Source organism: Nicotiana sylvestris, chromosome 4 (genome assembly GCF_000393655.2).
Source record: "Nicotiana sylvestris chromosome 4, ASM39365v2, whole genome shotgun sequence".
Classification (NCBI taxonomy): domain Eukaryota; kingdom Viridiplantae; phylum Streptophyta; class Magnoliopsida; order Solanales; family Solanaceae; genus Nicotiana; species Nicotiana sylvestris.
In genome coordinates, this window is record NC_091060.1 from 148,948,008 (window position 1) to 149,020,096 (window position 72,089).

Sequence of the window (72,089 nt, forward strand, 5' to 3'; positions counted from 1 at the left end):
GCAATGCTCGAGATGACAGCTTTTTTGCCTATTTATATGGGATGATGAGCCTGCAACTTAGGATTGGGGGATGACCGGCCACTACAGAAGAGAGGGCCATCTTGGAGGAACGTTTCTCGCTTAATGTTGATGCCCAACAGCTGGTTAGGCTTGGTGATGGCTACCGACTCCCGAAGGATGAGAATGCCAACACACCGGAATAGTCCGAGGCCGAGCCAGAGCAGCCAGAGGAAGAGGATAATGATGATGCTGAGGAGGGATTAGAGGATGAGGAGTGGACAGCTGCAGATGGGACCTTCGAAGATGAAGGCGATGACGAGGACTAATTAGGGAGTTTTTCATACCGCCCTACTTGTTTTTTTTGTGAATTTATATATGTACTAAGGAAATTGCATGGATTAAGGCTGGGGTGTGACTTGTAGATATTAGATACACTAATTCCTTTTTGGTTTTAAAAATAAAAAAAGTAAAAAAAATTGGACTTTTTCTGATGATGGATCTCCCAGACAATTTTCTTGAGGGATTTAAGTCTAAAGAAAAAATGACAAAAAGATTTTTCTTTGTAGGCAGTGTAGTATTTCCCCCTTGGTTTTTCTTTGTGTCGCGGTTCTTTTACAAGGATTTTGTTTGAACTGGGTGTAGGTAGCTTTATTTTTCTTTAGTGTAGGAGCCATGGTGAGATGGATTGAATTGAAGCAATATCTCTTGACTTTCTTATGCATTGAGAATAGCGAGTACTTTGGTTGTGACGCTTAGGCTCAGTTTTTTACTCTTGTATGAGTACCTTAAATCGTTTAATCATAAATTTGTTTAACTGCTTTGACTAGAGTGTCTTGATAAATTTAATCCTGAGTGAGTTAATGTGTCATGTGTGTGTGAGGTTTGGGTGTTATTCTGTGCATTGCATTCGATTCCTAGAACTTGCCCCTTGTGTTTGCAAAGCGAAATAGATTTGTTCGTCTTGGAAGTGATATAGACATTTCTTTGCTAAACCAGATATGTATATTTTACCCGCCTAGTTGTTATGTATCATAGTTAACCCCTTTGAGTTTATAAACTTTGTAAAATTAAAGTGTGGGGTGATTGGTTTGGCTTTTGAGTGGAACTAATGAAATAAGGAGAAATGTGCACTGTTTTAAAAAAGCAAGAGCCACGTGAATTGCAAAAGAAAGAAAGAAAAACATATATAGTTATATTGCTGTGAAAAATATTCCTTGATAGTGGTGACTCTTGATGTAATTATGCTTAAAGAAGTATGGAGTTAATATACATTGATGTGAAAGTGAAGCTATGGTTTGACATAAATATGGGGTTTGAATGTTAAAGTATATGTATTAAAATGCTTAGGGAGTTGTAGTCACTCTTATATCCAAATGTATCATATCCGACCCGTAACCTAAATTACAACCAATTAAAGTCCTACTTGATCCTAGACTGAATGAGCTCGATTAGTAGAGTAGTACACTACAGGCAAACCTATGGTGCATTTTTATGGCATATGAATGTGATTTCTGAGAGTGGGTGAATTCTTCCTACTTTGAGTTCCTATGTTCTTAAATTTTATTGTGCATGGAACTAAGCTCTTTTGTTGTGTGAGGGCACTTGATTCATGAAGGAAAGGTAATATCATTGACCTCTATGTTAGAGTAATTGAGTGAGTTGTGAATAATGCAGGGTACTTGTGAGCCAAATTTTGAGGTGAAGATGTTACACTCTTGTCGTTAGTCTATTTTAAAGATTCTTGGTGTGATAAGTTAGGAGAATTGATTAAAAAGGTTGTGTTTATATAATGTGTAGTTTCATTGCTCGAGGACAAGCAACGTTTAAGTGTGAGGTAGTGATGTTTGGCTGTAATTCCATATTTTTAGTGCATTACTTACCTTATATTTTAGTGTTTTAATGCTAAACTATATTATATTTGTGTTTAATTGAATTTATTTTATGTGTAGGTACATTGGAGATGAAATTGTGAGCAAGGCAAATATCTTGGAAGTATATTATATGTATTTAAATGAATGCATGCATTTGTCAGACACATGAAGTAAAGAATGAAGGTTTGGAACTCAAAATCAACGAGCTTCAAGGGAATTAAAGTTGGGCAAAGCAAATCAAAAAGGAGAATTGAAGCAAAAGTTAGGCAACAAAGCAGAAGCAGGCAAGGCGAGGGATTCTTCTCGCCTTAGATCTTGCTACGCCAGTGCTGTAGCGAGGTTCACCGCGCAGTAGAGCTCGCGTCGCGCGGTCTGTGGCGAGATGGAGCGTGTTTCGGGTTTTAAAGCCTATTTTGTTTCCTATTTGGTTTTGGATTTGGTTATTTCGTCTATGTTTTTCCCTACACATATATATAGTCATTAAACATCTTTTTAGAGGAGTTTTTGCGACCGGAGGCAGGAACATCACGTAGAACAATTTTTGGAGGAGAGAATCATCGAGTTCTTCATTCCTTCATCTTTTCTTTGTACTTTGTTTATGCAAAATTATTGATAAAAGGTGCCTATGAATATGAGTAGCTAAACTTCTAATCTAGGGTTTGATGGAACCTATTGGAGGATGATTTTCAACTACATTAAATATAGATTTGCCTTTGCTTTTTCTCTACTTATTCAACTACGTTTTCATTGTGGTTGATTGAAGAGCTCTCAATCGACTGTGCCTATTTAGTGTGTATTGCTTGGAAAAGAGTACATATTTAGGTAGTTATTGAACAACATCGCTCCTAACGTATGTGAGGAATTAATACGGAGGGTTTAAAGGTGGGATTAAGAATAACGAAACCTTGGTGCGATCCTAGTGAATGGTGAATTAGAGCAGCTAACATAGTTCGAAAGAATACGTCTAGTAAATTGTGGTAGTTACTCGGAAGAGAATTACGACACTCAAAGTACTCACGATCGGTAGAGAATACTTAGGCGAATTTATAGGAAATATAGCGGGGATGATTCCGACAATAGAGGAAATCGCAACCCTAGACTTTTCCAAATCTTGTCTATAACCTTTCCTCTGTTAGCTATAAATTACTGCATTTTAATTAATTTTTTCTTAGTTAGTAAACATTCAAATCATTATTTAATATTTCTGAAGGTTGATGACTTGAATTCATGCTAGTCTAATGGTTGTAATTAGTAGGTTAATTTTCTGTGGGATTCGGCTCTGGACTTATAAACCAAATTATATTTGCAACGACCGCTAGACTTTTTAGGAGACATAGTTGGGCGTGATCAGAAAAAAACTAATAACTTTTACACAGAGAAAAAAAAAAAGCCTAGTATTGAGGGGGTTTAACGGTAATTACATATGTTCCTTCGTTAATATCGAACCCCTACACATTCTGACAGTCTTCTTCATTAGCTCTTCCATAAATGAGCCCAGTTCTCAATTCTCTGCCTCTACTGATTTTGCCCGCAATCGCTCAATTCTCATAGGAAGCTGTTGAATCTGAGAGGAGAATTTTTTTTGTTACTTCGCTCAGCTCTCCGGCATTCTTCTTCTTCCTCTTTCTTTTTTCCTTTATTTTTGGTGGATTTCATAGGTGAATTTTTTATTTTCTCTGTTTTATAACCATGTCTATATTTCAGTTTTCAATGTAAAATTTAGGGGTTTTGTGTTCGCTATGTCTTGACGTGAATAGTGAAAGTTAATTTACCGTAGTTGGCACTTGTAAATTTAATCTTGATCTTTTTGCACCTCTGCCTCTCGCTCTCTCACACACTTATATCTGTTACCAATTTTATTTGCAAAAAGTTGATGCGTACTGTTTTCTTGATCACACCTATGTGCGCTCATCTTCAAATGTTCTTTCATTTTTCTTCTGTTTTATTTATTGGTCATAACTTTCTAACTCTAATTTCTCCAAGAACTAATAGTGCAATTCATAATTTGGGGGAATTTAATGATAGATAGGGAAATTACGGATGTCAAATTTTTTCCTATCTCCCCACTTCAAAAAGAGTCATTAGGGTTTGTTTTGCAGTTCTTCTCGGCTTCTCTTGATTAATATATTTCAGCTTTCTCCTCTTTTTGATGTCCAGATTTGTTTCATGAATTCTATCTATTTTTTATTTTACAGTCATGTGTCTTTGGCTCTTCGGTTACAAACTACTCAAATAGAATACAGAAGGACTCTGTAAACAAAAATTATGCGGTCACAAGTGTTTCAATTTTATAGCAGTCAATGGTATTAAGAAGAACTCAATGTGAATAGATGAAGGCTCTGTGAACAAAATTACCAAAGGTCAGAAATAAACTTATGTTCTTCCAATTATTTTGGTTACCTTTTCGCGAAATGACATTGTGGCCACTTAAACTTGCTGTCATATATAAAGGCGATACACAAACTTACACCGTTCCCATTTGAACACTCAAACTCACATATTTGGTAACTAATAAACCTATTTGACTGTTAATCATGCACATGTGGCAGTGACTGAGGTGATGTGGACAAAGAGTGTGCAAGTCACTTAGATTAAATGCGTGAATACAATTATTTTGATTTTAAAAAATCTAAAATATAAAAAAATAATTGCAAATGAAAAAGAAAGAAAATAAGCCCTCACCCCACCTTACCCCCACCCCAAATCAGTAATACCATTATTCCCCTAACCTCTTCCTGTTTCTTTTCCCCTTTCCCATTGTCGTCTGCCCCACACCTTCCCCTTCTTTTCTTTCTCCCCCACTTCAATCTTTCCCCGCCTCTTCCTTTTTTTGTTTCAAACCCAGCGTAGTGAAAAACAAAAAAAAGCAATGAATTTTGTCAAGAAAAATCTGTCAATCCTTTCTCCCATATTAATTCCATCTCTCTTTTTTGTATCCATCTCAGACTAGAAGATAGATAGAGAAAAGAGAAAGACCATTGAAAAATTGTCGAGTTTTAGCTGAAAAATCCCACTTACGGAGTCCGACTGCTTCTCTCTTTTTGATTTCACCATTAATGTCCTCTTTGGACATAGCCTCGCCGGCTGTCTTGATGCCTTGATGGAATTTTAACAGGTTCCCCATCGGCTCTATGAATTGGGGTATGAATTCTATGGATTTTATAAAAAGTGAAAGATGGAATGGATTTTATGGAAGTTCATGGGTGATTGAGGCATGTGGTCAGGTTATGGCTGAGATTTTTTTTCTCGGATTGCAGTGCTAAAAGTTGTAGAAGAAACAGTGAAAGAAGTAAAATAAGAAAGAAATTTTGATAAATTAGTTTAAGGAAAAGGGACCCACAAATGACACATGTAAAATAATAAATGGTCTTAGAATTTGACGTGTTCTTCCTGTCAGGCAATTGAGCTACACGCTCTGACGAAGGGGTTTATTTATACTCAATTGGTTGAGTTGAGGTGCTAAAATGGGAAAATCAAAAGATTATATATTGGCTTTAAAATCTAATACAAGTTTAAGTGGCCACGAAGCCATTTCGCCTTTCATTTATTTATACATTGGAGTTGGCAAAAGACAAGTTACCTTAGATTTTTATCTAAAAACCTACAATAGAGTAGTTTGTTCTAAATTTGAAGATTTAACTAAAAAGAAGAAACAATAGGGTTTTCTGGCAACAAGGCTGATGGAAATCAAGGTGAGTTAGATGAAAAGTAGATCACTGGACGCCATTGGTGAATTCCTTAAATTCTCTGTTTGCTGGGAGCTAGATAGAACATGTAACAAGTTTTAATTTAAAGAAGCAACTTTTTGAGTAATCCGTATATTTATATGACGAGCGTGTAAGCAGATATGTATAGGATTATAGCTGGAAGAATGGCACACAAAAGTATGTCTGAATTGGTTAACAACAGAATTAAGGAAAGACATTAGTATTTGTTTCTTTCTATTGTCCCTCACTTGTGATTTTTGGTAGTGAAACATTACATTTAATAGACTATTCAGACGATTATTGTTTTTTGAATTGGAACTATTCAGACAACTATTTTGTATTTACTCCTTTTAAAAATTAAAATAGGTAAAGAAAATACAGAATAATTTAATGTAATTCTTACCAAATTTAGCCAATTTACTTTCGGGCCTTATAAATAAGATAATTGAAAGAATAAGTTGTTACTTAAAAGCGCAAGAATGACCTCATTGGCAATTGAAGTATTACCGATGAATTGTATGTCACAAGAAAATAATTATCTCCTTTTGCTAGGTAGTGTATTTCGAGTTGGTTCTGAAAACCTTTGCACCAGAAAACGTGAGAGTCTAAATATCATTATGATGCCTTTTATCTTGCATGTTCTTAATTCTTTCCTTTCTGTTGGCTCCATGCAACCAATATATGGCTATGTTAGACACCAAAAGAAATTAAAATTGACAACATAGGTTAGTATAATTAATAATTCTAGAACTTCAAAATTCTCTATACTGTAGGTTAATAAAATTAATTTCTGTATATCCACACGATTCGTCTACTGTACCTTTTAACAATACTGTTCAGTAGACCAAATTCTATTTGCCATAATTTCTGTCATGCCTGTAGTAGTCTCTTGCATATTTGATAGCATCAATTTTCTGTTTACTGACACATTTTGTTTGGAACTGAAACGTTTGAAATATTTGGTGTTTCTAATCCATAGCACGACAGCTTAAATTGTCATACCTGGCTCTTTTCACCAAAACTTACTATGTGAATCTAAGTTTGTTCAGTATGCAGGGATTGAGTCATTGTCCAACAATATAGAGATGTTGCAGCAGCTCCTTGATAGTGTTGACTAATTGGCGATGAATTTCAGAATCCTTCAAGAAACTTCTATGCATAAGTACGTGAATTTCCTCTACTTTGTTCTCAGTATCCCATGAACTGAAGAAACTTGTGAAACAACAACATTAACTTTTCTTTGTATAAAAGAAATTCATATTCTGCTTCGCCATTTATCATTTTTAAATAATTTTGTCTTTAGGAATACTGTTTCTTTTTAACTATTATTTTAGCTTCTCAAAGTAAAAGTTCTTGACAAATGGATCGTTCTGTTTTAAATTATTAGTTACTCGTGAATAAAAGAGTTTCTACGCTACTGTTTGGAAATTTTCTTAACTTAACTATTGATGGAACTAGGAGCATATATGTCGCTTGGTTTTAGCATTAAGATAAGGCCTTCATCTTAAGAGTTGACTTTTGAGCAAACGACCCCAGAATGGAATTTTGATGATTCCAATAGTTTTGTATGGTGATTTTGTAGTTAGGATCATGTTCGGATTTGGATTTGGAAGTTCGTAGGACAATACGGCGCATTTTGGCGAAAGTTGAAAAATAGAAGATTTTTGGAAAGTTTGACCGAGAGTTGACTTTTTGATTTTAGGGTCGGAATCTAATTCTGAAAATTGGAACAACTCCATTATGTCATTTATGACTTGTGCGCAAAATTTGAAGCCATTCCGGATTGATTTGATATGTTTCGGCGCAAAAATATAGAAGTTGGAAGATTTGAAAACTCATAATTCGATTGGATGCGCGATTCATAATTTCGGCGTTGTTTGACGTGGTTTGAAGCCTCAATTAAGTTTGTATTGTATTTTAGAACATGTTGGTATAATTGGTTAAGGTCTCGAGAGTCTCGAATGAATTTCGGAAGGTTAACGGAATGGATTTCGGACAAAAGAAACTACTGCTTTTTCTGCTGCTGTTTTGGACAGCAATGGTGCAATCGAGGAAGCTACTTTGGAAGCTGATATCTCGAATTCTATAAAGAATCTGAAAATTTGAAAAATATGAAAATTGTAGTCCTTTAATTCTAGTTTCTAGAAAGCTAAACCATTCATCATTTGGATATTTGTACATAAAGTTATGATCGATTTAATTAAGGTTGGTAATGCTGTTTTGTAATTTACCTAGAAATTTCTGATGTGAGGAGCCTATTTTGGAAGCTTATATCTCTAAATCCAGAAAGAATCTGAAAATTGACAAAACATAAACGTTGTAGACCTTGTATTCTAGTTTCCATAAAATTAAACCATTCATAATTTGGACATTTGTACAGTGAGTTATGACCGATTGAATAAAGGCTGGTAAAGCTATTTCTGGTGGACTTTAGTGACGACTTTTAGTGACGAAAATAGTTTTTAGTGACGAATGGGCAGAAACATTTAATCACAAAAATCAGCACTTTGCCATTTCGTTTAGGAATTTTTGGAGCTCGATTCTTGGGCGATTTTTGGGCGATTTTCACGTGAAAACATTGGGGTAAGTGTTTCTTATCCTATATTGATTATATTTCATGATTCCGTACTCATTTATATCATGAATTCATGAGCTAGGCGCTCACCTTTTTTTGGCTAAGCCATATCGTATCTTGCTGGTAATGGATTTATTCTTGAATCTTGCTTGGTTTAGGCATTTATGGAAGAAAAAATCAGATTTTTAGCAAATCTTCCAAAAACGAAAATTTAAGATTTGAAAGTCAATCTGATGCCGGGATTTGATAAAATTGGTATGGTTGAACTCGTATCGAAATGGGTGTTCGGATTTCGTAAAAATTATGTCAGGTTCCGAGAGGCGGGTCCCGCGTTGACTTTTGGTTGACTTTTTAAATGTGAAATTTTAAATCGATGTTATATTATTTGGAATTATTTTCGATGAATTTTAATGAAGTTATACAATTAATTTGGATAGATTTGAGCCGTCCGGAGGTTAATTCAAGCAAGAAGACGATTGTGAAATTTCGGCATAACTTCAAAAAGGTAAGTATATGTCACACCTCCTTTTTGCCTACACCCCCGGAAAGGAGTATATAAGGAAGTTTTTTCCAACTTAAAATGACAATCGAAACGGGATTATTTTATTAAAAATTCAGAGTCGCCACTTGGGATAATTTATGGTGTCCCAAGTCACCGATTTTAAATCCCAAATCGAGGAAATTTGACTCTGTTTAACAGTCCGCGATCCAGAAATCCGGGTAAGGAATTCTGTTAACCCGGGAGAAGGTGTTAGGCATTCCCGAGTTCCGTGGTTCTAGCACGGTCACTCAACTGTTATTATTGGCCTAATTATCTGATTTTAAACATTCTTAAACTTATGTGCCATTTTAAATTTTTTAACCGCTTTTATTTATTTTAGGTAGATTGCAACGTCATTTAAAATATGTCTTGAACCACATCACATAAATGCACCCATAGTCCGCAACACATTTTATGTAACATTGTTGAGATTTGGATTTGGGTAACATAAATGCGCACCCGAGTTTAGGAAGATAAATTGTTAAAATAACGCACTTAAAACAACTACGAATTTGTAACTTTGCGAGGGCCATGAAAATTCGCTAAATGGAACGCCTCGATTTCTAAGGATAAACAAAATTAATTAAACGAGGGCCATGCAATTGTCATTTTTGTTCGGCACGGCGCGCCTCGATTTATTAGAAAAAATACAATACTTAATTAAACGGGCCTAAGATGTTTGAGCCTATTCTAGATTAAGACTCAAATTGCTTTTAATGGTCATAAACCCAAGTGAGATCAGCAGGTATTTTAATTACATGAAGAGGTTTGGGCCAGTGCAACTATTAATTAAGAGCTGGTTCGAATAAAAAGAACATAAACCTTAGCATATACAAGGCCCTGGTCGTGAAAGGACCTTAGACTTGGGCCTGGGGAGAGCCCAAGTCTTCTCATGAGTTGACTCGGCATGGAGTCCAGATGGAGCCTCATCAACCAAATTCGAGTAGGGAAATTGGACTCCAAATGACCATTACAGAATCACGAAGAACGAATCTACTGAGTCAACATCGTGAACAAATAAACCATTAACATTCTCGAAATAGCCAAATATATAAAGTTCAGGCCCCTATCAATTGAAGCTGTCAAGCTGTTATTACAATTCCTAAGCAGATTATTCGAATATACACTAACATGATTCCCCAAACTCTAGCACACGTATATTAACATATATTTCACTTTATCTTATTTTCCTTGCCTTAAATCATCATTCCCAAATAACTTCAAACCAGCAGTTGATTTTCAAAATAAAACATTCAACTAATACTCATGTCATATAGCTTAATCTATCAAACAGTAACATGAAATCCTGGACATATCATTAGGCCTCAATATTCATACGAGCTACAAAGGCATAATGGATCTAACACCATACGCTTAGCTAACATTGCTTAATCACAAAATTTAGCTAATGATCAATATTTTTATCAAGTTCCATTTCTCAACAGTCCAAGACCAGCTATAATAGTAAGAATTTCAAAAGCAAGCAACATTTAACTACAAGGGCTCTACTAACTCCAAACAGATGCAAGCTGACTAATAGTTCTCATGTTGAACATACAATGCATCAATTAACTCCAAAAGACTGAAACTGAACTAAAAGATCTAAATATGTAGAAGTCATATTTAGAACTCCAGATTTCATTTCACTTCAATGTCAAGCCTCATGTGAGGTGAATCTAGAAACATGTACCTGGAATATGAAATGAAAGAAAGCAAGGGGAGGTCAGTAGCCAAGCAGCAAAGTAGCAGAACCCAGCAACTAGGAATAACCAATTAAACCAAATTCAAACCCAAGAGTGAGGTGCAGCGGTCCAGAAAACAATTTCAATTGAACAGTGACCTCAACAACCTCAAATCAAACTTCCACAAACCCAAGTTCAATCCATTTTAACCCCAAAATGATTCAGGAATTACTTCAGAGATTAAATTGTAACCAATAAATGCAGAAGAGAATCAATGAAACAGTGATATCTTAGTATTTCCAGTCGTTTTCAATTTTTCTCTGATTTTTTTTCTCTTCAATTTCTGCCTTGAAAGGCAAGAAAACATGCCTTTATAGGCAAGGAAGTAGGGCAGCTTAAAAGGGTTCAATTTTACACTTGAAACCTTTTGGAATTTTCAATTTCGCTCAGATACACAATATTCCCCTAGCTAAATACCCAAAATAACCCTCTGAGCCCTATTAATTACCCTCAGAAAATTCATGGGTCCATTGGACCTAATGACTCAAAACCAGCCTAACTCTTACAGGACCTGGGCTAACTCTCTTCTTTGGGCCCAAGTTTAATTCCGAAATTCAGAAGAAATGAGAAGGCAGAAAAGGCAATTCGGATTTCAAACCCACCATGAACCAAATGTTCTCAATATATCCTAAAATTAAACAACCTAACCTAACAAATTTAAACAAAATGGAAGAAGCTAATAAGTAATATTAAATCTAACTAAAAAGAACCACATGCAGAGATAATCTTGAAAACAGAAGAAAGAGAGGGAAAAACAGAAGAAGCTAGGATAGGAAAAGACCGGGAGAACTGGACTTACCCACTAAGCCAAACGAACCCGAGTTTGAAATAACTTTCCAAAGAATCCCCTACTTTTGGCCGAGATAGACTTCAATCGTGTGTTTTCAACTGAAAACACATGATTGAAGTCCATTTCAACCTCAAAATCTCAAAACCTTGATAATCAACTCTTTTCGGGGTTTTAAGGTTAAGCTTCGATTTGAAATTCGAGGGGCTCCAGGATGATTCGAAAGCAAGTGGTTAGGGATTTGGAATGAGAGGGACTTGGTGGTTATGGGTGTAATTTTGGTGGTGAACGGAGGGGGCGCCGCCGGATTAAGGTGATGGGAATTAGGGGCTGCGGGTTAGGGTTTATGTTTGGGCTCTGAAGAGACGAAGGTGAGAGAGACAAGATGGGGGGAGGGTTCTGAGGGGGGTGGGCTCGTTCGGACATTTATATAGCCTGGGGAGGCTACTTCCCAACCGTTGGATCAATGGAGATTAACGACTGGGATCCGGGGGCAAACAACGTCGTTTGGTTGGGAAATGGGGCTGGACCGGGTTGGGGCGTGGGTTTGGGCTGGGTTAAGCGGGTATTTTGGGGCAAACTCGATTGGGCCTATGGGATTTTCATTAAAACGGCCCAGACCAGCCCTTTCTTTCAATTCTTTTCAAATCCATTTTCCAAAATTCTTTTCTTCTTCTTCTTCTTCTTTTTTTTCAAAATTAAATTAAAATCTAAATCAAATCCTAAAACCTATTTAACCTATCAAAAACACTAATTAAGCCTAAATAATAATTATCATGATTAATTAAACAAGCAAATTTAAAAGAAAACTACTCGAAATTCAAAATTAAAACTAAAAGTGGAAATTAAACTATATATTTTTTTTTTAATTTTTCCATTTTTATAAACGACTAATGTGCTAATTAGTCTTAAAAATGCAAAGTCAAATCCTAAATGCAAATGCAACATATTTTGTATTTTTCATTAATTAAACAAAAATAAAAATGCATAGACCAAATGCAAACAACTATCAGAAAACCCCACAAAATCCACAAAAATTATAAATAATGAAAAGCAGTTATTTTGTTTTTGAATTTATGGGAGTAATTCATATAAGGCAAAAATCACGTGCTCACAGCTGCCCCTCTTTGCTTGGAAACACGAAGAGTTTTCGTGCAAAGATAAAGTGAGCGGATACGAGCTATTTTTGCCCATTTGAATACTCTGTGGGAAGCATTTTTGAAAGATTTGACCGCACCCTGCTTCGAGGTTGCCTACATATCCTTGGCTAAAAAGGAATCAGGTTAGTGTAGTTCAGGAATGTCTGGTAGCTGGGACTACCATGAAGCTGTGATTTCACTGTTGTTGCTGCTGCTACTGCTTACTGAAACCCCTTATTACACCATGATAAAAATAAAAAGGAGCTAGCCTAGACTATGATCTATGCACTATAAAATCCTATCTATATATTCAAACTTGCTCTTGTGGTTCCTGTTGCCTTGTTGACTTGTATTCTCCCGGTGGAATCCCCTTATTGCCGCCTTGCATTATAATCTGAGATGTTTCCCTTTCTCCAGGTGGACAATCGCTGAAACTTGAATGTATTCCATTGTTCTCCAGGCGGGCTCCTGATTGCTGAACTTGAAATGTATTCCCTTGTTCTCCAGGTGGGTGCCTGATTGCCAAACTTTGAAAGATGTATTCCCTTGTTCTCCAGGTGGGCGCCTGATTTCTAATCTTGAAAAATGTATTCCCTTGTTCTCTAGGTGGGCACCTGATTACTGGTCTTGAAAAATGTATTCCCTTGTTCTCCAGGTGGGCGTCAGATTTCCACAAAATAAACAAAACAAAGAAAACGTCTGCCCCGGTTTGGCATGTTACCGAACATCAGTAAGAACTTTGAAAACTGAAACTTGAATTATACTCCCTTGTTCTCCAGGTGGGTGCCTGATTGCTGAACTTGAAAATGTATTCCCTTGTTCTCCAGGTGGGCACCTGATTATTGAACTTGAAAAATGTATTCTCTTATTCTCCAGGTGGGCGCATGATTACTAAACTTAAAAATGTATTCCCTTGTTCTCTGGGTGGGCGCCTGATTGCTAAAACTTGAAATGTATTCCCTTGTTCTTTAGGTGGGCGCCTGATTACTGAACTTGAAAAATGTATTCCCTTGTTTTCCAGGTGGGGCGCCTGATTACTGAACTTGAAAATGTATTCCCTTGTTCTCCAGGTGGGCGCCTGATTTCAACAAAAATGGACAAAAACAAAGAAACTTTTCTGCCCCAGTTTGGAGGCTGGGCATATATGTGATTGTGAACTAAATCATGTTACCAAATATCAGTAAGAACTTGAAAGCTAAAACTCGAATTGTACTCCCTTGTTTTCCAGGTGGGCGCCTGATTGCTGAACTTGAATGTATTCCCTTGTTCTCCAGGTGGGCTCCTGATCACTGAACATGAAATGTATTCCCTTGTTCTCTAGGTGAGCGCCTGATTGCTGAACTTGAAATTCTAAATTCTATTTCCTAAAGGTAAAACTTACGCTAAATTTCATTATCTATGAGGGTCCAAAAAACTTAAAACTAAATCCAATTATCCAGGAGGGTCCTGACAGCTTAAAACTAAATTCCATTATCCAGGAGGGTCCTGATAACAAAAAATTAAATTATATTATCCAGGAGGATCCTGACAACAAAAAATTAAATTCCATTATCCAGGAGGGTCCTGAAAACTTAAAACTAAATCTCATTATCCAGGCGGGTCCTGAACACTTAAAACTAAATCCTATTATCCAGGAGGGACCTGACAACAGAAAATTAAATTCCATTATCCAGGAGGGTCCTGACAACAAAAATTAAATCTCATTATCCAGGAGGGTCCTGAAAACTTAAAACTAAATCCAATTATCCATAAGGGTCCTAACAACTTAAAGCTAAATTCCATTATCCAGGAGGGTCCTGACAACAAAATTTTAAATTCCATTATCCAGGAGGGTCCTGACAAAAAAAAATTAAATCCCATTATCCAGGAGGGTCCTGAACACTTAAAACTAAATTCCATTATCCAGGAGGGTCCTGACAACAAAAAATTAAATTCCATTATCCAGGAGGGTCCTGAAAACAAAAAATTAAATTCCATTATCCAGGAGTGTCCTGAAAACTTAAAACTAAATCTCATTATCCAGGCGGGTCCTGAACACTCAAAACTAAATTCCATTATCCAGGAGGGTCCTGACAACAAAAAATTAAATCCCATTATCCAGGATGGTCCTTAAAACAAAAAATTAAATTCCATTATCCTGGAGGGTCCTGACAACAAAAAATTAAATCCCATTATCCAGGAGGGTCCTGACAACAAAAAATTAAACCCCATTATCCAGGAGGGTCCTGAAAACAAAAAATTAAATTCCATTATCCAGGAGCGTCCTGAAAACTTAAAACTAAATCTCATTATCCAGGCGGGTCCTGAGCACTCAAAACTAAATTCCATTATCCAGGAGGGTCCTGACAACAAAAAATTAAATTCCATTATTCAGGAGGGTCCTGACAACAAAAATTAAATCCCATTATCCAGGAGGGTCCTGAAAACTTAAAACTAAATCCCATTATCCAGGAGAGTCCTGAAAATCAAACGTCAAATCTTATCTTAAGAGTGACAACTTTTACGGTTGAATTATACTACCCTACCGCAAAACTTATGCTAAATGTTGTTATCTAATTGAAATCTTAAAACTAAGTTCCATTATTCATGAGGGTCCTGAAAACTCCTAATTGAGTCCTATCTTGAACCTGCACACTTCTTAGGCAACCTATATTCCTTTGGGATACATTTATGCTAGATTATGCTATGTCTGGATTTTACACTAGGTCCCATTTTTCAGGAGGATCCTGAAGACTTTTTAAATTAAACCCCATTATCCAGGCGGGCCCTGAAAATCAAAAGTTAAACCTGTCTGGTGCTTGGCTTTCCCCTGCGGAGGATTTCTCTGAAACAACCAAAATTTCCTGCCCCTGTTTCAATCAAAGAGAAATCTTGTCAGTTTAAATGTGGTGGTTAGTTGATGGCATTCTTTGCTGAAGGTCTCTCCGCTGCCGTGCTTTGTTTTGATTGGCTCCCTCTGAACTGGCTAAGAACCACTTGACTTCCCGGCTGACTTTCAAACCCCCATGACCTTGGATGACCCGAGTGTTCTATACCCAAACCGTTGTGTTCCATCTCTGACCATCTGTTTGACCCTCTGCATTTCCCACGAAATTACTAAACCGTTTCACCGATGGAACTTCCACTTGACCTTTTATACCCCATTTCACATCATACTACCTCTAGCAATGCCTTGTCTGCCCTGCGCCTTGTGCAACTTTGGAAGTTGGTAGTAAGCTTTGAAATTCCTTCTTATTTGCTTAAACAGAACTAACATTGGTAACATCTTAGAGAAATAAATCCAAAAGAAATGAAATGCAATGACTTTCAGAGTTAAGGATAAGCAAAATCCAAAGCGGGAAGACTTTTTGAAGGGAAAAAAGAAAAGGGACTTATCTGAGTGGAACCGCTGGCACCAATGATCATAACATGCATTTCGGATTAATCGGCCCAATCTGTCCAACCAATCAACTTTCAGTTGCCATACTTGTTGCCCCGGAATTTCCATAACCTGATTTCTTCACCATAACCTTGACCTTGTTCGGTCTGCGGTGCCCTGAAGGGTTTTCACCAACAAGCCTCTCTCATTTGTTTATCTCTCAACTCACTTTCGCCTCAAGGTGCCCGTGAGGTTTTTCACCAATAAGACTCTCTCATTTTTGGTTTCTCTCAGCTTCCGTCGCCTTACGGTGCCCGTGAGGGTTTTCACCAATAAGACTCTCTCATTTTGATTTTCCTGCTTGGGCCAGAGTGTTGCCCTTGATATGAATCGCTTCTACTTGCTCGACTTGGCATCTCTCGAAGACTGATCTGAACGTCTTTCTTTGGACCGTAACGTGGGCTTTTGGATAAGGTTAGAAAGAAATGGTATCAAAGGCTCAAAACAATTCAACTGGGTCCAAAATTACAACTTTTGGAATCAGATTTCCTACAACAACCACAACTTCTGCCCCAATTTCTTGCTTGGGCACTTTTGGATTTTATTTTGATGGGACCGAACCGTGAGGCTGCCTACGTATCCTTAAAAGGAATCAGGTCAAACGTAGTTCATGTCATAGAAATTACTTTGTTGTTGTGATTTTCTATTTTCTCTTTCTTTTCTTTCTCTTTTTTGCTTTCTTTTTCTCTTTTTGTTGCTTTTCTTCTCTCTCTTTTTCTCTTTTCATTCTTTTCTTTCTCTTTTTCTCTTTTCATTCTCTTTTATTTTCTTCTTCCTTTACTTATCTTTTGCACTTGCGTTTCTGAACTTTGCTACTGATTCCAAAAGGGGGTATGAAAGAAATAAATAAGGCTCATGGGGCAACAAAGGATAAAGTATTTAGATAGCAGAACAAAATGCCTTCGTCATTCCAATTTTCAAAACATGCCAAGTACGAACAAATACAATTTAAACAAAGAAATCATACATAATATCTTTTGACCGCATCGTAATTGATGGACATTTCTACACATTTTCCTTCTATATCTATTAAATACAAAGCACCATTGGACAACACTCTCGTTACGACGAACGGCCCCTGCCAGTTCGGGGCGAACTTGCATTTGGCTTACCTAATGAGGAAGAATGCGTTTCAATACTAACTGACCCACTTCAAACTTCCGTGGACGCACCTTCTTATTATATGCTCTTGCCATTCTCTGTTGATACAACTGGACATGACACACTGCAGCTAATCTTTTCTTATCAGTCAAACTCAATTGTTCCAGGCAGGTTTTAACCCCACTCATCATCGTCAATTTTTGCTTCTACAACAATCCGAAGGGATGAAATTTCAATTTCCGTGGGTATCACTGCTTCTGTGCCATATACCAACAAATAAGGAGTTGCCCCTACTGAAGTACGAACAGTAGTGCGATAACCCAACAATGCAAAAGGCAACTTCTCATGCCATTGCCTGGACCCTTCCACTATTTTCCGAAGTATCTTCTTTATGTTCTTTTTGGCTGCCTCGACTGCTCCATTCGCCTTGGGGCAATATGGGGTGGAATTGCGATGCGTAATCTTAAACTATTGACACACCTCTTTCATCAGATGACTATTGAGATTAGCCCCATTGTCTGTAATGACCACCTTTGGTATCCCAAACTGGCAAATGATATTTGAGTGCACAAAATCAACCACTGCCTTCTTGGTTACAGATTTGAATGTTTTAGCCTCTACCCACTTGGTGAAATAGTCTATGGCCACCAGAATGAACCTGTGCCTGTTTGATGTTGATGGCTCAATTGGCCCAATGAAATCCATGCCCCAAGCGACAAAGGGCCATGGTGCGGACATTGTATACAATTCAGATGGCGGAGAATGAATCAAATCTCCGTGTACTTGGAATTGATGACATTTGCGCACAAAACTGATGCAATCTCGCTCCATGGTGAGCCAATAATAACCTGCTCGAAGAATCTTCTTTGCCAGAACATACCCACTCATATGCGGTCCACAGACTCTAGAATGTATTTCGGTCATAATAGTTGTAGCCTGCCTAGCATCTATGCATCTCAGCAGCCCAAGATCTGAAGTCCTTTTGTACAGAACCCCTCCGCTAAAGAAAAAACTGCTTGCCAACCACCTAATTGTTCTCTTTTAATCACCTGTGGCTTGTACTGGATACACCCCCATCCTGATGTATCCCTTGATATCATGAAACCAAGTCTCCCTATCGAGCTCTTCTTCCACCACATTATAATAAGCATGCTGATCGTACATCTGAATATGCAAAGGGTCCATATAAGCCTTATCGAGATGGTGCAACATTAACACCAGAGTAGCCAAAGCATCGACAACCTCGTTGTGAATCCTTGGAATATGCCTGAACTCTATTGATTGGAATCGTTGACAAAGATCCTGTAAGCACTGTCGGTACGGTAGTTGTTTTAAATCTCGTGTTTCCTATTCTCCCTGAATCTGGTGCACCAGGAGGTCCGAGTCACCCAAGACCAAGACTTCCTGGACACCCATATCCACAGCCATCCTCAAACCCAAAATTCATGCCTCGTACTCAGCCATGTTGTTAGTACAATAGAACCGAAACTGAGCCGTAACAGGGTAGTGATGCCTTGTTCCAGAAACAAGTACCGCTCCTATCCCAACGCCTTTCATGTTAGCAGCCCCATCAAAGAAAAGTTTCCATCCTGGCTTTTCAATTTGTTCCAATTCATCAATATGCATGACTTCTTCGTCAGGGAAGTAAGTCTTCAGAGGTTCATATTCTTCATCCACTGGGTTCTCAGCCAAATGATCGGCCAATGCCTAGGCTTTCATTGCAGTCCTAGTCACATAGACGATGTCAAATTCTGTGAGCAAGATTTGCCACTTTGCGAGCCTCCCTATAGGCATAGGTTTCTGAAAGACATACTTTAACGGATCCAAACGAGAGATGAGGTAAGTAGTGTAAGATGACAAATAGTGCTTCAACTTCTGTGCTACCCAAGTTAAGGCGCAACATGTCCTCTCAAGGTGAGTGTACTTAACCTCGTAAGATGTGAACTTCTTGCTGAGATAATAGATGACCTGCTCTTTCCTGTCGGTGACGTCATGCTGTCCCAACACACATCCGAATGAATTGTCCAAGACTGTCAAATACAGAATCAAAGGTGTCCTTGGTTCTGGCGGGACCAATACAAGTGGGTTTGACAAGTACCCCTTTATCTTATCAAATGCTTCCTGACATTCATCTGTCCACTTGACCGCAACATCTTCCTTTAACAGTTTGAAGATAGGCTCACAAGTCGTTGTGAGCTAAGCAATAAACCTGCTGATGTAATTCAATCTCCCCAACAGACTCATCACTTCAGTCTTGTTCTTTGGGGGTGATAATTCCTGGATAGCTTTGATCTTTGACGGGTCTAATTCAATACCTCGGCGGCTGACTACGAATCCCAACAACTTTCCAGACGGAACACCAAACGCGCATTTTGCAGGATTGAGCTTGAGATTGTATTTGCGAAGCCTTTGGAAGAACTTTCTCAGATCTCTGACATGGTCAGACTGCTTTCTAGTATTTACAATCATATTATCCACATAAACCTCGATCTCCCTGTGTATCATGTCGTGGAATATGGTCATCATTGCTCTCATGTAGGTTGCCCCAGCATTTTTCAAACCAAATGGCATGACCCAATAGCAGTACGTTCCCCATGGGGTGATGAATGCCTTCTTTTCTGCATCCTCCTCATCCATTAAGATCTGGTGGTAGCCCGCATAACAATCCACAAAAGAACCAAGCTCATGTTTGCAATAATTATCGATCAATATATGGATGTTCGGCAATGGGAAGATATCCTTGGGACTTGCCTTGTTGAGATCTCCATAATCAGCACATACCCTGGTCTTGCCATCTTTCTTCAGCACAGGCACAACATTGGCTAGCCAGGTGGGATACCAGGTGACCCGAATGACTTTGGCCTCGAACTGTTTGGTGACCTCTTCCTTAATCTTCACACTCATATCAGTTTTAAATTTCCTCAGCTTCTGCTTGATAGGGGGAAATGTCGGGTCGTGGTCAATTTGTGAACCACCAAATCAGTGCTTAAACCTGGCATGTCGTCGTATGACCATGCAAAAACATCTTTATACTCAAACAGTCCTTTAATTATCTCCTCTCTAAGTTGTGGTTCAAGAAGGACACTTATTTTAGTTTCCCGGACATTATCTTGGTCCCCTAAATTGATTGCTTCTGTATCACTCATGTTAGGCTTGGGTTTTTCTTCAAAATGGCTTAATTCTTTACTAATCTCTTCAAAGTCTTCATCCTCGTCATATTCTGATTCACCATCACACTCTATTTCTTGAATTACTATTTCAGAATTAGATTGGCTTTTAAGACTGGGCCGGAGATTCCTCATGCATGTCATGTCATTGAAACCAGCATAGAAAGAACTGTACAAGGAGGAAAAGAAAACAAAAATAAAACTATCAGGAATAAAGAAAAGGGAAATTGCATTTCATTGAACTTAAAGATAATAAGGTTTATACATCCAAACGGACGGAACATAGAATCTGAATTACAACCCTGGAATAATCCAGATAAACTGAAAGAAAATCAAAGCAAACTATCAAAACTCTTTCCTGGTGGGGAGAGGAGTAGCTTCACAATTGTTAATCTTTGCAATGGGCCCAACAAACTGCACATCCACTTTACTCGAACCCTCTCCAGCTTCCAACATGTTCACGTCGGCGAATAACCTCTCGAACTTTTCAATCAAATCTCTATCTACATCAACCACTGAACTGGGAACTGTTGCCACTGGGAGTTTCTTGGTGCCAGGCCTAACAAATGATCTGAAGAGCCGTGGGATGGGCTTTGGGAGGACCCAAGCCCTCTGTTTCAACTTTCTAGCTCTTTTCACGTCCGCAGCTATGGGCTTGAACCTCAAACCAAACGTATCCAAGTTTTTGGGGAGAGACACCGCCTGTATGATACCTTGTAAAGATGCACTCAAACCTTTGCCCGGTACAAAATCATTTTTCAACATTTCGGCAGCTACCATGATTGATGCGGCAGCTACCCTCGGGGTTGGAACGCACTTCCTTTCTGGAATTTTCTCTACCGATACCGTGTCAAAAACCTGATAAACCCATGGCCCCTTGTCGTGCTCGAACTCTATGAACGGAACAATGGCATCGCTGGGAACACACCAATTATCTTCGCCGTGCACAACGATTTCCTGTCTATCCCATTCAAACTTGACTATTTGATGTAGAGTAGACGGGACCGCTTTGGCAGCATGAATCCAGGGTTGACCTAACAGCAGATTGTAAGAAACAGCCACATCGAGCACCTGGAACTCCATGGTAAATTCAACTAGCCCTATTGCAAGCTCAAGCACTATGTCCCCGACTGAATCTTTCCCTCCACCGTCGAATCCCCGAACGTAGATACTATTCTTGTGACTTCTTTCATCATCCACCTTCAACTTGTTCAGAGTGGAGAGAGGGCAAATGTTCGCGCTGGAACCATTGTCAACCAGAACCCGAGTAACCACGGAATCTTCGCATTTCATTGTCAGATAGAGGGATCTATTGTGATCGGTACCCTCTATGGGCAACTCATCATCAGAAAAAGTGACTCTGTTCACCTCAAATATCTTGTTAGCTATATTTTCCAAGTGGTTTACTGATATTTTGTCAGGAACGTGGGCCTCATTCAGAATCTTCATCAAAGCCTGACAGAGCTCGTCTGAATGGATCAATAATGACAATAATGAAATCTAAGCCGATGTCTTCCTCAGCTACTCCACAATGGAATAATCCTGCACTTTCATCTTTCTCAAGAACTCTTTTGCTTCTTCCTCAGTCATAGCTTTCTTTGCCAATACTGGGTTGTCTTTGGAGCTTTTAGCTTATAGCTTTCTTTGCCAATACTGGGTTGTCTTTGGAGCTTTTAGCTTTTCTCAACTCTTCGGGGGTAAAGCATCTCCCCGATCGAGTCAAACCATGGGTCTCACATATTTCTTCTTTAACTTCTTTCCCCTTGTAAGTCACTGTCACTCGTTCATAATTCCATGGGACCGCCCTGCTGTTGACTATTGGTAATTGAGTTACCGGCTTGATAATGACAGGGTCTATACGGGCACCTTCCACAATTACAACAGCTTGTTCGCCACTTCTGGCACAACCACTTTCCCTCTTTCATGTTTCCCTGCAACATCACTTGAGGACCCCTTCTTGACCACCACAGATGGTTCACTATTTGCCCCATTCAACTTGATCGCAGACTTCTTACTTGTTGACTTTTCGAATGGCCTGGCTTCACTGGACCGAATCATCATGACAGTTTGCGAAGGCTTCTTAGGCTCCCCTTCCTTATGCACTATCTCAATCATATTCGTCTCTTGATGAGCTGGCAATGAGTTTTGGTTGATATTAGGTGCCTCCGGAGCTTGGACCTCAATCCGATTAGTATCAATGAGCTCTTGAATAGCTGTTCAATTGCCAGCACTTCTCTGTGTCGTGCCCCGGGTCACTAGAACAATACTTGCAACTCACGGAGTGATCAAGATTCCTCGGGGGAGGATATGGCAATTTTGGTTCAATCGGACTCAGCATACCTAATTGTCTCAACCTACGGAACAAACTGGTATAGGATTCTCCCAATGGAGTGAAAGTTTTCTTCTTCTGCAACCTCTCATTCTTGGTAGCCTGATTGGGCCGGAAACCTGTTCCAGGGAGATTTTGGTAGGCTCTTGGGGGTGGATAGGTATTTTGTGGAGCTGGGTAGATACTTTGTGGAGCTGGCGCACGCCATTGCGCGTGAGCGGGAGGTTGAGTGTATGTCTGTGCATGATGGACAGAGAAATGGGGATTTGGCGGTGCGTAGTAGTGTTATGGTGGTAAGTTTGGTGATAGGGTCGAGGCTGGTTGTAGTAATGTGAAGGGCCCCTGGATCCGACCCCAGCTCCCGACTCAATTGTCGCAACATCCTCTTTCTTCTTCTTCCCAAGTACACCCCCAGTACTATTTTGAATGGCTTGGGTGGTTGTGTTAATTGCTGAGTAGCTCATGATTTTATTAGACTTGAGTCCCTCTTCTACCATGCCTCCCATTTTTACAACCTCATTAAAGGACTTGCCCACTGCTGACACCAAATGACCAAAATAAGTGGGCTCTAAGGCCTGCAAGAAATAATCAACCATCTCGCTTTCTTTCATCGGAGGGTCAACCCTCACTGCTTCCTCCCTCAAACAGAATCCATATTCCCTGAAACTCTCACCAGGCTTTTTCTCAATCTTCGTCAATGATAGACGATCAGGGATAATTTCAAGATTGTACTGAAAATAGCAGGCGAAGGCTTGGGCCAAATCGTCCCATGTGTACCACCTGCTGTGATCTTGTCTGGTATACCATTCCAATGCCGATTCACTCAGACTTTGGCTGAAATAGGCCATCCGTAATTCATCTCTTATGCATGATCCTCTCATCTTGCTACAAAATCCTCTTAAGTGTACTACTGGGTCACCATGCCCGTCGTACAGATCAAACATGGGAATCTTGAATCCTGCTGGTAACTGAATATCCGGGAATAGACATAAATCCTTATAGGCCACACTTACTTGACCTCCAAACCCCCTCATATCTCTGACCGATTGTTCTAAGCTTTTGACCTTTCTGATCATCTCATCATGTTCGGGATTTTTGGGTGGCTTCTCGGTATCTGCCGGAAAATCAAGATGAGGGGTGTAAGAATATGGTTCTGGAACTTTGAAGGTGGGATCAAGGGGATAATACTGGTTGTCGTGAGTCTAGAACAGAGGCTCACTGGAAGACCGATGGAATGCAGCAGGTGGAGGTGCCACAAAAACAGGCGTGACTGGTAGAGGAGGGTGCGGGACTTGTTTGGGTGGTGGAGCTTGTGATGTATGGGAAGTGGTGCCATAGCATTGTTGGTAGAGGGGGAAGGCCGGAGACAAGTTCACAGTGGGAGGTTCCTGAGGTTGAGCCAATGGTGGGATATAAGCAGGGTTGGTGGGATAAACTGGTGGTGGATGCCCCTTTGCCCAGGCCTGGTACATTTCAGCCATTTGTTGCTTTAACTTATACATCTCTTCCTTCAATGCATTAACATCCAATTCTTCCACCTCTTTTAACGGATCGACGATACTTGCCTCCAGTTCTTGGTTGGCCATGTTCAGCTTGTCTTTTGATCGGGTGTTGTAGGAGTGAGTTGCCAGAATGCCAATCAACTAACCACATGTCTGGATCTCAATATATCAACAACAACCTTGTTAGTGATTAGGGTTTTAACAAATTGGTAACCACACATTTTGGGGAATGAATGCACCTAAGCACTTAACCGTTTCTATTATACATTTGATCGGCTGCTTATGTCATCCCGGCTTTTCCTTATTTTCATTTGCAACTTCTCGTTTCATTCTTGCCTTTCCTTGCTTGATCTCACATGGTTTCCGCCCCATGGTTTCTTGTTTTTCTCTCTTTTCTTTTCTTGTTTTTCTTCTTTTTTTTTGGTTATGGTCGAATCCTATGGAGATTGCCTACGTATCATGACGCCACATGAATCAGACCGAGCGTAGTTCTGGGAGATAAGTGTGAAAGTAAATAATAAAATATTTTGGGATTTTTAATTTTTATAAAAAGCAAATGCTTTGATTATAAAGACTCAAAACTAACAGACTCCAAAATAAGCTAACAAACTCTGATGCAAAGGCGAAATACGGACTCCAAAAATAAACTATCATACTCCAACAAAAGAAAATACAGACTCGAAAACAACTAACAGACTCCAGCAGAAAGAAAATACAGACTCAAAACAACTGACAGACTCTCGGAACTGACAGACTGCAGCAAAATCATGATTCAATTGACTCAAAAACAAAGCTGACACTTTTTCAGATTTTCATTTCAAAAGTAAAAACCCAATTTTGCAAATATGGCCTTTCATCACTTCCGGAGGAAGATTTTAAGGTTGTGCTTGCTAACCGGCCAAAATTTTGAAAAGGAGACCAAAGGTGTCTGTTCTTGCAAAAACAGCCTTCCGGCGTCCTTTTGGGGACATTCAGCTATTTTTGACAAGAATGACATCACCTTACTTATTTAAAATAAAATAAGATTTTTATATTTTTGGGCTCTTTTGCAAAAGGAAAGTTGGACCCGATGGGGGTTGCCTACGTATCCCACATCCGGTGAGAATCAAACTGACGTAGTTCGGGCAATTTTGAAAAAATTAAACCAACTTTTTTTTTGTTTTTCTTTTCTAAAAACACAAAGATTTTCCTTTTTTTTCTTTTCTTTAAAAAACACAAAATTTCGGCAAAGTTTCGGTATATTTTGGGACATCGATTTTTCAAAACAGGCACTTATCCCTCTCAGCCTCCTCATTAACTTTTTAAAATTTTCTTTATAAGCCGGTCAACATGCAAATTCGAAACACATAAATGCACAAGTAGCAATTAAGATGCATCATAATGGTCTTTATATTTTGGGTACACCTATTCTAGACAGACCCAACCCCTGTGTTGAGTCTCCAAAGTCAAATGCACATGATGCAAACAAACGTTCCTATTTAGGATCCGGCATGAGGCTGAGTTATTCTAGGTTCAAAATCTGGGTGTTTGTTCTAGACTGTGTACCCGAGCGGACAACTCGAGCCGAGGAGGGGGCTACATACCGGGAACCAAAAGGCCATCCGGCCTAGTAACTTGTCCGAGCCTCTTTCTTATTTCAAGGTGTGACACTAACAGAATAGAGAGTCTCGACCAGCAAGCACATCCCCGAAGATGAGAAGAGAAGGGTTTCGCAGCAGTTTATATATAGTTCAGATAATATCAAAGCGGTAAAAGCATCACTTAGCACATTAGGAACAAACATGTAACAAAAATCAGATAATAGATAAAGCCAAATATAACAATTCGTCAAAGCTTGAATTCTGAACCTTGAACCAGAGATTCTGGGTTCGTTCCCTAGCAGAGTCGCCAGAGCTGTCACACCTTCTTTTTGCCTACACCCCCGGAAAGGAGTATATAAAGGAGTTTTTTCCAACTTAAAGTGACAATCGAAACGAGATTATTTTATTAAAAATTCAGAGTCGCCACTTGGGATAATTTATGGTATCCCAAGTCACCGATTTTAAATCCCGAATCTTAGGAAATTTGACTCTATTTAACAGTCCGCGATCCAAAAATCTGGGTAAGGAATTCTGTTAACCCAGGAGAAGGTGTTAGGCATTCCCAAGTTCCGTGGTTCTAGCACGGTTGCTCAACTGTTATTATTGGCCTAGTTATCTGATTTTAAACATTCTTAAACTTATGTGCCATTTTAAATTTTTTAACCGCTTTTATTTATTTTAGGTAGATTGCAACGTCATTTAAAATATGTCTTGAACCACGTCACATAAATGCACCCATAGTCCGCAACACATTTTATGTAACATTGTTGAGATTTGGATTTGGGTCACATAAATGCGCACCCGAGTTTAGGAAGATAAATTGTTAAAATAACGCACTTAAAGCAACTACGAATTTGTAACTTTGCGAGGGCCATGAAAATTCGCTAAATGGCACGCCTCGATTTCTAAGGATAAACAAAATTAATTAAACGAGGGCCATGCAATTGTCATTTTTGTTCGGCACGGCGTGCCTCAATTTATTAGAAAAAAACAATACTTAATTAAACGGGCCTAAGATGTTTGAGCCTATTCTAGATTAAGACTCAAATTGCTTTTAATGGTCATAAACCCAAGTGAGATCAGCAGGTATTTTAATTACATGAAGAGGTTTGGGCCAGTGCAACTATTAATTAAGAGCTGGTTTGAATAAAAAGAACATACGCCTTAGCATATACAAGGCCCTGCTCGTGAAAGGACCTTAGACTTGGGCCTGGGGAGACCCCAAGTCTTCTTATGAACTGACTCGGCATCGAGTGCAGATGGAGCCTCATCAACCAAATTCGAGTAGGGAAATTGGACTCCAAATGACCATTACAGAATCACGAAGAACGAATCTACTGAGTCAACATCGTGAACAAATAAACCATTAACATTCTCGAAATAGCCAAATATATAAAGTCTAGGCCTCCTATCAATTGAATCTGTCAAGCTGTTATTACAATTCCTAAGCAGATTATTCGAATATACACTAACATGATTCCCCAAACTCTAGCACACGTATATTAACATATATTTCACTTTATCTCATTTTCCTTGCCTTAAATCATCATTCCCAAATAACTTCAAACCAGCAGTTGATTTTCAAAATAAAACATTCAACTAATACTCATGTCATATAGCTTAATCTATCAAACAGTAACATGAAATCCTGGACATATCATTAGGCCTCAATATTCAAACGAGCTGCAAAGGCATAAGGGATCTAACACCATACGCTTAGCTAACACTGCTTAATCACAAAATTTAGCTAATGATCAATATTTTTATCAAGTTCCATTTCTCAACAGTCCAAGACCAGCTATAATAGTAAGAATTTCAAAAGCAAGCAACATTTAACTACAAGGGCTCTACTAACTCCAAACAGATGCAAGCTGACTAATAGTTCTCATGTTGAACATACAATGCATCAATTAACTCCAAAAAGACTGAAACTGAACTAAAAGATCTGAATATGTAGAAGCCATATTTAGAACTCCGGATTTCATTTCACTTCAATGTCAAGCCTCATGTGAGGTGAATCTAGAAACATGTACCTGGAATATGAAATGAAAGAAAGCAAGGGGAGGTCAGTAGCTAAGCAGCAAAGTAGCATAACCCAACAACTAGGAATAACCAATAAAACCAAATTCAAACCCAAAAGTGAGGTGCAGCAGTCCAGAAAACAATTTCAATTGAACAGTGACCTCAACAACTTCAAATCAAACTTCCACAAACCCAAGTTCAATCCATTTTAACCCCCAAATGATTCAGGAATTACTTCAGAGATTAAATTGTAACCAATAAATGCAGAAGAGAATCAATGAAATAGTGATATCTTAGCATTTCCAGCCGTTTCCAATTTTTCTCTAATTTTTTTCTCTTCAATTTCTGCCTTGAAAGGCAAAAAAACATGCCTTTATAGGCAAGGAAGTAGGGCAGCTTAAAAGGGTTCAATTTTACACTTGAAACCTTTTGGAATTTTCAATTTAGCTCAGATACCTTCAGCTAAAAAATCAGAAATTCAGAATAGTTCCCCTTCCCCGGCTTCCTAGAAGCTTCCCATTCAGTTACACAATATTTCCCTAGCTAAATACCCAAAATAACACTCTGAGCCCTGTTAATTACCCTCAGAAAATTCATGGGTCCATTGGACCCAACGACTCAAAACCAGCCTAACTCTTACAGGACCTAGGCTAACTTTCTTCTTTGGGCCCAAGTTTAATTCCGAAATTCAGAAGAAATGAGAAGGCAGAAAAGGTAATTCGGATTTCAAACCCACCATGAACCAAATGTACTCAATATGTCCCAAAATTAAACAACCTAACCTAACAAATTTAAACAAAATGGAAGAAGCTAATAACTAATATTAAATCTAACTAAAAAGAACCACATGCAGAGATAATCTTGAAAACAGAAGAAAGAGAGGGAAAAACAGAAGAAGCTAGGATAGGAAAAGACCGGAAGAACTGGACTTACCCGCTAAGCCAAACGAACCCGAGTTTGAAATAACTTTCCAAAGAATCCCCTACTTTTGGCCGAGATAGACTTCAATCGTGTGTTTTCAACTGAAAACACACCATTAAAGTCCATTTCAACCTCAAAATCTCAAAACCTTGATAATCAACTCTTTTCGGGTTTTAAGGTTAAGCTTCGATCTGAAATTCGAGAGGCTCCAGGATGATTCGAAAGCAAGTGGTTAGGGATTTGGAACGAGAGGGACTTGGTGGTCATGGGATGTAGTTTTGGTGGTGAACGGAGGTGGCGCCACCGGGTTAAGGCGATGGGAATTAGAGGTGGCGGGTTAGGGTTTATGTTTGGGCTCTGAAGAGACGAAGGTGAGAGAGACGAGATGGGGGGATTCTGAGGGGGGTGGGCTCGTTCGGACATTTAAATAGTCTGGGGAGGCTACTTCCCAACCGTTGGATCAATGGAGATTAACGGCTGGGATCCGGGGGCAAACGACGTCGTTTGGTTAGGAAATGGGGCTGGACCGGGTTGGGGAGGGTTTGGGCTGGGTTAAGTGGGTATTTGGGGGCAAACTCGATTGGGCCTATGGGATTTTCATTAAAACGGCCCAGACCAGCCCTCTCTTTCAATTCTTTTCAAATCCATTTTCCAAAATTCTTCTTCTTCTTCTTCTTCTTCTTCTTCTTCTTTTTTTTTTCAAAATTAAATTAAAATCTAAATCAAATCCTAAAACCTATTTAACCTATTAAAACACTAATTAAGCCTAAATACTAATTATCACAATTAATTAAACAAGCAAATTTAAAAGAAAACTACTCGAAATTCAAAATTAAAACTAAAAGTGGAAATTAAACTATATTTTTTTTTAAAATTTTCCATTTTTATAAATGACTAATGTGCTAATTAGTCTTAAAAATGCAAAGTAAAATCCTAAATGCAATGCAACATTATTTGTATTTTTCATTAATTAAACAAAAATAAAAATGCATAGACCAAATGCAAACAACTATCAGAAAACGCCACAAAATCCACAAAAATTGTAAATAATGAAAAGCAGTTATTTTGTTTTTGAATTTATGGTGTAAGCACGTGATTTTTGCTTCACGGGAATTACTCCAAAAAAAAAATCAAAATATATGCATAAGTGTTTCTTGTCATTAGTTGATTTTTATTAAATATTAATTTGTGGGTGTATAATTTTATTTTTTGTTTGTTTTATTTAAGGGTTTTGTTTGAATTAAAGTGGAAAAGAATGGAGGATACCCGGTTTTGGGCCAGAAAATCAAACAAAAATAGGCCCAAAATGAACTGGCCCAATGAGCAAAATGGTCCGCCCCCTTAAAGCGTCCAAACGGCATCGTTTTGTCCCGGTTAAGCTGGGCCATTGATCTCAAGTGGATCGACGGCCAGGATCACACCCCCAGATCCGTTTAACATAACCCGACCCAGTAACCATTTCAACCCAACCCCTCACTTAAACCAAACGACCCCATTTTAATGCCAAACGACCTCGTCTCACCCCTCACCATCAGATCCAAGCCGTTGAGATCATCTGATCTAACGGTCCGGATCCAATCCTCTACTCCGTATATAAACCTTCCCTCACACCCTACGCCCCCAATCCGAACCCCCCCCCCCTTCACTCATCTCCTTCACCAAGCCCTGAACCCCCGAAACCCTAGCAGCCGCCCTAGTTTCCCTTTCACCAGAACCCGGCGGCATGAACGCCGGTGACCTCCTCCTGAACACCCTAGGACCACCTCACTGTCCTGAACATGGATCTGTTACTCCCTAGCCTCGAATCACCTTCCTTCATCTCGAATCTTCATTTGAAGATTCGAGTCGAACTCTGACTTATACCAAACCTCACCATCTTCGTACCAGACACTCCCCTGACCTCCCTCGTGACCAAACCAGGCTTGGTTTGGTCCGAATCTACCCAGAACTCCTAAAAAACCAGATCTGAAGATCCAAAACCTAGAACACTAATAGCCTTGGAATCCGGCCGGTCTTAACAGGGGTTTGAGGTCTAGTAGACCTTAATCAAGGTGTTCTCGTGTGAGAACACCCTGATTAAAGTTTGTTCGGCCTCAAATGGTCGAAGCTAAGTCGGATTTGGGTCAGTTTGGTTTAAACTTTTTCAGTAAGTTTTCCCTTCTCTTTGTTTTAGTTTTGATTGAGTTGTTAGCATGCTTTGTTGGTGACTGTTTGTTATTGTCTGATGTTTTTCTTAATTTCTTCCGTCTCTGTCAAAGACCTTTTTATTTTGTCAATTGTTTTCTGAGTATGTTTTGAACGTATCCTGTGATAAACATGTTCGATTAGGATAGTCGTCGCATAAATAATTCATATAGGTTCCTAGTAATTGAACACAAGTTGTCTGAAGCCCTTTTGGTCCCTGTACGTATTGTTTATATGAACGACTGATTATTACCTATTATATTTAGTATAGTCGACTCGATAAACATCGTCGATTAGTTTTCTATAACTAATTGATCAAATGAACTAATAATGTCACATGACTGATTGAACCATGTCACTAACTGAATGCCCGACACTGTTTGAAATGGGTTTGTTTGCATTGCAAAATGACTGAAAAGATTCAGTCCATGGGCAGTTCTGAATTTGAACTTTCAGAAGTTCAAAATGCCCTGATGTTGCAATGGGTTTAGGGCAGTAATAATCAGGTTTTAACAGGGGTAGTCTGGGGTTTGAAAAGAACAGAAAAAGCTTAGTTTAAATGAGTTGAAAAGTAGGGTACTAAATTAGGATTAAACTAATGCCAATGGGGAACAAGACACAAGAGTATGGGAATTAAAATGAATACTTAACTAAACCCATGACTCTTGATTAAAATAATAAGGCCAAGCGTGGGGAACAAAATGGCTGGCATCAAAAAGATGCTTAGGCATGGGATTTAATAGGTATGGGCAGTCTGCAATTGGCAGAATCCAGGCAGCTTGGCTGCACTAGTTTGTTGGCTTATAAATAAATTGTTTTCAGAACTTAAGAGGGGCTGGAAATTTTAGTCTTGAGAGGGGTCTTGTGAGTTGAAGAAAACTGGAAAAAAAAAGCAGAAAGAAATTTCCAGAAATACTGTAACTGAACACTGTCCAAAAACTGCACAAAGAAACCAAGTTGGTTATCCTAATTGGGGCTGTTATTGTTCCATTAAGAGAAGTCCGTGTATCTTCAGCTGTGATTGCTACTGCACTGAGTTTCTGTGTGCTGTACATTGAGTTTTTGTTTTCCTGAGTGTTTGAAACTGTGTTGGTTGTTTGCTGAGCTTTGGTGGTTATTGAATTTCTGTGGCTATAGCACAAAATATTCTGGTTCTTTTCTCGATTGGTCTTGTTTCCCATCCTGTTTCCTGGGATTATTTGTATGTTGCTCGACCAACGTGTGAACTCCATCTTTGTGGCTGTTTGGTTGTTGCTGTGTTGGGCTGTATTATCTGTTGTTGTTGTGCTTGCTGCGTACCACTCAGCTGATCATTTTCTTCCTCCTTTTGTTCTCTATACCAGGTACACAAATATACTACCAGTGTAACTTGAAAAGTTTGAGCATGAATGTAAAGGAGAAGATCTGCAGATGTTTATATATACATAGACTGTTACATTAAATATCATGAACTGTATAATAATTTTCATTCCTGTTTGGATAATAGAAGTAGCCTGCATGCTTAGTATATATCAATGTAGATTAGTTGAATGTTAGTTTCTATATGTATGCTGTTAGGTGAAAATATTCCCAATGCAATGGGTTGTATCTTAGACTTAGTTTAATTGTGTCGTATATTCTTTAATATAGGCCAAGCATGAAAACTATCCACTACTAGTTAAGTTCCCTCCCTTCTGATAAATGGTCTCATATAACTGGTAAACCATACTTTAGAACAAAGAACACCAAGCTTGCAATCTCAACCTCATGAAGGTCGAGCCCAGGTCAAAACAGACCAAGCAGGCCCGCATCAAACTAGCAGTGGCCCAGGTCTGGCCCATCCCGCATAAGCTGGATTTGGGCCGTAATGATCAATCAGCTGTTCGTGCGCGTAATCACGTTTGCTTATTCTGTAAAAGCATTTTGAATCCTGCTATAAATAAGCCTACAAGCATGTAATCAACTAGGACTATCTCTGTTTTCTACTAGTAAAGACAAACGCGACAAGAAACGTAGTTGCTATAGTATAAGGACGAGATGAGCCTCGACAAAAATAAAGAAAAACGCACAAACCGCGGGGCCCTCGTTAAATGTATATATCAAAGTATCCAGTTTCCAAGGTGGGTCGTTTAGCAAATCTCACGACCCTCCCGGAATAATAACGCGATAGCCTCTTTAAGCGTGTATTTAATAATTTTACCTTCTTAAATTCGGGTGCATATTTATGTGACTCAAATCCAAATCTCGACGGATTCGAGATGTGTTTCTAATCACAGGTACATTGATTGTGACGTGGTTCGAGATGCGTGTCCATGATGTCGCAAATTCCTTTTTTAAAAAAACAAGAATGAGACGAGCCTCGACAAACAAAAATGCACAAAAGCTGCGGGGCCCTCTAAATGTATGTATATATTAAAGTATTTAGAATTCGGGATGTGCCGGTTAATGAATCTTTACGACCTTCCCCAAAATAACAAGACGCTAGTTGCTTTTAGGCGCGCCTTTAACAATTTATTTTCCTTAATCGGGTGCACATTTATGTGACCCAAATCCAAATCTCAACCGAGTCGAGATATGTCGATAACCACGGGTGCATTGATGTAACGTGGTTCGAGATATGTTTTCATGACGTTGCAATTCTTGTAAAACAATAATAACGACAATAGCAGTTAAAAGTTAAAATTCACATATATGTTCAATTTGTATGAAATCAGATAATCAAGCCGAATATAACAGTTGAGCGACCGTGCTAGAACCACGGAACTCGGGAATGCCTAACACCTTCTTCCGGGTTAACAGAATTCCTTATCCGGATTTCTGGTACGCAGACTGTAATATAGAGTCATTCTTTTCCTCGATTCGGGGTTAAAATTGGTGACTTGGGACACCCTAAATCTCCCAGGTGGCGACTCTGAAATAAATAAACCAATCCCGTTTCGATTGTCCTTTAATTGGAAAAAACTCCCCTGCACCTGTCGGGTGCGGAAAAAGGAGGTGTGACAGCTCTGGCGACTCCACTGGGGACTCCTATTGACCCAGAACCATCGGTTCAGGGTTAAGAATTCGAGCTTAGAATAATCGTTATTATTTGGCTTTATTTATTATCTGATTTTATTACATGTTTTGTGCCTAATGTGCTAAATGATGTTTTTGTCGCTTTGATATTCTTTGAACTGTATATAAACTGTGTCGAAACCCTTCTCTTCTTACCTTTGGGGATGTGCTTACTGGTTGAGACTCCCTATTCTGTTAGTGTCGTACCCCAAATAAAAGAGGCTCGGAAAGTTTCTAAGCCGGCTGGCCTTTTGGTTCCCGGAAAGGAGCTCCTTCCTCAGCTCGAGTTGTCTGCTCGGGTACACTGTCTAGAATACCGACCCAGGTTTTGAACATAGAATAACGTGACTTCATGCCGGATCCCTAGTAGGAACGCTTATCTGCATCACGTTGCATTTGACTTAGGGGACTCAACACAGGGGTAAGGTCCGTCTAGGACTAGCAACCTGAAACAGAGAAGACCATCCTGATGCATTTTACCTGCTGCATACATATATTTGTTTCAAACCTGCATGTCGACCGGTTCCTGAATCTTGGGAGTGTTGAAAAAAAACAAAAAGAGACCTAACAGTTAAGGCACTAATTAATTCATTTTTGGAAAATCGTTTGTCGAAAAGAAAATGAAAAAAAGAGAGTCTTTATTTTAGTTTGGAAAATAGGTTATTTTATCTTTTTTTGAAAAAATGAAGAGTTATTTTGCCTTGTTTTCAAAAATGGTTTGTCTTGCAATAAAAAATGGAAAAAGAGATGTTTGTTCATATAAAACGTACCCGAACTACGCGGGTTTGATTCTCACCGGATGTGAGATACGTAGGCAACCCTCATCGGGTCCAACCCCACCTTTTTGCTAAAAAGCCAAAAACAAATATAAAAAAAAAATATGTCAAAGATTTTTAATTTTGTCGTAAATAAGTCTAGTGATGTAAATTCCCCCTTTTACAAAAAAAATATAGCAAAAACAAATATGTCAAATTTTAATTGTCATAAAGAAGTCGGGTGCCGCTGTTTTATCAAGACATAGCCGAATGTTCCCGAAAGGGACGCCGGAAGGCTGACTTTGCATAAACAGCCACCTTTGGGTCATTTTTAAGACTTGGTCCAGTTGACCCACACAGCCTTAAAAATCTTCGTCCCCGAGGCATTGAAAGGCCGTGTTTGCAATGTTGAATTTTCTATTTTTGAAAAAAAATAAAAGAGTCATAAACAAGTCCGGGTGATGCCGCTTATGTCAAAAATAGCCAAATGTTCCCGAAAGGAACTCCGGAAGGCTGCCTTGGTACAGACGGCCACCTCGTTTTTTTTTCTCACACAACCTTAAAAATCTTCGTTCACGAAGTGCTGAGAGGTCGTGTTCAAAAATCCTTTTGAGAAAAATCGCATATATTTTTGTTTTTATCAGAATAAGTTTCGTTTGTTAAAATCTTATTAATAAATGTGCAGAATGAGCACGACTCCAAATGAACCCTTTTCAATCATGAATAAAATCCCCCTCCAATTGCGGCTCTGGTGGAATGATTTAGGCAAAGAAGGGCATGACGAAATCAAGAAGTATCTGAAAGGCCTCACGAGTTTGTTGGATATCAGGCCACGGGGAGATATCATAAGGGCACTAGTCCCCCACTGGGATCCTGCGCACAATGTCTTCCATTTCTCGGACTTTGAACTTACCCCAACTTTAGAAGAAATAGCAGGGTATATCGGCAGCGCTGAGACTCCTTTGAGGCACAAATATCTGATTGCTCCAAGAGCTGTAGCAATACACCGGTTTCTGGACTCCTTAAAGATAGTCAGAACAATTCATAACCCTGACTTGGCGAAAGGTTTTTGCAGCATGAGTTTCATATATCAAAGATATGGTCACATAGGAGGATTCGACAAGCCAGAAAACCAGTTGTGCAACAAAAGTAATCGTCAAAAGTGGGAAGAACATAGACGGATTGCTTTCATGATAACTTTCTTAGGACTCTTAGTATTCCCAAGAAAAGACAAGACTATTGACATAAATATAGCAGGGGTCGTCAGTACGTTGCTCACACATAAAGATAGTACGTTGGCGCCCATGATAGTATCTGATATGTTCCGGGCTCTCACGTCTTGCAAAGCCGGAGGAAACTTTTTCGAGGGTTGCAATTTGTTGTTACAAATGTGGATGATCGAACACCTATGTCACCGAGCCCGTTTCTGAGCCATGGATCCACTGAAAAGACCTACATAGAGGAGTTCTATACCAGAGTTAATGAGACCTACCTACCTGAAGGAGTCACAGCATGGACCTCATATTTCCGTACCCTCGACGCCAGTCAAATACAGTGGGCGCTAGGATGGTTACCGATCGACGAAGTCATATACATGCCAGCAGCCAGGCCCCATTTTCTCTTAATGGGACTTAAGAGCATTCAACCATACGCGCCGCATCGGGTTTTAAGGCAACTTGGGAGGTGTCAGATAGTGCCGAAAGACGAGGATCTAAGCACCCAGGTGATTGAGATCAGTCCCGACGGCCAGTTTCCTGAAGCAAGGGTTCGCCAAATTTGGAGCCAATGTCAATACTTAGAAGCAAATACTTGTGTAATGAATCGGGCAAAAGGGGAAGTTTCGCCCGGGTATCAGGCCTGGTACAAAGGGGAGACATCATTTGGAAGGCCGACCAAAAGACCTCACCTGCAAGAATTTGCCAAATCTTCACAAGAGCAGTGGGGCTGGTTGGCCAAAGAGCGGGAATATCTTGCCGAAACAGGCAAACTGAAGCAACAAGTTCAGGATATGAAGTTTGAATGCCAATTACAGTCTGCTGCCCACAAGGGAGAAAAGAACAGATTAATCAGAGAAGGCGAGATCCTCAAAGCTCAGATCCGGAAAATGAAAAAGGAGGTCGATAACCAGCTGAGAAGCCGGGCGGATAAAAGATTGATAGCGGGGTTAAAGGATAAGGTTGCGGAATGCCAGGAAGATTTGGAAAGATCCAAGGCTAGCACAGCAAGATTGCGGAACAAGTGGGCAAAAGGTACAATGGCCTGGAGGCAGCGCCTGCAACAAGTCATAAGGGATTATGAACTGAGCATCGGGACATTAAGGGAAACGAATTCCACTCTTCAAGAGCGGATCTTCAAGAAAACACGAGATGCCCAAGCCGACAGAAGGCGATGTTACGATGCAATGACCAGAATGGAAAGACAAATGGAGATGTTCCAGGATCAACTTGCCAACAATGCGCAAACACTAGGATTGAAGAACCGACAGATAAGGCAGTTGTTCACAGAAAGGGACAACATTCGAGGAAGGATCGACGAGATTGGGCATTACATCTACATGAGATGCCTGGCATGCGAGCAAATGCCTCGGAAGACCCTCCTTGTTTCCATCATGGGTTGCGTCCACCGAATCATGAATGAGTTGAAAAGCCTGCAGAGGGACCTCACACCAAGGGCCGCGGAAAGGCCGAATGATGCCTCGCGGGCCCCTAAGTTGGAAAATTAATCTTTGGTTGAGTCTTGTTTATTTGGCTTTGTTGCTTTTCCATATGTTGTTTTCTTTTCTTTTAGTCAAAACGGGTTAAGAACTGTGGAGTCTGTACTATTGCTATTCCTTGTTTGAAGTAATTTGTAATAGCAAAATTTTGAGAATGAATTTAATGATTTCACAAGAATTTTGTGTTTCTTTACTTTAGGGCAGAACTACGCCTGGTCTGATTCGTGCAGGGACGTGATACGTAGGCAATCCCCATAAGATTCGACCGCTTTTAATAAAGAAAGAAAAGAAAATACAAATAAAATACAGGGTCTCCAAAATACTTTAAAAAGGGACAAATGAGCAAGCCGGGATGACGCATGTTGTTTGAAACAAAGCATGTAGAAACGGTTAACTGCCTAGGAGCATTGCATCCTCTATGTGTTGTGATCAAATCTGTTAAACACTAACGCTAACGAAGTTTGTTGTTGTCTGATCCAGACAGTTAGTTGTTAAAGTATTCTGGCAACACACTCTTACCAAACCAGATCCAAAGGACCGGTAGCAACAAGCATGACTACTTCAGAGAATAGTAACGAGGAAGAAAGGCCGATGGGCCAGTTGTTAAAAGAAGCGATGGAAAAGATTGAAAGGATGAGACTAGAGATGAATGCAATGCAGCTAGCCCTAGCCAAAGCACAAAAGAGCCCTGAGCCACTGGGACACATGCCGGAATACCCTCACTCCGGCCCTTCCACAAGCCTCCCAAATCCCCGTTATCATCAAGAAAGAAGCCCTCATGATTCCCAAGCTCCACCACCCCATCAACCTCTCCCAACACCCAGTATTCCCACTTTTGTGGGACCCACATCAGCCCCTTGCAAAGAACGACCAGTGAGACATTGTTTCAGGCTCACGATACACAATACTATCCCCCGAGCCTACGTTTCATGCTCCCGAGCCACATACCTACAATCCGCACTTGGAAGTACCGGCAGAGACTGAAAAGCCGGTTAAATCCCCTGAACAGGATGAGGTATTGAGAAAGTTCAAAAGCCTGGAGCAGTCCTTCAGGAACCTGCACGGTTTGGGCAACCAGGTCAGCGTAGCATACAAAGATCTGTGCCCTTTCCCAGACGTCCAACTCCCGGCTGGGTTCAAGATGCCTAAGTTTGATTTATATGAAGGGCACGGTGATCCCATGGCACATTTGCGGGGATTCTGTAGCAAAATGAGGGGGGCAGGCGGCAAGGATGAGCTGCTGATAGCTTATTTCGGCCAAAGTCTGAGCGGATCTGCACTAGAATGGTATACCAGGCAGGATTCCAGCAGGTGGTACACGTGGGATGATCTGGCGCAGGCTTTTGCAGGTCATTTCCAGTACAATCTCGAGATAGTCCCTGACCGTCTCACATTATTGAGAACTGGGAAGAAACCCGGGGAAAGTTTTCGCGAGTTCGGGTTCCGCTGGAGAGAACAAGCAGCTAGAGTCGATCCTCCCATGAGAGAGGGAGAGATGGTGGACTATTTCTTGCAGAACATTGGATCCAACCTACTTTGGTCACTTGGTGACAACAGTTGGAAAATCTTTCAACGAGGTGGTCAAGATAGGGGTCATGATAGAAGAGGGTCTGAGGTCTGACAAAATCTTGAACTATTCGGCACTCAAAGCCACAACCCAGGCTATTCAAAGCGGCACGGGAGGTGCGCTGAGAAGAAATAAAGAAGAGGTTGCCACGATCGAGGCAGGCAGTTGGCCCAGGGATGGCAGGCCACACTACAACCAACCCAGACCTCACAGGTCAAACTACCCATACAACCCACCACAAAATTTCTATCCACCTCGAGAACCACATTGTTCCATACACCAGGCTCAAGCATACACTCAGCCTCTGGTTCGCCCGCAATGGCGTGCGCCGGCTCCCTAGAACATATACACGCCACCACAAAACACCTATCCTCCACCGAGGGCGTATAGAAACCCTTCAGGGGTAGGCTTTCGGGGAAATCCAGATGCTAGGAATGACAGGTTGTGGAAATAGAGAACTTTCACGGAGTTGGGAGAAACCTACACCGCCTTGTTCCACAAGTTGAGGCAATTGGGTTTGGTTAGTCCTGTCCAGACTCGAGAACCAAATCCCCCACCTCAGAATTTGGATCGATCAATAAGTTGTGAATACTGCTCAGGGATGCTCGGGCATGATACCGAGAAGTGTTGGAAATTGAGGCATGCCATACAGGATCTTATTGACACCAATAAGATCGAGGTCCAGACACCGGAGGCTCCTAACATCAACCAAAACCCACTACCAGCGCACCACGAGACTCACATGATTGAGTTGGTGTATGATGGAGGAGAGTTGAGAAAACCCTCACAAACAGTGATGATGATCCAGGCCGCCCCGAAATAAGTCTCAACCAGTGGGAGAACGAGGGTACAGTCGCAAGGAGAAGGCATCAAGCCAGTAGTGATATTGGGAAAGAGCCCGTCCGCCATAACAAGCAAACCCGAGCCAAACAGGTTGGTAATATCAGGGATTCCGCCCACACCCGCAGTTGTGTTGAAAGGGGTATGTAGAGAACTGGTCACCATAAAGCCTGTGGTCCAGCTGCCGATGACTGATAGCAAGGCTGTGCCTTGGAAATATGAAAAGGCGGTGGTGATGTACAAAAGAAAACAGGTGGAAGAAGTTAGTTGCGAAGCACAAGGGCTGACTCAATCAGGTCGATGTTTTGCTCCGGCGGAGCTAAGGAGAACCAACCCAACTGCAACCAAGAAACCTGTGTCCGAAGAAGAAGCTGAGGAGTTCCTGAGGAAGATGAAAGTACAGGACTATTCTATGGTTGAACAGTTGAGAAAAACACCGGCCCAGATCTCGCTGCTGTCATTACTGATCCATTCTGAGGAGCATCGCCGGGCTTTGATGAAGATATTGAACGAAGCTCATGTACCCAACGAGATTTCTGTAAACCACCTGGAAACCATTGCCAACAAGATTTTCGAGGTGAACAGGGTGACATTCTCAGATGATGATCTGCCGGTGGAAGGTACGGAGCATAATAAAGCTCTATACCTAGCTGTCAAATGTGAAGACTCGGTGGTAACTCGAGTATTGGTGGATAACGGTTCAAGTGCCAATATTTGCCCATTATCCACTCTGGACCAGCTAAATATTGACCACGGACGAATCCACAAGAACAACATCTGCGTCCGAGGTTTTGACGGAAATGGAACAGCCACTGTAGGGGATGTTGTACTTGAATTGACCATCGGTCCAGTCCTGTTCACCATGGAGTTCCAGGTGTTAGATGCCACAGTATCTTATAACCTTCTGTTAGGACGACCATGGATCCATGCAACCAAAGCAGTACCCTCCACCCTACATCAGATGGTGAAGTTCGAGTGGGAAAGGCAAGAGGTCGTGCTATACGGCGAGGACACGGCGTGCACCATGGGTGGCACCATTGTACCTTTCATAGAGACCGATGATGACAAAGGTCCTGGGGTCTATCAGATTTTCGATACAGTGTCGGCCAACAAAATTTCTGAAGGAGAAATCATCCCGCACCCTAGGGTAGCTGCCGTGACAGTCATGATGGTCTCGGAAATGCTGGGTAATGGATTTGTGCCGGGAAAGGGCCTGGGAGTCGAGCTTCAGGGGATTGTCCAACCCGTCTCCCTACCTAAAAATTTGGAAACTTTCGGATTGGGGTTCAAACCAACCGCAGCAAATAGGAAGTAGGCGCGAAAAATGAAGAAGAGGGTTTGGTTTCTTCCCAAACCGGTGCCACGTCTCTCAAGGTCTTTTGTCAGAGCCAGTGCCGAGGGGTCGCCAGTCCCGAAAATCCTAGGACCATTGATTGGCATGGATGGAGACCTGAATCAGAGTTTCGAGAGGCTGTTCGCTGATATCAACATGATAGAGGCTGGAGAAGGTTCCAGCAGAGCAGAGATACAGTTTGTGGGGCCTGAGGCCAAAACCAACAATTTGACTGTTACTCCTCTTCCTGTCCGAGGGGAGTCTTGGTAGTAGGCTTTGATTTATGTTTTGTTTGTTGTGTTTTGTTCGGATTATTCCAGGGTGTAATCCAAATTTTACTTTTGTCTTGTAAAAGTGTGAACCCTTTTATCCCGCAAGTTTAATAAAGTTTTCTCTTTTTGTCCCATTTTAATTTTTGTTTTGTTCTTTTTCTTTCTGAACAGTTCTCTTTTTACTGGTTCTAATGACATGGCATGCACAGCGGATCTTCGACCTAGTCTAATAAATCATCTGAATCTGACTCAATGATGCAAGAGGTCGTTTGTGATGATGAATCTGAATGTGACGAAGGTGAAGCCTTCGAAGAGATAAACCGAGAACTGTGCCAATTTGAGGAAAAACCCAAACCCAACCTAAATGACACTGAGGCTGTGAATCTAGGAGACGCTGATAACGTCCAAGAAACCAAAATCAGCATCCACATTGAGACGAATGTCAGGGAAGAATTGGTCAAAACCCTCATGGAATTCAAAGATGTTTTTGCATGGTCATATGACGATATGCCTGGATTAAGCACCAATTTAGTAGTTCACAAATTGCCCACTGACCCGGCATACCCTCAGGTCAAGCAAAAGCTAAGGAAATTTAAAACAGAAATGAGTGTAAAGATCAAAGAAGAGGTGATTAAGCAGTTGCAGGCGAAGGTCATTCGGGTCACTCGATATCCCGAGTGGTTGGCCAATGTGGTACCAGTCCCAAAGAAGGATGGAAAAATCAGGGTGTGCGTCGACTACCGCAACCTCAACAAAGCAAGTCCCAAGGACAATTTTCCGTTACCCAACATTCATATCCTGATCGATAATTGCGCTGGGCGCGAGATCAGATCCTTTGTGGATTGCTATGCGGGTTATCATCAGATCCTAATGGACGAGGAGGATGCGGAAAAAACAGCATTTATTACGCCATGGGGAACTTACTGCTATCGGGTAATGCCGTTCGGATTGAAGAACGTCGGGGCAACGTACATGCGAGCAATGACTGCTGTGTTTCATGACATGATACACAAAGAAATCGAGGTGTACGTCGATGATGTGATCATAAAGTCTTGGCGTCAGGAGGACCATGTAGCAGACCTAAGGAGATTTTTCCAAAGACTCCGAAGGTATGATATCAAGCTCAACCCGGCCAAATGCGCATTCGGGGTTCCATCAGGAAAGTTGCTAGGATTCATCGTCAGTCGACGGGGGATTGAGTTAGACCCATCCAAAATTGAATCCATCCGAGATTTGCCACCGCCGAGGAACAAAACAGAGGTAATGAGTTTGCTGGGTAGACTCAATTACATCAGCAGGTTCATCGCTCAACTCATAGCAACTTGTGAGCCCATATTTCGGCTGCTGAGAAAGGATGCTGCGGTAGGTTGGACGGCAGAGTGTCAGGAGGCCTTCGACCAAATCAAAGGGTATCTGTCTAATCCACCCGTATTGGTCCCGCCTAAGCCTGGGAAGCCCTTAATTCTTTACCTGACGGTCCTGGAAAATTCATTTGGTTGTGTACTGGGGCAACATGATGACACGGGAAGGAAGGAGCAGGTCATCTACTATCTTAGCAAGAAATTCATAGTACAGGAGGACCATGTAGCAGACCTAAGGAGATTTTTCCAAAGACTCCGAAGGTATGATATCAAGCTCAACCCGGCCAAATGCGCATTCGGGGTTCCATCAGGAAAGCTGCTAGGATTCATCGTCAGTCGACGGGGGATTGAGTTAGACCCATCCAAAATTGAATCCATCCGAGATTTGCCACCGCCGAGGAACAAAACAGAGGTAATGAGTTTGCTGGGTAGACTCAATTACATCAGCAAGTTCATCGCTCAACTCACAGCAACTTGTGAGCCCATATTTCGGCTGCTGAGAAAGGATGATGCGGTAGGTTGGACGGTAGAGTGTCAGGAGGCCTTCGACCAAATCAAAGGGTATCTGTCTAATCCACCCGTATTGGTCCCGCCTAAGCCTGGGAAGCCCTTAATTCTTTATCTGACGGTCCTGGAAAATTCATTTGGTTGTGTACTGGGGCAACATGATGACACGGGAAGAAAGGAGCAGGCCATCTACTATCTTAGCAAGAAATTCACAGTACATGAGGTCAAGTATACTCAACTCGAGAAAACATGTTGCGCCCTAACTTGGGTAGCTTAGAAGCTGAAGCACTACTTGTCTTCGTATACTACTTATCTCATATCCCGTTTGGACCCATTGAAGTATATCTTTCAGAAACCTATGCCCGCAGGAAGGTTGGCAAAATGGCAAATTCTACTCACAGAGTTTGATATCGTCTATGTGACGAGGACAGCCATGAAAGCCCAGGCGCTGGCCGACCATCTGGCAGAGAACCCCGTTGATGAAAAATACGAGCCCTTAAGAACGTATTTTCCCGACGAAGAGGTAATGCATACAAATAAGTTGGAGTTACCTGAAGAACCGGGTTGGAAGCTTTTCTTCGATGGAGCTGCAAATGCGAAAGGGGTTGGAATAGGAGCAGTACTCATTTCTGAAACAGGACGCCATTATCCTGTTACGGCTCAACTACGCTTCTATTGCACCAACAATATGGCCGAGTACGAAGCTTGCATTTTGGGTCTACGATTGGCTGTGGACATGGATGTCCAAGATGTTTTGGTCTTGGGAGACTCGAACCTCTTGGTACATCAAATTCAGGGTGAATGGGAAACGCGAGATCTAAAGATCATACCATACCGACAATGCTTGCATGATCTGAGCAAGCGATTTTGATCGGTGAAGTCCAAACATATCCCGAGAGTTCACAATGAGGTTGCGGATGCCTTGGCCACCTTAGCATCAATGCTACACCACCCTGACAAAATATATGTTGATCCTCTGCACATCCAGGTCCGTGATCAGCACGCTTACTGCAACGCCATAGAAGAAGAAGTAGATGGCGAGCCCTGGTTTCATGATATCAAGGAATACCTCAGAATGGGGATATATCCAGAACATGCCTCTGGAGACCAAAAAAGAGCCCTTCGGCGTTTGTCGAATGGTTTCTTCCTCAACGGAGGAGTGTTGTACAAAAGAACCCCGTATTTGGGATTGTTGAGATGCATAGATGCCGGTCAAGCCACGACAGTTATGGCACAGGTACATGCTGGAGTTTGTGGGCCACACATGAGCGGATATGTATTGGCAAGGAAGATCCTCCGAACAGGGTGTTATTGGCTCACCATGGAACACGACTGTATCACTTTCGTGAGGAAATGCCATCAGTGCCAGATACATGGAGATCTGATTCATTCTCCGCCAACAGAGTTACATACGATGTCAGCACCCTGGCCGTTTGTGGCATGGGGCATGGATGTCATTGGACCTATTGAGCCGGCAGCATCCAACGGTCATAGGTTCATTCTAGTGACCATTGATTACTTCACCAAATGGGTTGAGGCTAAAACCTTCAAGTCGGTAACCAAAAAGGCAGTGGTGGACTTTGTTCACTCCCATATCATCTGTAGATTTGGAATCCCAAAAGTGATCATCACGGATAACGGTGCGAATCTTAACAGCAGCCTGATGAGAGAGGTATGCCAACAATTCAAGATTACCCACCGCAATTCCACCCCATATCGTCCCAAGGCGAATGGAGCGGTCGAAGCAGCCAATAAGAACATCAAGAAGATACTGCGAAAGATGGTGGAAGGATCCAGACAATGGCACGAGAGATTACCCTTTGCTTTGTTGGGTTACCGCACTACCGTCCGGACTTCTATAGGTACAACTCCTTATTTGTTGGTGTACGGAACTGAGGCCATAATACCAGCGGAGGTCGAAATTCCATCCCTCCGGATTGTCGCTGAAGCCGAGATTGATGATGATGAATGGGTCAAAGCTCGATTGGAACAGTTGAGCTTGATAGACGAGAAGAGATTGGCAGCGGTGTGCCATGGTCAGCTGTATCAGAAGAGAATGGCGAGAACATATAATAAGAAGGTGCGCCCCAGGAAGTTTGAAGTAGGGCAGCAGGTATTGAAGAAGATCCTCCCACATCAGGTCGAGGCAAAAGGCAAATTCGCCCCAAATTGGCAAGGGCCTTATATCGTGACCAGAGTATTGTCCAACGGTGCTTTGTGTTTGACAGATGTCGAGGGGAGATGTGTCGACATGGCTATCAATTCAGATGCAGTCAAGAGATATTATGCGTAATTTCTTTAATTATGGCAATTGTTGGTTTATTTGTTTGTATTTGGCATTTATTGGATAATGAGATGACGGAGGCAATTCTTTCTTCTATCCAAACACTTTTTAACCCTTGCTTCCCCCTTTGAGCCTTAAGTTATTCTTTCATACCACTCTTTTTGGAATCACTAATGGAAAAGACATGAAGGAAAAAGAAAAAAAGAAAAAAAAAAGAGAAAAGAAAAGAAAAAGAAAAAATCTTTAAAGGAAAATGAAAAAGAAGGAGAAAGAAAAGAAAGAGAAGATAAAATCATAAGAAACACAAACCATGGGAACTACGTTTGACCTGATTCCTCGAAGAGGATACGTAGGCGCCTCACGGCTCGGTCATAGTGTGCATCATAGTGCATATATGATGCATAATGTACATAGTGCGCATAATAGGCATAGTGTGCGTAACGCACGTAGCTCAACATAAGTGTAAAAAAAAATATTCCCCAAGCAAGAAAATCGGGGCAGAGGTTATGTTTTAAGTTCCAACAAAGGTTTGATTCCAAAAGTTGTAGCAGATCACCCATCAAATTATTTCATTTTTGATAGCCTTTCTTTAGCCCCGCACCAAAACCAACATCGACGTCCAAAAGACCTCCCGATCAATATCCAAGAGATGCCAAGTCAGGCAAATAAAGTAGAGAATAACACACCGATCCCCAGCAAAGAAGAGGATCATAAGACTGGGAATGAATTGATGGTCAAAGGAATCTCCAGAAGAGGGGGTCATGTCGACAACACCCCGAGTCCTCGAAAGAAATAAAATGAGAGAGTCTTATCGGTGAAAACCTTCACAGGCACCGAAAGGCGACGTAAGATGAGAGATATAAAATGAGAGAGTCTTGTTGGTGAAAACCTTCACAGGCACCATAAGGCGCCGGGAGTTGAGAGAAAAGAGAGAGTCCCATTAGTGAAAACCCCTCGAAGGGCACTATGAGGCGACAAGACAGATCAACAAAAAGCGACCACATTCGCAATGAAATGGACACTCATTTATCATCCCCAGTAAGTCAGACCATCGGGCAAATCGATTGATACAAATAGACTGGGTCGGGAATCTATGGTGCGCGTCATGATCACGGAGACCAGTCATGTCCTCCAGATAAGTTCTTCTGAATTTCTTCTCCCACCAAATATTGGTTCAGAAAGATTTTCTCCTTTTTCTGTCTTTTATTTCTCTTCCTAAAAATTTGTCTTGAAAGGGATTTTTCAAAGCTTACTACCAGAGACCGAAGGGGGATTCATCCAATGCAGGATAACCCCAACAGTCCTAAAAGCTGGCCCCAGGCAATGCAATGTTGTGCCCTGTGGTTTTGGAGGAAGTAAACTCCTAAAGGGAATGGTTTCGGGAGTAAAAGCAGACTCCCACAGCATGTACTGTAAAGAGAAAGCAGAAAAGGGGATAAATTAAAAACCAATCCCCAGCAGGCCGGAAACCCCCAGCAAGCGATTTTGTCCACCAACCAGTTATGGGGACACAAAGCAAGAAAAAGGAAAGAGAAGGAAAAGCATCCACCGGAAAGGCACCTCTTCCCACCATAAGTGAAACTGACTAAATCCTTTTGTCTGCTGCAGGAAAATAAACATTGACGATGGCAGCAAGACGCGATGCCAGGGAAATCACCAAAACCGGGGCAGAAAATTTTCTGCCAATTGTCAAAAATTTCTCGGAAGAACGAGGAAACAATTTCAATACATTTAAGTTCTAGGTCGCCCACCAGTAAAATGCGGGAATACATTTAAGTTCTAGGTCGCCCACCAGTAAAATGCGGGAATACATTTAAGTTCTAGGTCGCCCACCAGTAAAATGTGGGAATACATTTAAGTTCTAGGTCGCCCACCAGTAAAATGCGGGAATACATTTAAGTTCTAGGTCGCCCACCAGTAAAATGCGGGAATACTTTTAAGTTCTAGGTCGCCCACCAGTAAAATGCGGGAATACATTTAAGTTCTAGGTCGCCCACCAGTAAAATGCGGGAATACATTTAAGTTCTAGGTCGCCCACCAGTAAAATGCGGGAATACATTTAAGTTCTAGGTCGCCCACCAGTAAAATGCGGGAATACATTTAAGTTCTAGGTCGCCCACCAGTAAAATGCGGGAATACATTTAAGTTCTAGGTCGCCCACCAGTAAAATGCGGGAATACATTTAAGTTCTAGGTCGCCCACCAGTAAAATGCGGGAATACTTTTAAGTTCTAGGTCGCCCACCAGTAAAATGCGGGAATACATTTAAGTTCTAGGTCGCCCACCAGTAAAATGCGGGAATACATTTAAGTTCTAGGTCGCCCACCAGTAAAATGCGGGAATACATTTAAGTTCTAGGTCGCCCACCAGTAAAATGCGGGAATACATTTAAGTTCTAGGTCGCCCACCAGTAAAATGCGGGAATACTTTTAAGTTCTAGGTCGCCCACCAGTAAAATGCGGGAATACATTTAAGTTCTAGGTCGCCCACCAGTAAAATGCGGGAATACATTTAAGTTCTAGGTCGCCCACCAGTAAAATGCGGGAATACATTTAAGTTCTAGGTCGCCCACCAGTAAAATGCGGGAATACATTTAAGTTCTAGGTCGCCCACCAGTAAAATGCGGGAATACTTTTAAGTTCTAGGTCGCCCACCAGTAAAATGCGGGAATACATTTAAGTTCTAGGTCGCCCACCAGTAAAATGCGGGAATACATTTAAGTTCTAGGTCGCCCACCAGTAAAATGCGGGAATACATTTAAGTTCTAGGTCGCCCACCAGTAAAATGCGGGAATACATTTAAGTTCTAGGTCGCCCACCAGTAAAATGCGGGAATACATTTAAGTTCTAGGTCGCCCACCAGTAAAATGCGGGAATACATTTAAGTTCTAGGTCGCCCACCAGTAAAATGCGGGAATACTTTTAAGTTCTAGGTCGCCCACCAGTAAAATGCGGGAATACATTTAAGTTCTAGGTCGCTCACCAGTAAAATGCGGGAATACATTTAAGTTCTAGGTCGCCCACCAGTAAAATGCGGGAATACATTTAAGTTCTAGGTCGCCCACCAGTAAAATGCGGGAATACATTTAAGTTCTAGGTCGCCCACCAGTAAAATGCGGGAATACTTTTAAGTTCTAGGTCGCCCACCAGTAAAATGCGGGAATACATTTAAGTTCTAGGTCGCCCACCAGTAAAATGCGGGAATACATTTAAGTTCTAGGTCGCCCACCAGTAAAATGCGGGAATACATTTAAGTTCTAGGTCGCCCACCAGTAAAATGCGGGAATACATTTAAGTTCTAGGTCGCCCACCAGTAAAATGCGGGAATACATTTAAGTTCTAGGTCGCCCACCAGTAAAATGCGGGAATACATTTAAGTTCTAGGTCGCCCACCAGTAAAATGCGGGAATACATTTAAGTTCTAGGTCGCCCACCAGTAAAATGCGGGAATACTTTTAAGTTCTAGGTCGCCCACCAGTAAAATGCGGGAATACTTTTAAGTTCTAGGTCGCCCACCAGTAAAATGCGGGAATACATTTAAGTTCTAGGTCGCCCACCAGTAAAATGCGGGAATACATTTAAGTTCTAGGTCGCCCACCAGTAAAATGCGGGAATACATTTAAGTTCTAGGTCGCCCACCAGTAAAATGCGGGAATACTTTTAAGTTCTAGGTCGCCCACCAGTAAAATGCGGGAATACATTTAAGTTCTAGGTCGCCCACCAGTAAAATGCGGGAATACATTTAAGTTCTAGGTCGCTCACCAGTAAAATGCGGGAATACATTTAAGTTCTAGGTCGCCCACCAGTAAAATGCGGGAATACATTTAAGTTCTAGGTCGCCCACCAGTAAAATGCGGGAATACATTTAAGTTCTAGGTCGCCCACCAGTAAAATGCGGGAATACTTTTAAGTTCTAGGTCGCCCACCAGTAAAATGCGGGAATACATTTAAGTTCTAGGTCGCCCACCAGTAAAATGCGGGAATACATTTAAGTTCTAGGTCGCCCACCAGTAAAATGCGGGAATACATTTAAGTTCTAGGTCGCCCACCAGTAAAATGCGGGAATACATTTAAGTTCTAGGTCGCCCACCAGTAAAATGCGGGAATACATTTAAGTTCTAGGTCGCCCACCAGTAAAATGCGGGAATACATTTAAGTTCTAGGTCGCCCACCAGTAAAATGCGGGAATACATTTAAGTTCTAGGTCGCCCACCAGTAAAATGCGGGAATACTTTTAAGTTCTAGGTCGCCCACCAGTAAAATGCGGGAATACTTTTAAGTTCTAGGTCGCCCACCAGTAAAATGCGGGAATACATTTAAGTTCTAGGTCGCCCACCAGTAAAATGCGGGAATACATTTAAGTTCTAGGTCGCCCACCAGTAAAATGCGGGAATACATTTAAGTTCTAGGTCGCCCACCAGTAAAATGCGGGAATACTTTTAAGTTCTAGGTCGCCCACCAGTAAACTGCGGGAATACATTTAAGTTCTAGGTCGCCCACCAGTAAAATGCGGGAATACATTTAAGTTCTAGGTCGCCCACCAGTAAAATACGGGAATACATTTAAGTTCTAGGTCGCCCACCAGTAGAATGCGGGAATACATTTAAGTTCTAGGTCGCCCACCAGTAAAATGCGGGAATACATTTAAGTTCTAGGTCGCCCACCAGTAAAATGCGGGAATACTTTTCAGCTCTAGATTTTGGAATCAGTAACCCCACTTGAAGGCGGAAGATTACCACAGAGATCCCTAAGCAGGAAACAATAAAATCCCCAGCACCAAGAAGCAGAAGGCTGCAAAGGCAAGCGCGCGATTCAAAAGGAAGAAGGAACGCGTCTCAAAAGAAGCAGTTTGGGAACGTTATAGCATGCCCAACATAACAATTTTGATGAAGAAAGCCATACCACTGAAGAAACCATTGAAAGGCTTAAAGAAGAGGGACATGTTCCCAGCAGATCAAGCGAAGTGATGAAAACTGACATTCAGAAAAGGCGAAGGACCAGTATCATCCCCTAAGTTCACAAAATAAAGGCATCGGAGGAAAAGCGTTAGCCGACAAGAAAGCAAGGCAACAAGAACAAGTTGAAGATAGATGAGATATCATGATCCATACTCTAGCTTAGCTTCTTGTTTTTCCTTTCAGAAAATGTAACAAGGAGATCGGTGAGCGGTAGCATCCTACAGCAGCATGCAACAGCGCACAGCAGCAGCTAACACTACAGTCACGCGGTAGTCCCAGCTACCAAAATTTCCCGAACTACATTGACCCGATTCCTGTTCAGCCCAGGATATGTAGGAAACCTCTGAAGCAAAGGTTCAGTCAAACCTTTTTCAAAAAATGCTTCACACGGAGTACTCGGACGAGCAAAAATCGCTCGCTTTATCTTTGCGCGAAAACCCTTCGTGTCTTCGGGAAAAGAGGGACAGCTGTAAGCACGTGATTTTTGCTTCACGGGAATTACTCCAAAAAAAAAAATCAAAATATATGCATAAGTGTTTCTTGTCATTAGTTGATTTTTATTAAATATTAATTTGTGGGTGTATAATTTTATTTTTTGTTTGTTTTATTTAAGGGTTTTGTTTGAATTAAAGTGGAAAATAATGGAGGATACCCGGTTTTGGGCCAGAAAATCAAACAAAAATAGGCCCAAAATGAACTGGCCCAATGAGCAAAATGGTCTGCCCCCTTAAAGCGTCCAAATGGCATCGTTTTGTCCTGGTTAAGCTGGGCCATTGATCTCAAGTGGATCGATGGCCAGGATCACACCCCCAGATCCGTTTAACATAACCCGACCCAGTAACCATTTCAACCCAACCCCTCACTTAAACCAAACGACCCCGTTTTAATGCCAAACGACCTCGTCTCACCCCTCACCATCAGATCCAAGCCGTTGAGATCATCTGATCTAACGGCCCGGATCCAATCCTCTACTCCGTATATAAACCTTCCCTCACACCCCACGCCCCCTATCCGAACCCCCCCCCCCCTTCACTCATCTCCTTCACCAAGCCCTGAACCCCCGAAACCTTAGCAGCCGCCCTAGTTTCCCTTTCACCAGAACCCGGCGGCATGAACGCCGGTGACCTCCTCCTGAACACCCTAGGACCACCTCACTGTCCTGAACATGGATCTGTTACTCCCTAGCCTCGAATCACCTTCCTTCGTCTCGAATCTTCATTTGAAGATTCGAGTCGAACTCTGACTTATACCAAACCTCACCATCTTCGTACCAGACACTCCCCTGACCTCCCTCGTGACCAAACCAGGCTTGGTTTGGTCCGAATCTACCCACAACTCCTAAAAACCAGATCTGAAGATCCAAAACCTAGAACACTAATAGCCTTGGAATCCGGCCGGTCTTAACAGGGGTTTGAGGTCTAGTAGACCTTAATCAAGGTGTTCTCGTGTGAGAACACCCTGATTAAAGTTTGTTTGGCCTCAAATGGTCGAAGCTAAGTCGGATTTGGGTCAGTTTGGTTTAAACTTTTTCAGTAAGTTTTCCCTTCTCTTTGTTTTAGTTTTGATTGAGTTGTTAGCATGATTTGTTGGTGACTGTTTGTTATTGTCTGATGTTTTTCTTAATTTCTTCCGTCTCTGTCAAAGACCTTTTTATTTGGTCAATTGTTTTCTGAGTATGTTTTGAACGTATCCTGTGATAAACATGTTCGATTAGGATAGTCGTCGCATAAATAATTCATATAGGTTCCTAGTAATTGAACACAAGTTGTCTGAAGCCCTTTTGGTCCCTGTACGTATTGTTTATATGAACGACTGATTATTACCTATTATATTTAGTATAGTCGACTCGATAAACATCGTCGATTAGTTTTCTATAACTAATGGATCGAAGGAGCTAGGAGTTTCACATAACTAATTAAACTCGGACACTGGCTGGATGACCTAGTAATGTTTGAAATGGTCTGTTGGCATTATAAAAATGACTAAAAGGGTTCAGTCTAGGCAGTCCTGAGTTCGAGTTTTCATCAGTGCAAAAATGCCCTAATGCTGCAATAGGCAGGGGCAGTAATAATCAAGGTTAACGGGGGTATTCTGGGGTGTTTAAAAAGAACAGAAGTAATTAGTTTAAGTGAGCTGACAAAAAGGGTACTAACTTAGGATTAAACTAATACCAATGGGGGAACAAGACACAAGGGTATGGGGGCTCAAAATGAATAAACAAATGAGCCCATAATTCTGGATTAAACAAAACCAGGCGTGGGGAATAAAGGGAGCTGACACCAAGCATGCTGAGCATGGGCTTAAAAGAGTATGGGCATTCTGCCAATTGGCAGGCAGGGCAGCTCAGCTGTAATGGTGCATTTGGCCTATAAATAGGCCATTTGATAACTAAAACAGGGGCTGAAGTTTAAGGGTCTTAGGCTGGACATTTTTGAGTCTGGAGAGAAAGAAAAAAAAAAACAAAAAGAAAATTTCAGAATATTGTAACAAAACACTGTCTGAAAACTGCTTAGGAGTTCAAGTTAGCCAAGCTGTCTTTGCTAATTGTTGTTGGTTATTTGCCGAGCTGTTTGTGATTGTTGAACTGCTGGTGCTGTTATATTGAATACTCTGGTTTTCTGTTGGTTCATCATTCTGTTTCTGGGACTGCTTGTTTGTTGCTCGACCACTTGTGAGCTTCATCATTGTGGCTGGTTGTTGTTGCTGTGTTGTTGGTGTTATCTGCTGTTGCTGTATTCACTGCATATTGCTTAGCTGATCATTCCTTTCTTCTTTGTCCTCCTTACCAGGTACACAATCGATACCACTAATGTAACTGAGAGTTTGAACATAAATGCAAAAGAGAGGACCTGCAGATTGTTTATATACACGTGGACTGTTGTGTTAAATGTCATGTAGTATATAGTAGTTACATTTTTGTTTGGATAATAGAAGTAGCCTACATGCTTAGTGTATCAATGCAGGTTAATGCATGCTAGTCATGTATGTGTGCTGTTAGGTGAAAAAACATTCCCAGTGTAATAAGTTGTACCTTTAGACTTAGTCTGAGGGTGTAATATATTCTCTAATGTAAGCCAAATAGGAAAACTATCCACTTTAGTTAAAATTCTTTCTCCTTTTGCCAGATTGTCCCATATAAATTGATAAACTCATTTCACAGAACAAAGAATCAGTCCTAGGCCTCAATCTCATGAAGGCCGAGCCCAAATCGAAACAAATCAGTTAGGCCCATATCGAAAAAGGGGGCCTAAGTCTGGCCATCTCGCATGAGCTAGGTTTGGGCCCATAATTTTCGGCTAGTTATCCATAATCGCAGTCACATTTTATTATTCTGTAAAAGCATTTTAAATCCTGTTATAAGTAAACTCGCAATCATGTAATTAATTAGGACTGTCTACCGTTTTCAATTGATAGAGACGAACACGACAAGAAACGTAGTTGCTATAGGATATCCTTTTAAAATAAGAACGAGATGAGCCTCGATGAAAATAAACAAAACACGCAGATGCGGGGCCCTTGTTAAATGTAAATCATTGAAGCATTTAGTTTCCCGGACGGGTTGTTTAGCAAATCTCACAACCTTCCTAAAATGACAACACGTTAGTCTCTTTAGGATACGCTTTAATAAACTTTACCTTCTTAAACTCGGGTGCACATTTATGTGACCCAAATCCAAATCTCGACGGATTCGAAATGCCTCTCTAATCACGGGTACATTGACTGTGACGTGGTTCGAGATGCATGTCCATGACGTTGCAAATTCATTAGAAATAAAGAACGAGGTGAGCCTCGCCAAATAAAAATACAAATTGCGGGGCCCTCAATAAATATTGCTTTAAAAATTGTTTAGGCTTCGGGATGGACCGTTTAGTAAAATTCCACGGTCCTACCCAAAATAAATACGCTAGTCGCTTTAGGCGCGCCTTTAATAATTTAATTTCCTTAAACTCGGGTGCACATTGATGTGACCCAAATCCAAATCTCAACGGAGTCAAAGTGTGTCGACGACCACGGGTACATTGATTGTGACGTGGTTCGAGATACATTTTCACAACGTTGCAATTCTTGATAAAAACAGTAAATGATAAAAGCGGTTAAAAGTTAAATTTTGCACATAAGTTCACACTTGTATGAAATCAGATAATCAAGCCGAATATAACAGTTGAGCGACCGTGCTAGAACCACGGAACTCGGGAATGCCTAACACCTTCTCCCGGGTTAACAGAATTCCTTATCCGGATTTCTGGTACGCAGACTGTAATATAGAGTCATTCTTTTCCTCGATTCGGGATTAAAATTGGTGACTTGGGACACCCTAAATCTCCCAAGTGGCGACTCTGAAATAATTAAACCAATCCCGTTTCGACTGTCCTTTAATTGGAAAAAACTCCCTACGCACCTCGCGGTGCCGGAAAAAGGAGGTGTGACAGCTCTGGCGACTCTGCTGGGGACTTAACCCAGAACCAGTGGTTCAGGGTTAGAAATTCGAGCTCATATAAATTGTTATATTTGGTTTTATCTGATTTTTACATGATTGAGCCTAATGTGCTAAATGCTGCTTTTACCGCTTTGATATTACGTGAACTGTGTATAAACTGTGCCGAAACCCATCTCCTCTCTGAGTCTTCTAAATCATGAAGAAGGGTGTACTTCGTACGACTTCTTTTCTGTATAGTGTCAAATCCCAATTTAGAACGAGGTTCGGACAAGTTGCTAAGCCGGTGAAGCTTCTTTAATATAATTATTAAAAATTTGGATTAAAGAAGGTGTTGTCCTATGATGAATTATTTTTCCATCCTTGTTGTTTTGAGGTTTTATATACCTTGTGTGGAGCCTTGGGCTTTTTGTTGTGAAATTAATTGATTTTGTTGTATCTTTGGAATTGATTGTGGCCTATGGACAATTCGTGATATGAATTATTGTATGGTGTTGTTGTGATAATATTCTGTGTAAATTATTGTGTAATTTGAGTTATTATTATGAGGACATAAATGTGACATTCCATTGTTGATATTACGTGGGTATAAGGGTGGCATTTCACTGTGGTTATGTGTGTTGGGATATTGTCTGGACGGAGTGATAAGGGAGGCTATTGTACGAAGCGATAAGTACGGAGCGATAAGGGAGGCTATTATATGGAGCGATAAGGGAGGCTATTATAGCAGTGATAAGGGTGGCTATAGGAGAGATAAGGGTGGCTATTGTCAGGGATGATATATGATGATGTGGAGTATTGTGTTGGTAATTGTTATGTGATGATGGGGGGATATTGTGCTGGTAATATTTATGTCGTGTTGTGAATTCCTTGTGAGTTCTTTTATATATTATGCAATTTATTTTATAAATTCAGTAAATTTGATAATAGTCAGATATATGTTGAAATTATGAGCCTGTGAATATTGTCGGGCGGATTATGATATGGGCCCGAGGTGTCAGGGAAATATGATGAATTTATTATTGGCATGTGAATTGTCCGTGCAGTTATGATATGAAATATGGGCACGAGGTGCCGTGGTTATATAATCAAAATTATATTGGCACGTGAATTTTCCGTGCAGTTGTGATATGAAATATGAGCACGAGGTGTCGTGAGTAAATGATGACGGTATTGGCACGTGAGTTGTCCGTGCAGTTGTAATAGAAATATTGGCACAAGTTGCCATGGAAATATGAAAATGGGATGAGACCCGTATTTTATGATTTGAAATAAGGTGTCCCATGGTGACTTTTATTTGAAAGAATTATATTCGAAAAATATTATTTGAAAGAATTTTTATTCGAAAGATATTTATTTGGAAGAATTATATTGGAAAGATACTTGTTTGAAAGAATTATGAGAAAGATATTTATTTGAAGGAAGTATATTCGAAATATATTTATCGGAAAATATTATATCCTAAAGATTACTATTGGGAAGATTTATAGGCGAAAGATTAATATTTGAAAATTTTGATTAATTGGTTGTACTTGTATTCATTATTTGCTGAGCAATATATATGATGTTCTTGTTGCCCTGTTGTTTATATCACTGGTTGATTATTGTTGTCATCATTGTTATTTGTTTCCTATTATTTTTGAATGCTATATTGAATAGGTTATTAGACTAGTGAGTGTCTTGACTGTATCTCGTCACTACTCCACCGAGGTTAGTCTTGATACTTACTGGGTATCGCTGTGGTGTACTCATACTATACTTCTGTATATTTTTTATGTACAGGGCCAAGTATTGGAGATATAGGACTCGAACAGAGTTAGAGTGTGAATGCAAGGATTCAAGGTAGAGCTGCTTGGTCGTCGCAATCCTTTGGAATCTTTCCCTTTTATCGTACTATCAATTATTATTCGAGCACTATTGTATATTTAATTTCCTTCAGATCATTTCATATATTCAGTTAGAGTTCGTGACTCAGTACTACCAGTCTTGGGGAGGTTGTATCTTTATTTCCACTGTTGGTTTCGATTAATAAAAAAATTGGTTTGAATTGTTATTCTAATCGGCTTACCTAGTCTTAGAGACTAAGTGTCATCACGACACTTATGGTGGGATTTTGGGTCATGACAGTTACGCTCTTAATTTCTCTTGATGTAGTATCTTGGGTCCGTAGGTCTTTCCAATGAAACAGGAGATACAGTTGAAGCTATACCTATGCCTAAATTTGTCGAAACAAGATGGTTAGGATCAAGCATCTGTTATAAATTTCCACATCGTTCTTATTCTACATATGAACCTCTGAAAATCACTTGCATTTGGATCCTTTTCAGTGACGGGGAAAACATTATGTGTTAACTTCCATACAAATAAGTGCCTTGACAACAAGGCTTGCAACAGAAGACAGACAAGAGTAATGGAACCATAATTAAGTTTTACTCTGTTGTTGTGAAATGTGAAGCGTCAATCTTGTAGTAGACATTCAATACTACATCATCAGGAAATTATAGCTTCATGTACAGCACTTGCTTAGTGCTTTCTTGGAATAAAATCCTTATCCCTCTTTCATAGGAGTTCTCTTTTTGTTATCAGTTGTTGATGCCCCTTAGATGCTAGATAGTTGTAAATCTGATTTGGTATATTTCATGCCATCATATCTTTGTTCCATCATATCTTTATTTGTTGTTAGTTTGAACATATGCATAATGTAATTTTTATGCAATAACGGTTGGGCCCGTGCTTAGCACGGGCTTTATTCGTCTAGTCTATTATTTAGAAGTGGGAGTTTGAGGATACGAATATGGCAGTCCTGAATTATACAAAACGAAGTGTGAATAGTACTCTATGTTTGACCCATAGTTGTTGGTGAAATAACACGTGTCTGGACTTTTCCTTTACCTTACCACGTGTAATTTATTTCAAATACTCCTCTGTTTCAATTTGCAGAGTGCAAACATATTACAACTCCTCTAATTCTCTCTCCTTCGCACACTCTGCAAGTTCAATGAGTTTTACAATTCGTCTGGGCTTCTTTGGATCCTTTGAGTATGAGATTTTTCCTCTGTCTATGTTCATATTTCTTACATGAATTCTGTCTTTTTGTGATTTTTCATGTTGTTTGCCTCAATTTTCTAGCGTCTATTGTGTTTATTAAGTTTTATAAGTTTTTTCCCCGATTTTTTTTCTCCTTGTGTTGTGTTCTGGATTTCTTTGAAGTTTTGTCTATTTTTGTTCGATGTTGGTTTCTCTATTCTTTTGAATAATTTCTTGCTAGATTTTCTATCTCATTTTGATATGCATCTCTGGAAAGAAATATCTAGGTGCATTGTACCACATATACTAGCGTTGTCAGAAAAAGAAATGCCTTAGTGCATGCTCTTTGTTTCTGATCTTGATTGTGTAAATTGGGGTGTTTAGTGGAAAAATTTTGTTCTTTAAAGGTTCCGATTAAGGGTGAAATAGGTTGTATTCTCGAAATTATGAATTATTTTAGGAGTAATTTCATATTTGATCTTCATTCGAAGTATGTATACTGCTTTAATGGCAGACATGAGTGCTATAGGTGTCATGAGCAGCTTTCTTCTTTCACTTGTTCTCTTTCAGGACATTCTTAAGTTTTCAGATAAGAGGGTTGATGATTCATTTTTCCTCCATATTTCGCAAAATTTCATTTGATTGCGGTGCAAAGCTATCCGCATATGGAAGAAGATTTGTAAGGGAAAAAAATAAGTTTCAGTCATCCTGTGTGTTTTTGTCTCTTGGCCATGGATTCTTGATTCATTTCAAAATTTCTATTGTGGTTTCCCTTTGTATGTGGATTTGCTGATTTTCTTCTCTTTTTCTTCTTGATGAGCATTTAGATGTTCGATTCTATTTTTGATAAGATTATTGATTTACAATTTTCACTCGCTCTCTGAAAGTGTCTTTGCATTTCGCTTTGTTTTTCTTTTTAATACTCCTACAGAGTATGTGATTTTGGATATTTGTTTGCTTCTTCTCTTTCTTCATGTATGTAGTTATTTTTTAGAACTCTTCTACGGAAGCACTGAATTGTCATCAAGAATAAATAGTAGTAACAAAAATGGAAGAACTTTGATGCAACAAAAGTGTTTGACAATAAACCTGAAACAACTGAAAGAGCTTTTATTCCTTTTTTTTCCAGTTGTTCTATAACATAAATATACTATCATTTAGCAACTCCAAATCTATATTACTTCTACTAGTCATAATTATTGAACAATATCTTATGTATTATATACTATTTAGTTAATTCACTATGCATAAAAAGCTAATTACTGACTCGGTTCAGAACAACTTTTGCTAGCAGGTAATTAAATGGGAGTTGACATGGCAATACGACCCATTAAAATATAAGTTACCTATGCATGGCTTCATTTAGATGAAACCATCCCAAAGGGCCAGGATAAGAGCTTGGGGAAGGAGATCTACAAGTGTTAAGAAGTCAATTTTTGCTCCATGCTGGTTCCAATTTCGTATTTTATATGCAGGTACTTTGTGATAACAGTGAGATATATTTGAACATGAGTATGTGTCCAATGATATAAAAATATGGGTTAGAGTAGAGTTGACATGTAACCACATAGTTTAAAGGAGCAATGCTTTCAACTTCTCAAGTAACCAAATTCCATAGCTTTCTAGATTAGTTATGAATTCTCGCAAGGCATGTGAACTTGATTTTGGTAACATTTTCATGCATGAAGATGTATTTAAAAGAAATTCTTGCTTGAGATTTTAATGAATTAAATAGATTCGTCAAGCCTTTCGTGTGAGCTTCTCTCAAAGTTACAGTATCCAAATTGATTATAAGCTTAATAATATCATCTAGACATGGGCATCTTTGTCATGTATATGAATGCACATGCTTAATCTTAGCTGACAACTTTCTGTGATGTTTCATATGTTTTCTGTTTTAGTTTCGTGTAAGTGATATTTTGACCTACATTGATGCAAAATATAAAGTTGTGAAGTTTTACATATTTTAGTATATGTACTACGTGAACTTTTCAAAGCCAGATTTGCTTGAGTCACAGGGGAGATGGCCCAAAAGTGGCAAAGTGATTGAAGATGTACAATTTTTCTCTCTTTATATTTCTTTCTTGACTCCTTTTTTGGGGTATGAACAAGTAGTTGCGTTTTCTGTGATCGAAATTTGGACTCATCGCCTGTATTTTCTCCATTTCTTAGAACGATATTGCTTATCCATTTGGAAAGAATCAAACTTGGGTAAGAATAGCTTGCATAAGACTTCACTTTTTCAGGTATTGTTAATATATCTATAGAAGGGAAATAACATGTGATGAACAACAAGAGCAAGAGCCATCAAGAGGGGCTTGGAACTTTTATAGAGAGTAAATAGCTCATTAGAATCCTATGTTGAAATAGATTTTCGGCTTGATATTTTTGAAAACAAGTTGTATCCATCTTCCTTTGATGATAAATTGATCACATTACTGAAGGATAAACTTGGGATAAGAAAACTCTAATGCTACTTGATTGATGCCTTTTATAATGTATCTGCTAGCTGATTTTTGGAGTCCTTTATATATAACTTTGCAGCTTATGATGCTTCATTTTGGACAATATTATTGTTCATATCGTCCAGATTCCACAGACATCATTATGACTAACAACAAATTTTTCGGCTATTATAAAAAGATACTTTTTACCTGTTAATGAGAACTCTAATTTTTTTGCTGATTAATTATAGAAGAAAGAGGTAAACATGTAGTAATAATTTAGTACCTACAATTCAATCAAGTTAGTTTTACCTTATTTGTGATTAGTGTATCTTTTTTATATGTGAAATATAGCTGAGCAACTTTTAATGTACTTTTCCTGTTTATTTGAAAACATCTTCATAAGTTTAGCCATTTTTATAGGAGTTTCCTCTATACTTCGCTATGGCATAAACTGCAATACGCCTCGGATTGTTCAATAAAATTTTGATTTGATTTCTCATTTCATCAAATAAATCTTTGTGCTAATAGATACTATATTTTGATTAAGAGTATAGAGTTCTTATGAACTCCTTTGAGATGAAAAAACCTTTTGTTTATTTTTTAATTAGCAGTTATGATTTCCTTGCTTGCTTACTCAGTAGTTATTAGTGTCAAGTATCACTTGATTATACATATTACAGTTTGTTATGATGATTGGTTCTTTTACATGATAGCATGAGTTATTAATGAGCAAAAATAGTTCTTTCGTATTAACTGTCCTGCCATGTTATGTCGAGGAGATTATCATTTGCAATTATATCTTGCAACATAAATAAGAGACAGTTCTTTTGTTGCTTGATGCTTGGGACATGACAACAGTGTTACAAAAAAATTATATTTTGCCTATTTATTTTTCACTTAGCAGAGATTCGTGAAGTGGTTACAATATCATATGAGGAAGTTAAGAAAAATCAAAAATAATTGTAAGCTCCCCCTAGAAGCTGAAACTGACATGAAATTCACATATGTTACTACCTACTAGAATTATGGGAATCAAAAGAGAAGATGTACAACTGCTATTTTAGACAAAATGGTCAGGTAGGTTTTTGTTTTTTCAAAAGGAACAGGTAAAATATCCAAGAAGTCGAATTCTTCTGATCTACTCAAATGGATTTAAATGATTTTGGTGAAATTTGCTTCCTGTTTAACACGTGCAGCAGTTCCTCTCTCCGTGTGGTATATATTAAATGCTGAGTTTAATTAATTTTCGGTACAACGGGAAAAGAAGGAACCACACCACATTAATTATTCTAGAATCGTCATTCATCTAATTGCTCCGTGTGATGCAATGCACCGTGGCAAGATGCAACGACACATATAATGTTCAAGAGTCCTTTTAATTGGCATTCTGTGGCTGGTATCAAGCGGCGATCCTACTGCTACTATTTCCCTAACTGAGTTCTTTGTAATTCAAAATGATGATGATATGTAGAAATTAAAGAATATAGAAATGCATTCTATTGCAAACTGTTGGTGACGAGCAGTCAATAAACTCATGAGTCCAAAGTGCGAGAGAAACCAAGTGTAATCCACTATGTTACTTAGTTTGCTCATTGCTGCTGTAAAATTTTTTTAATGCATATAATGTGGGGTCCATACCTCACCTACTAAATAAAGAAAAATGTGGTAAAGTTAGATAACACAAATTAGGAGGCTGGAAAATTTGTAAAAATTTGGGCAGCTGGACTTTGTAAATTTTGAACCAATCAGATTGGTTGGGTAGGTGAAAATTGTGCCTATAAAAGGAGCTATTCATTCCTCATTGAAGACACACCAAAACGAGAGAAGCTAAGGAGAAAGCAAAGCAGTGAGAGTAATCCACAGATTGTTGTCTGTGAGATAAATAGTGAGTTGTAGTAATATTGTAGTGAGGTGTCTTTAAATAAAAAGTATTATTTCTTTCAAAATTGTAGTAGTCTCTTGACACTACCAAGTTGTAATATTATAGTGGTTATATTGCTCCGCTCGGGTATTGTATTTTACCCCATTAAAAGAGTTGGTGTCGTTGTTACTCTCTTGTGTTATTATTATTTGCCGTGGATATTATTCCTGGGCGGGATATATTATTTTTTATCCCAACGTGGTATCAGAGCCATGGCGAATAATGGTTTGTTGTCTTTTCAGTACCCCCGTCTTACAAAAGATAATTATGAGAAATGGTGTCTATGTATGAAAGACATCCTTGGCTCTCAGAATGTGTGGGAAATCGTAGATAGAGGGTATGCAAAACCCGATAATGAGGAAGCTCTGCCTCAAAATGAAAAAGAGGTCTTGGCAAAGACAAGGAAGAAGGATCAACAAGCTCTCACGCTCATCCACCAATGTTTGGATAATGCCATGTTTGAGAAGGTGGTAGTATCTGCCACCTCAAAGGAAGCTTGGGGGATTTTACAAAAGTCTCTTCAAGGAGTTGACAAAGTGAAAAAGGTAAAACTTCAAACTCTAAGGGCTGATTTTAAAGCTTTAAAATGAAAGAATCCGAATGCATCTCAGATTATTTTTCAAAAGTGAAGGTTGTTGTAAATGAACTAAGAAGATACGGGAGGACATAGAAGATGTTTGTGTGGTAGAAAAGATCCTTCGCACTTTAACACCTAAATTTGATTTTGTGGAGTGTGCTATTGAGGAGTCTAAAGATTTAGACTCTATGATGGTGGAGCAATTAGAAAGTTCTCTACAGGCCCACGAAGAAAAGATCAAAAGGAAACATGAAGTGCCATTGGAGCAACTTCTTAAAACTCAGGCATCCTTCAAGAATTATGGAGGTGAAACAAGCTATCGAGGAAACAGACAAGGACGAGGACGAGGCGGTCATGGAAGAGGAAGAAGTAATGGTAACAACTCCAACAATGAAGTTAAAATCCACCAAACGTTCAGAGGTCGTGGTCGTGGACAAAGAGGAGGAAGAGGACGTGACTACTACCAAGAAAATAATGGACAAAGGTATGACAAATCAAAAATTGAGGGTTATAATTGTCATAAATTTGGCTATTACTCTTGGGAATGTCGTAGCAATGTTGAAGAAAAGGCTAACCTTGTTGACGACAAGAAAGAAGAAGATGAGTCAACGTTGTTGATGACACTCAAGGAAGAAGACAGAGATGATTGCAGCTCGTGGTATTTGGACAATGGAGCAAGCAATCATATATGTGGATGTAAAGAGAAGTTTGTGGAGATCAATAAAATGGTGAAAGATAATGTGTCCTTTGGAGATACCTCAAAGGTTCAAATCAAAGGGATAGGTACGATTCTGATCTCCTGTAAAGATGGTAGTCACAAGTTAATTCAAGATGTTTATTATGTGCCAAAATTAAAAAGTAATATTTTGAGTTTGGGTCAACTTCTTGAAAGGAGTATGACATCCACATGAAAAATATGCATCTTTGGCTTAGAATATTGGTATATAACTTGTTCGTACTTTTGGTTGAGGTCCCGGAGGGCCTCGGGATGATTCCAGATGGTTGACGGGAAGTTGGGAGTTAGAGTGTGCAGCTGAAGCTGCTGGATTGCTGTCATAACCGCACATGCGGATCTGGGACAGCAGGTGAGGAGACGCAGAAGCGGCTGGGAGACCGCAGATGCGGCCAGATGAGGAAAGGCTAGAAGCCGCATGTGCGGAAGTGTCTACGCACCTGCGTGATCGCAGATGCCGTAAAGTGATCGCAGGTGCGGAAATGGGAAATTAATGAGTTATCGTAGGTGCAAGTAAGTTTCCGCAGAAGCGGGACCGCTGGTGCGGTCCCTTGGCCGCAAAAGCGGATTTGCTGGGCGGAAAACAAGACATTTCGAGGGTTTGAAATCAAAAGTTAGAAAATCGATTTGGAGCTCGGGAGAGGGCGATATTGGAAGGATTTTGAAGAAGAAATCAGTGGGTAACGATTCCTAATCCCTTTCTAGTTGTATTCCTATAATCTAATGTTGGTTTTGTCATTTAATTTCGGATTTGGGATAAAAATTGAGGAAAAGTGGAGGAAAGTTCTTAGTCCTAATTTTGGGGTTTTGATCTAGATTTTGATATCGGATTGGGATAATTTTGGTATAAACGAACTCGTGAGAGTATGAGGATTCTGAATTTGTAAATTTTACCCGATTCCGAGACGTAGACCCGAGGGGCATTTTGGTCATTTTTATTAATTTCGCGTTTTAGCTTAGAATTAATTAGTGGAATCAATTACTTGAAGTTATATTTATATTATGCAATTAAATTGAATAGATTTTGGCCATTTGGAGTCGATTACTCGTGGCAAGAGCGTGGTATCGGGTTGATTTTGAGTCAGTCCGAGGTAAGTGGCTTGCCTAACCTTGTGTGGGGGAAACTCTCCTTAGAATTGGTATTATTGATATTTGAGATGCCTTGTACGTGAGGTGACGAGTGCGTACTTGTGCTAATTGTTGAAAATTCTGTTTCCATTAATTAACTATAGTTGTGCTTCTTTTCCTGTCTATACTACTTGCAATTTAAGCTTACTGTTAGCTTAGGGAAGCATGTCTAATTGACTTACTTGATTTATTTGCTCAAACTGCCTTATTTAGATTTCGTGCAACATGTTAGGTTAGAAATACTTGTTTTACCTTGGTATGGAATTTGAATTGAATTGAGTGTTCTTCGTGTTGCTGCTGTGTATTTACTTTGGGACTAAGGAACGGTATCCCGGGAGATTCCCCCTGCATGTTTACTTTGGGATTACGGATTGGTATTCCGGGAGATCCCCCTGCACTTTTATATTGGAACTACGAGACTGCACCCAGTATATTCCCTCCCCCCAATCGAGTATTTACATTTGGGACTACAGATCGGTATTCCGGGAGATCCCGCACATTATGAGTTGGACTACGGGACGGTATGCTGGGAGATCCACTGGGTATTTATATTTGGGACTACAAGACGGTATCCTAGGAGATCTCCGACTGTTATCTCTGTGTTGAGCTGTATTCCTTTCTGTGATTATTTTGTCTCTGTTGTAGTTATTATTGTTCTTTCCATCATGTATTACCTCTTATTGTTGTACTTAATTATACCGTCTTATTCTACATTGTTATACTTTGTATTTCATTTAACCTCAGTAGGGCCCTGACCTTCCTCGTCACTACCCGGCCGAGGTTAGGCTTGACACTTATTGAGTACCGCTGTGGTGTACTCATGCCCTCTCTGCGCATGTTTTTCATGTGCAGATCCAGGTACTTCGGCTCAGCCCTACCACCCTTGAGGCGAGGCTATTTTTCAGAGAATTCGAGGTATATCTGCCGCGTCTGCAAACTGAGGAGTCCCTTTTTATTCTCTTAAAGTATTAGCCCTTTTGTATTTTCTTTTATTTAGACACTCTGGAGTTAGATACTTGTAGACATTCAAAAGCTTGTGATTTCATGAGATTCCGAGTTTTGGGAAATGTTGGTTCAGTTTTCAGAGTTTGTATTGTATATGCCGAGCGGCATCTTAAATGCTTCGTTATGTAGTTTATGGTTAGTTTTATTCTGTTATTTCTGTTTCCACAATTTGTTAGGCTTACCTAGTCGTAGAGACTAGGTGTTGTCATGATAGTTCCCGGAGGGCAAACTGGGATCGTGACACATTTACTTTACTAGATTCGAAGTCTATCATTGCATTTATTTAATTGATTGTTAATACATTTCAAGAGCTAGAGTCAAAGCTATTAAGTTCAAACAAACCCCTAAAGTCTTAATTATATCCGCCTATGTAGAGGTGAGCTGTTGGTAAATTAAAGGATAAAGGATAGGTCCATGAAAAATGTAGTAAATGGTCTAAAAGACAACATGATACGTGATGATTGGAAAAGTAAATTTAGTGAATGATTAAAGTAGCTTTAGTTTGCTTTATTTTACAAATGTTTACTTTCGTTACAAATTGTATATAAAAATATGGACAAGCATGATCTGTTATTGCTGTCCTTTTGGTGCGTGAATCGCCCACTTGGTTCACCTCTTCGCCATCCGAAACACTCTCTTCGTTTAATTTTCCGTTAATTTCACTTACATAAATGATGATGAAAGAAACTATTAAATATTTATTAAAGATAAATAAATATGTCACGAAAGCTCAAATATGAACAGCTTTACAAATTTAAATTTTTATAATTGTGGAAGTTATACTCTAACAAAATACAATTGTAATGGACATACTAAAACATTTAAGAATTGGAAAGAGTAACGTATATATATAAATTGAAAAGATGGAGTAACAACACGCAAATGTATTCCAAAAAACATTGGTGGCCAAGAAATGATGTTAAAATAATTATTGTACCATTAGCGAGATATTCCTTTTTAATAAAGGCAGTTTTCAATCAATTAATTAGCAACTCTTTGGTCGAAATTTCATTATGAAAAGGAATTTGGAGCTACTTATATTATTTTTTTTAAAAGCTAAAGAAGTAGAAAATCAATTACTTAGATGATGTGACCAGGAGAAAACTATTAGTCTTGGATTTTATTAACCTAAAATAGCGAATAGTACGTTGCAATTCATTGGATATTATTTAGTGTCGGTTCAAAGACCAATTAGCCCTTCCTTGCTCAGAATTATTCACCGTCAACTAATATCCAAACCAAAATATTTTTTAATGCAAAGAATAAAATTCCCCAACCAAATTCAAAGAACAGGGATAGTGTTTATGATCTAAGAGATCTATCTTATTATGTGAACAATAATTCAGACTTTGACTGTCAAATGATACCAAATCTTGAACGTTTTCTATGAAATCCGATTCCTGAGGGAAAAATTGAAAAAATGAATGAATTTTAGTCAAAGATCCTCCAATCTGTTCCTTCGTTGCCTCTTAATCTCTTATCATGAATAACATGTACTGTAATAGTGTAATATGAGATGATTTAACAATGATATTAATCTCCATGTATGATGTACCTAAAAGACAGAAATAATAGAATTGGTGCTAATTGCTTGTGGTCAGACTAAATGATAGTGATTAATTATTAATTAAATCACAGACTGTTAATTCAAAATTCATCTTCTATATATTGTGTGTATTACTAGCTAGCTTTAACAATCATTCAATAAGTTCATACTATAACTACACAACTCCTATTAAAAGAGCATAAAATTCAAAAGGACCTTAATTATAATAACAATATTTCAAGATGTTCAAGTAAGCATCAAAGGATTCATGATATAAATCCAAATATTCACAAAACATGAAAATGATATTCCATATCCAAAAATATACTTATGTAATAGCTAGGATTAATATAAAGCAAGCAACATACATTTCCCAGTTGCTCTTTCTTTCTTGATGAAATACCAGCTGCTTACCAAACACTACAATTTTGTAATGCAAGGTATAATGTATCATGACTCTTCCCTTAAGAAAAGGCTCTATTTTTCTTTCCTTTAGTCAATATTGGCCTTCTACTACAAGAACTGCTGGAAATTCCATAATTGCCATCATTATACATCAAAGGCAAGTCGTTTGCATCTTCACCTTCATCCTCATGTGTGGCAATACGAATGCAAGAACACCGTTCCAACGACGCGAAAAACGCGGCGGACACGCCGTTGATGAACCACATAGCCATCCCATCAAGTTTTCTGCAGCCGGGAGTGGAGGAGGACCGGATCCTTGGCTCGACGGAACTTGGTCGGAAACTGAAGAAACCGCCGCAGCTGGTGGTGGTAGCTGCCATGATTTGGATGAGAGAGAGTAGCAGAAGTCACAGGAAGTAGGAAGAGAGAGTGGGTGACAAAGGCAGCTTTTATAATTTGGATTGTATGTGAAGAGTTTTAAATAAAAGAACCTTTAGTTGCTACATGTTCATCAATAATCATTACGATTTTAATATTTACGCATGCCCTTCTTCATCTTTTCTTTTCTTTTAATTTTTTTTTTTTTTTTGACGTGGTGTTACTGTTATGAGAAACACAAAGAAAGGAATTGTCACACACTCACACTATAGGGGTAAAAAAAACTACCTTTACAAAATAAAACAAGCGCAAGTGAAAATTTTAATAATGGCTATATAGAACAAATTTAGCAGAGAGAGGCGGTGGGAGCTTTGGTTATTCCTCATAATCTTTTAAATCTCAATTCTTATTTCTGCTTCCCACTTATCAACCTTCAACCTCAAAAATAGGTATAATTACCCCTATTTAAATATTATAAAATCTATTATGATTAGAAGTTAGAAAATATGTTCCTATTTAATTTTAACTTCAAATCCTAATTAGACATAAATTAAAAAAAATATATATATATATATATATATATATATATATATATATATATACTAAATCTTAAATAATTTATCATTCTTCATCATGGTTTAATTAATCATGCATACACGTTAACGGATGAATATTTACAAACTCCAGCTCATGGTCGTAAGTCGTAACTCGTAAGTAGTTCAACATACATAGTGGACATAAATTGTTGTGTGACGGTGTTCATCGGTCGGTACGGTAGGTTCGATATTTTCAATATTCGATTTCTCAAAATGTTATATCAATATTATACCTAATTAAATTCGGTATAGTTCGGCTTGTTACTTTTCGGATTCAGTTAATTCGGTTTGGTAACTTTGATTTGTTCGGCTTAAATATTAACTGTTGTATTCTTAATTAAAATACTTATAAATACAAATACGAAAATGTTCTAGACTTACCTAACCGTTGACAAAATCGTTATCCAAAACCATCAAGTATCAACTGGTAGAAGTACATAAAGAAATAAATATGATACTTGAAAAAGTCTTATTACTTGCTTAGAGTTAATTGTTGAACTTATTAGTGAATATAATAAGGATTAATCCAACATAAACGAAGTAAGAAACATCCTCAAACAGTAGAAACATTACGTAGCCGACCACAACGTGAAGGCCAAAGAAAAGTATTGTGTAACTTATAGTATATTACAATCACTAATATGTATAATGTATAACTTAGTATATACTATTTTGGTACGGTATTGGTATATCGGTAATATTTTTTTAAATACCAAATATTTTAAAAACTTAAACCGCATACCATACGAAATATCCAAATACCGAAAACCAAATATCAAAATTTTTGATTTTGGTACGGTAATTCGGTATTTACCATAATATGCACGACCCTAGATGAGATTTAATATAATTACATTTGTTTACCCTCAAAATCAGATAAAAATTAAATTTGTAAGTAGTTTTAAGGATACGTGGATAAATTTGACACAAAGCGATGAATTGAATTGTAATTAAAGCGAATAATGATAAAATAAATTCAAACTAGGCGACTTGAACAATTATATCCTTGAAAAAATGAGTCTCACTTGAACTGGATGTAATTCAAATGATATCAGGTACAGAAGAACAGTAGCTTACAGAAAGAAAATAGTATTATATTGCTTTTGGATGCTTGTAACAATGTACCTTACAAATAATCAGGCCCCTTTATATAGTAGGGGAGTCTCACTTTAGGTAGATTTTTATAAAAGGTAAAAAATCCCATAATTTGCTAATTAGCTAGTTTCTCATTGATACGTGCCGAGATTTCCACCGTGATACCCGACATTACAGATATTTCGCCTTTCGTTATTGGGTCCGGCAATATTTCTCGAGCTCATTCGAGGTCAGGGTTGATTCCGGGGTATGGACTCGATGTTCTCGAGAACGGGCATTCTGACCTCGTACCTTGGTTCGATGGGACCCAGGGTCAATCTTTAGAATCACATTTCAATCCCGATCTGTCGTGCAATAGACGAGCCATTCTTGACTGTATACAGATAGTCCCCTCATTTTTCGGAAAGTAAATGATGAGAAACAATATGAGCCCCTGATTCTCGCTCCGATATCCTGCATCAGAAACGACAAAAATGAACAAAAGATCTCGTCATTCACGTCTTAAGGGCATTAAATGGTCGTCAGTTACTGGTTGGTCACTCCTGGTTTTGAACTGTTGTTTTGAAAACTATAAATACCCTCTTCTTCATTCATTCAAACTTTACATTCAAACCTTCTGTAGTCTTGTTCTTAAAAAATCTTTGCATTTCCTAGTACTTGTACCCAGATTTCTTGAGGTCTTTGTAAGAACTTTTGCTTGTCTTCACTCCAAACCGTTAAGTGTACCCCTTTTAAATTCCTCCCCGTCATCTTTTACCCTTTAAAGAAAATGGCAAAGAATTCTAAGAGAGTTCCCAAAAATAAACTGCTTTTTCATCATGGTCGGCCGGAGAGGAACCAACTGCAGAACCTCCTCTTGATGCATTTATTCCTGGTGGGTGCTCGGTGGCTGCCGACTTCAAAGTTGAAAAATCTTCACCCGTTCCGGGCTGGGGTGAGAAAGTATTGTGGTATATTTGCTCGATCACCAAAAGACCCTTCTTACAGTCATAAAGGACTGCAACTAGGCCAGAAAAGACGTGGTGGTTTCAGGCCCGAAGAAGATATCACTACTCACGTTAAGGGATACTTAAGTGTTTACACTTATCCTTTTACGTTGGATCTGTTGGACCCGGTGATCATTAAACTTTGTAAAAGGTACGAGGTGTGCCTTGGTCAGATCCACCCCTCGTTTTGGAGGATAGTCATTCTTCTCCGATTCTTCGTGAGCAAGATTGATGGATGCCCATTCACTATTGACCATATGTTGCACCTATACAGTCTCCGATTCTTTCGAAGGGGGAAGGGAGGGGGAACTGATTAAACTTGTGTGTCGGTTCTCTAAAGCCCTGTTCTAGAGCATCGATGAAGAGTGAGACCGAGGTTGGCTAGGACGATTAGTCCGAGTAAGGACCTCGGACCTGATCCCGCCCAAGGACATGTCGTTCCCTGAGGAGTGGAATACAAAATGTAAGTGAAGTTCCATTTTTTCTAGAATTATTTTTTTGCTCTTTTTTTTTTATTTTTTTATCGATGTTCGATGTCGATGCAGTTGTTGCTAGGGTTCCAGATGCGGTTCCTCGACTCAAGGAATGGGTTAAGAACATTGTTTCACAGAAAAGGTATTCCGAGCGCACATTGCACGAACTTTTGAAGGCCCGGTAGGAGGTCCGTCTTCACGGTGACATTACTTTCTTGAGTGAGCAACACTTGGGTTCCCTTTATGCTATTGAGTTCTTACTTATTTCTTTTTCCTTTGCAAGTCTTTCCACGTACGTCGCCATGAGGCCTCCATTTGGTAACGAGGATAGCCCTGCCGAGTCCCCCACACTGAGGCAGGAGAAGGAGAGGAGAAGAGCTCCGAGTTCGAAGAAACAATCCAAAAAAGAGGCTGGTGCGCAAATCCAAGAAAAACACCAGCGCCTTATAACTCACATTGGGCTCAATCCACCGGTTGAGGGATGAGTCTGAAGAATAAGAAGAGGCTTCCTAACTAGTGGTCTGCATACGAGCCAACACCGAACTGCCTCAAACCAGGGGGGCCGATGAGGAGGCAATGATCGAGGCCTTCGAACTAGAGAGGGGAGAGGCCGATTTGCCCCAAATTAGGGAGGCTGACAAAGAGGCTGTGATTGATGCTCTTCGGGCAGAGGATAATGCCCCGAAGGAAGCACTTGGAGTGATAGATCTCTCTAAGTCGCCCTCATTTACCGACTCTATGATCCACGATGCCCAGAGGTAAAAAGACGCCCATATGAGGGGCCCCAAGGGGTGGTAGACCCCCTCCACAACTTCTTTGAAGGTTTAGATTCTACCTCCTCAGAAGACTTCACTGAGTTGGCTGACTTACAGGTACCGAAGAAGAGTCCATCTTTAGGAACCAGTGGGCCTTCTTCGAGCCCGAAACTAGTAAACTGATTCCCAGCACCGAGTGTAGATCCCGACCGGCAATGGTCCATTATTATGTCTATTTTGAAGGAATCCCGGGTCCTCTATGCCCCCATGGCGGTTGCCAGTTATCTTCGATGCTTGGTGATCGAAGATGATCAAGCAAAGAGGAACAAGATGGAAGTGCCATGCCTGTTCAATGAAGCCCAACACGCGTTAAAC

General features: G+C 39.8%; 1 protein-coding gene and 2 long non-coding RNA genes across 6 annotated transcripts; all 3 read left to right on the forward strand.

The window, feature by feature from the left end:
- The first annotated feature begins 3,369 nt into the window (after positions 1–3,369).
- LOC104230084 (uncharacterized) lies at positions 3,370–12,888 on the forward strand. Of its 2 annotated transcripts, XR_011406633.1 has the most exons (5): positions 3,370–3,529; positions 4,067–4,231; positions 6,635–6,740; positions 8,591–8,658; positions 12,780–12,888. It is a non-coding gene; the product is annotated as an uncharacterized lncRNA (long non-coding RNA). The 2 variants fall into 2 exon arrangements; XR_711806.2 differs by lacking the exons at positions 8,591–8,658; positions 12,780–12,888 and adding an exon at positions 7,281–7,679.
- Positions 12,889–57,568: 44,680 nt separating this feature from the next.
- LOC104249593 (uncharacterized) lies at positions 57,569–60,168 on the forward strand. 2 transcript variants are annotated; one of them, XR_011406635.1, is made up of 3 exons: positions 57,587–57,681; positions 58,964–59,144; positions 59,916–60,168. It is a non-coding gene; the product is annotated as an uncharacterized lncRNA (long non-coding RNA). The 2 variants fall into 2 exon arrangements; XR_716806.2 differs by having other exon boundaries at positions 57,569–57,681; positions 58,964–59,959.
- A 1,891-nt stretch (positions 60,169–62,059) lies between these two features.
- Positions 62,060–65,716, forward strand: LOC138889069 (uncharacterized). 2 transcript variants are annotated; one of them, XR_011406634.1, is made up of 2 exons: positions 62,060–64,027; positions 65,328–65,716. XR_011406634.1 is itself a non-coding variant. In XM_070171630.1 (2 exons), exons 1-2 carry the CDS (start codon positions 62,803–62,805, stop codon positions 65,360–65,362), a joined length of 630 nt encoding a protein of 209 aa, XP_070027731.1. In that variant the 5' UTR covers positions 62,060–62,802; the 3' UTR covers positions 65,363–65,716. The 2 variants fall into 2 exon arrangements, 1 of the variants encoding a protein (XP_070027731.1); XM_070171630.1 differs by having other exon boundaries at positions 62,060–63,397.
- The last annotated feature ends 6,373 nt before the right edge of the window (positions 65,717–72,089 follow it).

Bases quoted from the DNA above. Each gene is read 5' to 3' on its own strand.
- LOC138889069 (XM_070171630.1), top strand. From the start codon at position 62,803: ATGATGGTGGAGCAATTAGAAAGTTCTCTACAGGCCCACGAAGAAAAG. The intron at 63,398-65,327 runs GTACGATTCTGA...TTTCATGTGCAG, and splicing joins GGTTCAAATCAAAGGGATAG to ATCCAGGTACTTCGGCTCAG.